We start from the raw sequence: 72,089 nt of genomic DNA on the forward strand, positions 1-72,089 counted from the left end.
ATGTGGTACCACACCGAGGCAGTCAATTAAACCTGGTTTCGATCAATATTTTAGAGGATAACACCGGTTAGGTCTGGGTTAGGTCTGGGATATGCGCGCATCTGGCTTACACTTTTGCTATTTTCGCAAACTTGTTGGCCAGATCCTGGGTTTTTTTCGTGTTTGAATCACGTAGTAATGTTGTACCACACTGAGGCAGTCAATTAAACCTGGTTTCGATCAATATTTCAGAGTATAACACCGGTTAGGTCTGGGTTAGGTCCGGGAAATGCACGCATCTGGCTAATGATTTCGCCTTTTTCGCAAACTTGTTGGCCAGATCCTGGGTTTTTTCCGTGTTTGAGTCACGTAGTAATGTGGTAATTCACTGAAGCAGTCAATTAAACCTGGTTTCGATCAATATTTTAGAGGATAACACCGGTTAGGTCTGGGTTAGGTCTGGGTTATGCCCGCTTCTGGCTCATGATTTTGCCTTCTTCGCATACTTGTGGGCCAGATCCTGGTTTTTTTTCGTGTCTGAGTCACGTAGTAATGTGGTAACATACTGAAGCAGTCAATTAAACCTGGTTTCGATCAATATTTTAGAGGATAACACCGGTTAGGTCTGGGTTAGGTCTGGGATATGCGCGCATGTGGCTTATACTTTCGCCTTTTTCGCAAACTTGTTGACCAGATCCTGGGTTTTTTCCGTGTTTGAATCACGTAGTAATGTGGTAACATACTGAAGCAGTCAATTGAACCTGGTTTCGATCAATATTTCAGAGGATAACACCGGTTAGGTCTGGGATATGCGCGCATGTGGCTTATACTTTCGCCTTTTTCGCAAACTTGTTGACCAGATCCTGGGTTTTTTCCGTGTTTGAATCACGTAGTAATGTGGTACCACACCGAGGCAGTCAATTAAACCTGGTTTCGATCAATATTTTAGAGGATAACACCGGTTAGGTCTGGGTTACGTCTGGATTATGCCCGCATCTGGCTCATGATTTTGCCTTCTTCGCATACTTGTTGGCCAGATCCTGGGTTTTTTTCGTGTTTGAATCACGTAGTAATGTTGTACCACACTGAGGCAGTCAATTAAACCTGGATTCGGACAGTATTTTAGAGGATAACACCGGTTAGGTCTGGGTTAGGTCTGGGTTATGCCCGCATCTGGCACATGATTTTGCCTTCTTCGCATACTTGTTGGCCAGATCCTGGGTTTTTTTCGTCTTTGAATAACGTAGTAATGTGGTAACACACTGAAGCAGTCAATTAAACCTGGTTTCGATCAATATTTTAGAGGATAACACCGGTTAGGTCTGGGTTAGGTCTGGGTTATGCCCGCATCTGGCTCATGATTTTGCCTTCTTCGCATACTTGTTGGCCAGATCCTGGGTTTTTTTCGTGTTTGAATCACGTAGTAATGTTGTACCACACAGAGGCAGTCAATTAAACCTCGTTTCGCTCAGTATTTTGGAGGATAACACCGGTTAGGTCTTGCTTAGGTCTGGGTTATACCCGCATCTGGCTCATGATTTTGTCTTCTTCGCATACTTGTTGGCCAGATCCTGGGTTCTTTTCGTGTTTGAATCACGTAAGAATGTGGTAACACACTGAAGCAGTCACTTAAACCAGGTTTCGATCAATATTTTAGAGGATAACACCGGTTAGTTCTGGGTTAGGTCTGGGTTATGCCCGCATCTGGCTTACACTTTCGCCATTTTCGCAAACATGTTGGCCAGATCCTAGGTTTTTTCCGTGTTTGAATCACGTAGTAATGTGGTAGTTCACTGAAGCACTCTTTTAAACCTGGTTTCGATCAATATTTTAGAGGATAACACCGGTTAGGTCTGGGTTAGGTCTGTGATATGCGCGCATCTGGCTTATACTTTCGCCTTTTTCGCAAACTTGTTGGCCAGATCCTGGGTTTTTTCCGTGTTTGAATCACGTAGTAATGTGGTAATACACTGAGGCAGTCAATTAAACCTGGTTTCGATCAATATTTTAGAGGATAACACCGGTTAGGTCTGGGTTAGGTCCGGGAAATGCACGCATCTGGCTTATGATTTTGCCTTCTTCGCATACTTGTTGGCCAGATCCTGGGTTTTTTTCGTGTTTGAATCACGTAGTAATGTGGTAACACACTGAAGCAGTCAATTAAACCTGGTTCCGATCAATATTTTAGAGGATAACACCGGTTAGGTCTGGGTTACGTCTGGGTTATGCCCGCATCTGGCTCATGATTTTGCCTTCTTCACATACTTGTGGGCCAGATCCTGGTTTTTTTTCGTGTCTGAATCACGTAGTAATGTGGTGACATACTGAAGCAGTCAATTAAACCTGGTTTCGATCAATATTTTAGAGGATAACACCGGTTAGGTCTGGGTTAGGTCTGGGATATGCGCGCATCTGGCTTACACTTTCGCCATTTTCGCAAACTTGTTGGCCAGATCCTAGGTTTTTTCCGTGTTTGAATCACGTAGTAATGTGGTAGTTCACTGAAGCACTCTTTTAAACCTGGTTTCGATCAATATTTTAGAGGATAACACCGGTTAGGTCTGGGTTAGGTCTGTGATATGCGCGCATCTGGCTTATACTTTCGCCTTTTTCGCAAACTTGTTGGCCAGATCCTGGGTTTTTTCCGTGTTTGAATCACGTAGTAATGTGGTAATACACTGAAGCAGTCAATTAAACCTGGTTTCGATCAATATTTTAGAGGATAACACCGGTTAGGTCTGGGTAAGGTCTGGGTTATGCCCGCATCTGGCTCATGATTTTGCCTTCTTCGCATACTTGTGGGCCAGATCCTGGTTTTTTTTCGTGTTTGAATCACGTAGTAATGTGGTAACACACTGAAGCAGTCAATTAAACCTGGTTTCGATCAATATTTTAGAGGATAACACCGGTTAGGTCTGGGTTAGGTCTGGGATATGCGCGCATCTGGCTTATACTTTCGCCTTTTTCGCAAACTTGTTGGCCAGATCCTGGGTTTTTTCCGTGTTTGAATCACGTTGTAATGTGGTAATACACTGAAGCAGTCAATTAAACCTGGTTTCGATCAATATTTTAGAGAATAACACCGGTTAGGTCTGGGTTAGGTCCGGGAAATGCACGCATCTGGCTTATGATTTCGCCTTTTTCGCAAACTTGTTGACCAGATCCTGGGTTTTTTCCGTGTTTGAATCTCGTAGTAATGTGGTACCACACCGAGGCAGTCAATTAAACCTGGTTCCGATCAATATTTTATAGGATAACACCGGTTAGGTCTGGGTTAGGTCCGGGAAATGCACGCATCTGGCTCATGATTTTGCCTTCTTCGCATACTTGTTGGCCAGATCCTGGGTTTTTTTCGTGTTTGAATCACGTAGTAATGTTGTACCACACTGAGGCAGTCAATTAAACCTGGATTCGGACAGTATTTTAGAGGATAACACCGGTTAGGTCTGGGTTAGGTCTGGGTTATGCCCGCATCTGGCACATGATTTTGCCTTCTTCGCATACTTGTTGGCCAGATCCTGGGTTTTTTTCGTCTTTGAATAACGTAGTAATGTGGTAACACACTGAAGCAGTCAATTAAACCTGGTTTCGATCAATATTTTAGAGGATAACACCGGTTAGGTCTGGGTTAGGTCTGGGTTATGCCCGCATCTGGCTCATGATTTTGCCTTCTTCGCATACTTGTTGGCCAGATCCTGGGTTTTTTTCGTGTTTGAATCACGTAGTAATGTTGTACCACACAGAGGCAGTCAATTAAACCTCGTTTCGCTCAGTATTTTGGAGGATAACACCGGTTAGGTCTTGCTTAGGTCTGGGTTATACCCGCATCTGGCTCATGATTTTGTCTTCTTCGCATACTTGTTGGCCAGATCCTGGGTTCTTTTCGTGTTTGAATCACGTAAGAATGTGGTAACACACTGAAGCAGTCACTTAAACCAGGTTTCGATCAATATTTTAGAGGATAACACCGGTTAGTTCTGGGTTAGGTCTGGGTTATGCCCGCATCTGGCTCATAATTTTGCCTTTTTCGCAAACTTGTTGGCCAGATCTTGGGTTTTTTTCGTGTTTGAATCACGTAGTAATGTGGTAACACACTGAAGCAGTCAATTAAACCTCGTTTCGCTCAGTATTTTAGACGATAACACCGGTTAGGTCTGGCTCAGTTCTGGGTTATACCCGCATCTGGCTCATGATTTTGCCTTTTTCGCAAACTTGTTGGCCAGATCCTGGGTTTTTTCCGTGTTTGAATCACGTAGTAATGTTTTAACACACTGAAGCAGTCAATTAAACGTGGTTTCGATAAATATTTTAGAGGATAACACCGGTTAGGTCTGGGTTAGGTCTGGGTTATGCCCGCATCTGGCTCATGATTTTGCCTTCTTCGCATACTTGTTGGCCAGATCCTGGGTTTTTTTCGTGTTTGGATCACGTAGTAATGTGGTAACTCACTGAAGCAGTCAATTAAACCTGGTTTCGATCAATATTTTAGAGGATAACACCGGTTAGGTCTGGGTTAGGACTGGGATATGCGCGCATCTGACTTATACTTTCGCCTTTTTCGCAAACTTGTTGGCCAGATCCTGGGTTTTTTCCGTGTTTGAATCTCGTAGTAATGTGGTACCACACTGATGCAGTCAATTAAACCTGGTTTCGATCAATATTTTGGAGGATAACACCGGTTAGGTCTGGGTTAGGTCCGGGATATGCCCGCATCTGGCTCATGATTTTGCCTTCTTCGCATACTTGTTGGCCAGATCCTGGGTTTTTTTCGTGTTTGAATCACGTAGTAATGTGGTAACACACTGAAGCAGTCAATTAAACCAGGTTTCGATCAATATTTTAGAGGATCACACCGGTTAGGTCTGGGTTAGGTCTGGGATATGCGCGCATCTGACTTATACTTTCGCCTTTTTCGCAAACTTGTTGGCTAGATCCTGGGTTTTTTCGGGTTCGAATCACGTAGTAATGTGGTAACACACTGAAGGAGTCAATTAAACCTGGTTTCGATCAATATTTTAGAGGATAACACCGGTTAGGTCTGGGTTAGGACTGGGATATGCGCGCATCTGGCTTATACTTTCGCCTTTTTCGCAAACTTGTTGGCCAGATCCTGGGTTTTTTCCGTGTTTGAATCACGTAGTAATGTGGTACCACACTGAGGCAGTCAATTAAACCTGGATTCTATCAATATTTCAGAGGATAACACCGGTTAGGTCTGGGTTAGGTCCGGGATATGCCCGCATCTGGCTCATGATTTTGCCTTCTTCGCATACTTGTTGGCCAGATCCTGGGCTTTTTTCGTGTTTGAATCGCGTAGTAATGTGGTAACACACTGAAGGGGTCAATTAAACCTGGTTTCGATCAATATTTTGGAGGATAACACCGGTTAGGTATGGGTTAGGTCTGGGTTATGCCCGCATCTGGCTCATGATTTTGCCTTCTTCGCATACTTGTTGGCCAGATCCTGGGTTTTTTTCGTGTTTGAATCACGTAGTGATGAGGTAACACAATGAAGCAGTCAATTAACCCTGGATTCGGACAGTATTTTAGAGGATAACATCGGTTAGGTCTGGGTTAGGTCTGGGTTATGACCGCATCTGGCTCATGATTTTGCCTTCTTCGCATACTTGTTGGCCAGATGCTGGGTTTTTTCCGTGTTTGAATCACGTAGTAATGTGGTAACTCACTGAAGCAGTCAATTAAACCTGGTTTCGATCAATATTTTAGAGGATAACACCGGTTAGGTCTGGGTTTCGTCTGGGTTATGCCCGCATCTGGCTCATGATTTTGCCTTCTTCGCATACTTGTTGGCCAGATCCTGGGTTTTTTTCGTGTTTGAATCACGTAGTAATGTGGTAACACACTGAAGCAGTCAATTAAACCTGGTTTCGATCAATATTTTAGAGGATAACACCGGTTAGGTCTGGGTTAGGTCTGGGTTATGCCCGCATCTGGCTCATGATTTTGCCTTCTTCGCATACGTGTTGGCCACGTGTTGACGATAAAACTGTAAGATAAAGGATGAATTGAGTTCCATGTCCCTAAAATTTTCCAAATCATAGATTTAAAAATGATTTAGATATTTAGATGATTTTAGTGTGGGTATTTATACAAGTATGTAAATCTCTATTTATGCATAACATGTTACCCCTAAATGGGCAAGTTAATGAATTATATACATGTTAATTGTATAATAATAACCCTTTGTTCCTCATAAAAATTCATAACTGAATTGCTATCATTCTAAAAAAATCCATCCCAAAATATATTGTCAAAACTAGTAATAAATTATTTGAACAAGGTGATAACAGATTTGAAATATTTAATAAAATTTAAATACCAGTAGTATTAATAAAAGATAATATTAATACTATTTTGACACTGTTATTTGATTTTAATATTAATTATAGATACTTTGATTATTGATTTATTAAAACATAAAGTTAATGAAGTCCCAGTAGATTATAAATATTTTAAAGAGCATGAATTAGCATAGAATTTCATAAAAAATTTGATGAGTGATAGAAGTAACTTGAATAATCTGAATTTTGTAGCTTTTACTATATCTTTGGATATGGAATCACAGATTCATTTTATTAATAAAAATAGAGATAGTACTGATGATTTACTCAGACTCGTTAAAGTAAGTGGGCCAAGTGGGAAGAATATTAAGATAGGTAGATAGATATTGGTAAAAGTATTCCTCTTGTCCTTATATAGGAAATCTTTAATATTACAAATAAACTCTTTCTGTAAAATCTTGAACTTATCATTACAATTTATAGAATTAAAGTCAACGCATCTAATAATGAAAGTAGAAACTGACTTTAAAATCTTGTCTATTGGATAACATAGAGTTAGATTCTTTTATCGATGAATTATGAACAAACTGAACTGAAGTATTTTATAGACTTGTCAAGAACGTTTTTTGGTATATTCCTAGCAAACGACCCGTTCAACGATCGGGATGAGTTATACGTAATTCGATTCGTCTAATTCAGTATATTATTTCATTAGTATATGCATTTCATTATCTGCGGAAATTCGGTATTTTTACAAAGTAACTAAGTATTTTAAATATATTCTGACAGGTTCACAGGTGGAAACAAGTGACTGTCGTTACCTGTGTTCAAAATGCCAGCTAGTCAAATGCTAATTTGTTAACAATAACATTTATTGAATGAAATTTCTGCTATTTCTGCAAATATCTCATTGAATAAATCACCATCTTTCTATTATATATACATTTACTAAATACATAATGGCTCAGGTATCCAATGAAGTTACTCTTATTGAAAATATAAAATATTGATAGTATTATATGTTAGAAAAAAGTGGTTTCTTCAATTTAATTCATGTAAGCATCAGTAATGAGATCTTGAAAATTGACGCTGTGATTAATTTTCAAATGGCCTCTGTGCCATTATTTCTACAACAAAATGTTGATTCATCAGTCTCTATCTACTCTACCCTTCCACAATTGCTGCGCAGTATTTTTATTTAATGTTAGTTATATAATATCACGACATTGCTCATAATTATATGTTAGCATATATGGTAATTTTAAAACAATATCTGTAACTGAGTTTGTTTTTAGAAAACCACGTTCTTTGCTTTTCAAATATCTTTATATAATGCAATGGCTTTTAAAAAATAAGGGTATAAACATCTCACCGTAAACCGTAAATAGTTTACATTTTAAAGATCCAGAAACAGGCGCTCATACGAATAAAACAGAAACTACGTGGAAGCATAGTAAACACTTTTTGCCTGAATATTGTCGGTTAGTATTTGCAGTTCCACACGTTTTTTAATATGTTTTTCTAACATATAATACAAAATAATAAATATTATATTTTCTATTTTCAGCAAAAAAGATAATTTCATTGGGTACTTAAGCCATTACGTGTTTTATAAACCTTCCAAGCAAGGAAAGGATGATTTATTTAATCAGTTCTTAAAAGAAATTTCAGAAATTTCATTTGATGATGATCGATTCTGTAAAAAATCAAAATATACCAGACTTAGATGATAATGAAATTTAATAATAAAAACAAGTTAAACCAACGTACTGCGTACAATAGTAATTTACTATATATTGTAAACACTGTCAGCGACGGGGAGACATTTTTTACTGTTGCTGCATGTACTGTCTACATACCTGGTTTTAATACTGTCCACCTGACCGACTCGTGGAAGTTCTATGCCTAAAAAAATGATTTTTATGCATCATACAAATTCTTCTACAAATTCCCATTTGACAATGTAGAATAGATCCAATTAGATAAATTATTTATAATTTTTAAAATGAACATAGCAACGATGGTCACTAGTTTCTATCTGTGAACCTGTCAAAAAATCTACTTGACCTTACTTTTTTACTGTAACTTTTTGTAATAACTGTTAAAATACTGTTTATATTATTTATTATAATGAATCTTGTTACAAAACAAACACACTTATTTTCCATTGTGAAAAGAAAACTTAAAAACTAAAAGAACATTCCTCTACGTGTGCTTCTTTCACACACACACACACACACACACACACACACACACACACACACACACACACACACACACACACACACACACACACACACACACACACACACACACACACACACACCCCCCACACACACCACACTACCCCTCTTATCTGAAACGGTAAACTCCTAAACACTAAAGAAACTAACGAATTTTAAGTCATATTTCTAACACGCCTTCTTGACTTAAAATTTATCAAAACAACAACAAAAATTTTGCCTTTCCTAACGATTTGGTCAATACATCTGCAATTTGATCGTCCGTAGTCACACTTATTAGTCCCTTTTTTCATAATCATAAACAAAATGATAACTTATATCTATATGCTTGGAATTTTTTGAAAATTTTCCATTTTTTGATAAGGCTATCGCTCCAATATTGTCTTCATATATTTTTACTGGATTGTCATTCTTCGCGTCAAAAACAGATAAAATGCCCTTAATTGGAATGATTTCTTCTACACAATCAGCAAGAGCGTAGTATTCAGCATGCGTTGAGGCTCTGGAGACAATTTTTTGTTTTTGCGATTTCCATAGTACTACATTTCCAAAAACTCGTATGATTATCCCTGTAGTCGATTTTCTGTCCGTAGTGTCTGCAGCCCAATCAGCGTCAACAAATGCATCCATTATTTCCTGAGTAGTTGAGTTATAAACAAGATTTATGGAACGAGTGTGATACAAGTATTTTAGAACACGTGTGCTGTCATAGCTATTTTGGAATCGACTTAGGTAATTGACCGCAAATGAAATGTCTGGGCGAGTACCATTTGCAATATACAATAATGCTCCAATTAAATTCCTATATTTCAGTTCTTCATCCACTATATCAGCAGGTTCAATTTTTCGATTCATTTCCATAGGTGTATCGAACCTTTTACTATTTATTATTCCGTACTTATGACTAAGATTTTCAATATATTTTTCTTGATTCAAGTATATTTCCTCCTTACTTTGGTTACGTTGTACTTCAATTCCCAAGTATTGCTTTATTTGTCCCAAGTCTTTCATGCGAAATCGTTTATTAAGCATGATCTTAACTTCATCTATAGCCATTTCATTTATACCACTGATTAATATATCATCCACATATAAAATAATATATATTTTTGTGTCGTTTATCTCTCCAGTATACAGACAGTAATCATAATCAGATCTTTTAAAATGCAAGCTTATCATGTAATTATGAAAACAATCATACCAGTCACGTGGACTTTCTCTCAATCCATAAAGCGCCTTCTTAAGTAAACAAACCTTATCTGACTGTATATTACTACCATCAGGAGGGTAGATGTAAACTTCAGACTTGATATTTCCGTTTAAAAAAGCTGTTTGAACATCCATTTGTTCTATTTTTAAATTTTTAACACATGCAATTGACAGCAACACCTTTAGCGTGCTCATTCTTGCAACCGGTGAATAAACTTCTTCATCGCTTTGGTACAACTGTTGGAAATGCGACTTTGGCGACAATGCGCGCTTTGCATACTCCATCTGTCTTAATTCTATATATCCACTTTACTTCAATTATTTTCTTATTTATTGGAACGTTGACCAAATCCCATGTGTCGTTTTCTTTTAAACCATCAAGTTCTTGTTTCATAGCCGCTTTCCATTTTCTTGACTCTTCGCAGTTCAATGGTTCTTGGTAGTTTTCAGGTATCAAAGCATTGCAATAGTTTGTATATACGACATGATCATCAAATTTCACAACATTTCATACATTATGTTACGCTTGGGGCGTGTATCTTATTTAACTTCCTCAGTTTTGCTGCATTGATCATCGTCAGTTTTATTTTCTTTTATTTTCAAAACTCTTTCTTCTTCTTCTTCTTCTTCTTCTTCTTCTTCTTTTGGCGTTTCCCCTTCGTATTTTTCTTCGTTATCAGTATTTCTATAAATGGTATATCTTGCACGTGACGACTTACAACTATTTTGTCATTAACCAATATCTGTATACCCTATTAATATTAATTCCTTTTTCGGCCTTTGGATTTAGCTTTGAATATCTGCATGCCTCGGGAATTCGTACAAAAGCAGTGCTTCCATATAAGTGTAAGTTTGAAACATCAGCCCTTTTATTAAAAAATATTTCATATGGTGTTTTTCTTATTCTTGTGTTTGCTAATAGGCGATTTCCAATGTAGGCAGCCGTGTAAATACATTCTGGCCAATAAAACTTGTCGACATTTGCCTCTGACAGCAAGCAGCGTGCACGATCCATTATCGTTCTGTTGTGCCTTTCGGCGACTCCGTTCAATTCGTGTGTGTATGCTGGTCCTGGTTTCAAATAAATACCTTCTCGTTTCGCTAATTCATCAAAGTTTTTGTTAAGATATGATTCTCTTCCATTGTCACATCGAATTTCTTTAATACTTTTTCCAGTTTGATTTTTTACTAATTTCCTAATATACCTAATGAAGCAATAAAAAACATCACTTTTTTGTTTTATGCAATACACAACAGCAATTTTACTGAAATCATCTATAAAAGACACAAAGTATTTCTCACCATTATGACCTGTCTGAGTTATTGGACCATGGACATCTGTATGGACTATTTGTAACAAATCATTTGCTCTTGTACGTTTGTTTTTAAATTTCAAATTTGTCATTTTATTCTCCGGACAAACTTCGCATTTTATAAATTCGTTTTCGAGTTTCACCGGTGTTCCATTTAGCAGCTGAGCTTCACACAAATATTTTAAATCTCTAAAATTTGTGTGACAAAGTATATATCTATGCCATTTTTCTATATTTGAAATTCCCATTGAACTAGTGTACGTACTTGTTTTCTTATTCTCAAGTCTGGCAACTTCTCCATTTAATTCAAAGAGTTTATTTCTTTTAACAGCAATAGCAATGAGTTTTTCTTTCGAATTACAAATTTTATTGTAATTCATTGTCTTTCTCAAACATTATTTTTAATTGTTTTGATTTACAAATACAAGAGACACTTAGTAAGTTTTGTTTCATTTCTGGTACATAGTATATACATTTTTAATCTTTATTTCCTCCGACTTATCATTAATGTTAATCATTACATTACCAATTTTTTTTTCCAGATATTAGTTTAAAACCATCACCAACTTTAATATCAACCGGGTTTTGTAGATTTTTGGATTCATAAAAGTACTCATCTGTGTTTATTATGTGATCTGAGCAACCACTATCTAGTAGCCATTTAATATTTCTACTTCTTCTATTTTGCTACTTTTCATTACTTCAACCTTGAATGAATTGTAATTTCTACTGTCATCTAGACTCGAATTTCCAGCCACTTTTCTATCGTGTCTATTTTGTATATGTTTGAAAAGGTTGCATTTTGTAATAATTATTAAAGTTTTCTGGGCAGTAACGTTGGATGTGCCCTGACTTATTACACTGACTTAACATACCGCTTCAGTAGTCGTTGCACTGCTATGCTGATTATCCTTTGAATTGAGATACTTGTTCTGATTGCGTTGTACGTGTCGAAACCTATGACTTTTAGTTAAATTTTTAGTTAAATTTGAACTAAACGTGCGAGTGTAATTTCTGCTGTACTCAAAGTAGTAACTTTTACCGTTTCTCTTTTGATACTCTAACAGTAATTTAGATTTTACATACTCAACTGTTTTCTCCTTCGTTGGCAGTGCATCAATAATATCAACAATACGTGAGAAGTTAACGTTAATAACAGATAATTCAATTTATCCTCTTCATTCACAGTCTCACCAGTATTTTTGAGCCTATTTATATGCGTTTCAAATTCGTTAAAGAAGTCACTTGGATTTTCACCTTCTTTCATTTTTAATTCTAACAATCTTCTTTTACACAATAGCTTTACTGCACTGTTTTTAACTAGATAAATTTCGTCAAGCTTTGCAATCATATTTTTCGCAGTCGTTTCTGATATTATTAATTCTAACTGAGTGTTTGAAATACTGTTTACGATGTAACTTTTTGCTTTAATTTCCTTTTTTATTCCAATCTTCGACTCTTATTTCAGCCGGTCTTTCATCATGTAGAATAACCTCGTTACAGTCTTTCATTTCTAAAAATAAATTTAGCCTGAATTTCCAGTTCCATAAAATATTTGTAACATGAAATCGTCCTTTTTTTCACTTGCCATGCTTCAAACTTAGGTTATCTTCCTTTCACAACTAAATTTCTTTTCTTTACTGTTAACGAACAAACCACGGACCTCTGCTACCATGTTAAAATACTGTTTATATTATTTATTATAATGAATCTTGTTACAAAACAAACACACTTATTTTCCATTGTGAAAAGAAAACTTAAAAACTAAAAGAACATTTCTCGACGTGTGCTTCTTTCACACACACACACACCACACACACGCGCGCGCGCGCGCGCGCACACACACTCCTAAACACTAAAGAAACTAACGAATTTTAAGTCACATTTCTAACAATAACAGTAACAGTTTATAAAAAAATAACGAATTTCCACAGATGCATAGAAATGCATATCAATAATGTACTGAATTAGGCGAATCGAATAATGTATAACTCACCCCGATCCGTGAACGGGCCTAGCGTTTGCTAGGAATATAATGTTCCATAACTTTTCAACAAAGTCTAAAATTTTTCCCAAGGGTTTTTGAATACCTATACACTGTATAGATATCCTGTTTCCTTCAACCGAACGACATGTGTCCCTAAAAAATATATTTATAAAGTAAGTCGGTCAAGTAGGAAGAATATTCAGATATTTAAGAATATGAATATATTGGTAAAAATATCCATTCCTCTTACCTTTATGTCCTGTGTATTGGATAATATAGATTTACATACTTTTACCGCTGAATTCGAAATTCTGAACTAAACATAGGTACAGGACTCGTAAAAACCGTTTTTTATTCTTTTTATAGTTTTATCTGTTTTCCAAAAAACAACCAATTAAATTAAGTTGCAAGAATGCAAAAGCGATAAAACTTACAGAGGCTTTAATAGAAAATTATAAAACAAAATGTTTACTTAAGACTTTACCTTTTGTAAAAACCGGCGATATTGACTGTGTGTGTGTAAATCGTCGTACGTTCGTGCCCGGTGCAGTAAAACACGTGCATCGATCTAGGTTACGTACGTTCCTCACGTGCCACTTTCTCAATCTATACTTTTACATAAAAATTACTTAGAAAATCACTCCTACTCCTCATTTGGACAGAATTTTTACTTTCATGATTTTAGCGAAAAGTCGTTTTCCTGCTCGGGGAACACATATGTACAGGGTGTTCGGCCACCCCTGGGAAAAATTTTAATGGGGGATTCTAGATGCCAAAATACGAAAATACAGACGAAAATCAAGAATACCAATTTGTTGATAGAGGCTACGTTGAAAAGTTATTAACAATTAAACTCAAAAATTTCAAATCGTTCTGGAAAAATTGTTATCGGTTGCGGGGGTTACTTACAACCATTTTGGGTGAATCGTCATACCCCCCTAATCATGCGCATTTTCGAGAAAGAAATTCAGTACGGGCGGAACTTTAAACGTTAATAACTTTTTAATAAAGCCTCCATTAACAAATTGGTATTCTTGATTTTCGTCTTACTTTGGTCTCTAGAATCCCCTGGGAGAAATTGTAATGGGAGATTCTAGAGGTTAAAGTAGGATGAAAATCAAGAATACCAATTTGTTGATGGAGTAATACGATACTAAACAAGTTATTGACGTTTAAAGTTCCGCTCTTACTTTCGAATTTTTTTCTCGAAAATGCGCAGGATTTCGTATGTGGTATGTCTATTCACCGAAAATAATTGTAATTGACCCCCGAAACCGAAAGTAATTTTTTCAGAACGATTTGAAATTTTCTTTTTCTTTCGTCGACAAATTTAGGCACTGTCTGTCGATTTTTCTTAAAAATTCCTTTCTGATTTTTATTCAGTTTGTAAAATAGTTGTTTAATAATACTCTTTGTGTAGGTACCCATGAGCTCTACTCGCGAAAAAAAACGTTTCATTGGAATATATTCACTATTCACTATATCAGTAGGAGTTGCGGGGGCTGTTTGAAAATTTGACCAGTTATATGGGATTTTTCTCACTTTACGGGGTCAAGGAACAACTTTTCCAACATCTCTACATATTCTCCATTAAAATATGCGTTGTGTTGCTGTTTGAAACATTAAAATCGTTCGATCCGGCTGTCGACCAAAAAAAAAAAATGCTTGTAACTGACCCCTGCAACGAAAACTAATTCTTCCAAGACGATTCGAAATTCTTTTTTACTTGAATTTTTTTTGTCGAAACTGAGTAGGATTTCGGGGGTACGATTCTAACTGACCTCCGCGACCAAAAATAATTTTTTCAGAACGATTTGAAATTTTTTTATTTAATGTTATTAATAACTACTTTTTAACGAAACCTCAGTCGAAAAATTGATATTCTTAATTTTCGTCTTATTTTGGCTTCTAGAATCTCCCATTAAAATTTTTCCCAGGGGTGGCCAAACACCCTGTATATATTAAATCAATATTAATGAAATTACACCTTGATCGAATTCATTTCAATCCCCCCACACTAATACATATATTGTGTGTAGCCCATAAATGGTTGAGAATGGAGTCACCTTTCCTATACTGGTATTATTAGATGGTCGCAGGTCCTGCATAAATTTCAATTTACATAATTTTTGTTTTGAGTAAACTCATTTTACTTTTTTGTATATTACCTAATGCAACCCATATTTTCCAGCCATGCGATGTAGGAATATTTAGACGATTAAAAGTTGCATGGCGAAAGGTAGTACAGGAACATAGACAAAGTACGTAGGTAGACTAAACCCATTACGAAGGTGAATTTCGCACCAATATATATATCATACCATATATAAATTCCATGAAGAAGGAAATGCTTTTAAAGCTTGTGGTGGCCTATGACCGTTTAACTCAAATACAATTTACTAGACAAAACGTATTTCAGAAAGAAGAAAATAAATTAGAATTCATGTCGCCAGATGAAACTGACATCAATGACAGCAATATAGGTAGTTTTACATAGCATTCAAGAGCATATTCCAGATGATCTGAGAGGGGAACAATTTTCTTTTCTATATAGAAAATATTAAAATACAATCGGGACACAACTAAGACACAACACAAGACACAACTCGCAGAGAGAAAGCACTGCTGATGTTCAACGCAGTGCAGTTCATAGTAACAGTAAAACCAATACCAGTGTAGAAGACTAATTTAACAACGTTTCGCTAGAAGAAACTAATATATGATATACTGATCATTAATTAACTTTAATATTTCATGACAATGATGCTTTTACTTTTTTCTAATGGGAATTGTTTTGTTTCCGATGGTACTGAAATCAAACTACATTAATTCTACAACGTTACTTTACTTATTTTCTCGTAAAGACAAAGATTCTTCAGAATCTATTCTGGATAAACATTATCAACATTATCAAAAAATTGAAAAAACAACAAAGAAAAGAAAAGAAAAGAAAAGAAATATAGAAAGGTGTGTGCAATCAAAGTTACATCAAAGACATGGAAATAGACTCAGCTTGAAAAAATAGAAGCAATTGATAACCAGGAAAAAGAAAAACAAAGAATGAAAGAAGAACGATTAGAAAAGAAAAAAACAAGCCGAGAAATTAAAAGAAGAAAAGCTATTGAAAAAAGAAAGAAAAACAGAAAAATGAAAAGGAAAAGGAGAAAGAAAAGCAAGACGAAGAGAAGGAGAAATGTAAAACTCAAACTAAAAATAAACATAAAGTTAAGAACGTGAAAAGAAAATAATAAATAATATTGTGTTGTTTTTACAGGGTGAATGTAGTAACTGAACCAGGTGGTTATGACTATGCAACATTTTTATTAGCATCTTTTTCAAACTCCACTTGGAACAACACTGTACGTATGTATGTATGGGATTATCAGGAACCGTGTTTGTTCGTTAATCGGCACACTCGTATTTATTTCGTTAAACACAGTCACACCTACTACGTACTTTTCTTCAATCTTTCTCTCTTCCGTGCTGTCTTTTCTCGCTTTCTGGGTTATTCACCCATCAGCTGTTCGGCCGTACGCTCGCCGCGTGTTGACGGCTTTTTCGGCGGTAACCGTCTTCGCTCGTGCAAGCTCGTGGACAGCGAACGATTCGCTGTTCGGCCAAAAATTCGTGCGCGATTTAATAATTTTTACCTGCACGGTTCCCTACATACAGGGTGTTCGGCCATCCATGGGAAAAATTTTAATGGGGGATTCTAGAGGTCAAAATAAGACGAAAATCAAGAATACCAATTTGTTGATGGAGGCACTATTAAAAAGTTATTAATGTTTAAAGTTCCGCTCGTACTGAATCTTTTTCTCGAAAATGCGCAAGATTACGGGGGTATGTCTATACATAAAAAATGATTGTCACCGACCCTCGCAACTGAAAATAATTTTTCACAGAACGATTTGAAATCTTTCTTTTTCATCGAAAAATATAGGCACCCGATTAGACTTTCGGTAAGGAATTTTTTTCTCGAAAGTGCGTAGGATTTCGGGGGTATGTGTAATGACCAAAAATGATTGTAATTGACCCCTGTAACCGAAAATAATTTTTTTAGAACGATTTGAAAAATTTGTTTTTCGCCGAAAAATATCAACACATACTCGAATTTTTTTCTCGAAACTGAGTAGGATTCCGAATATATGTCTATTCACTAAAAATGCTTGTAATTGACCTCCGCAGCCGAAAATAATTTTTCTGGAACGATTTGAAATTTTTGAATCAAATTGTTAATAACTTTTTAACGAAGCCTCCATCAACAAATTGGTATTCTTGATTTTCGTCTTAGTTTGGCCTCTAGAATATCCTATTAAAATGTTTCTCAGGGCTGGCCGAACACCCTCTATACTACTATGTTTACTAGATCCTGGGTTTTTTTCGGGTTTGAATCACGTAGTAATGTGGTACCACACAGAAACAGTCCATTAAACCAGGTTTCGATCAATATTTTAGAGGATAACACCGGTTAGGTCTGGGTTAGGTCTGGGTTATGCCCGCATCTGGCTTATTCTTTCGCCTTCTTCGCATACTTGTTGGCCAGATCCTGGGTTTTTTTCGTGTTTGAATCACGTAGTAATGTGGTAACACACTGAAGCTGTCAATTAAACCTGGTTTCGATCAATATTTTAGAGGATAACACCGGTTAGGTCTGGGTTAGGTCTGGGTTATGCCCGCATTTGGCTCATGATTTTGCCTTCTTCGCATACTTGTTGGCCAGATCTTGGGTTTTTTTCGTGTTTGAATCACGTAGTAATGTGGTAACACACTGAAGCAGTCAATTAAACCAGGTTTCGACCAATATTTTAGAGGATAACACCGGTTAGGTCTGGGTTAGGTCTGGGTTATGCCCGCATCTGGGTCATGATTTTGCCTTCATCGCATACTTGTTGGCCAGATCCTGGGTTTTTTCCGTGTTTGAATCACGTAGTAATGTGGTAACACACTGAAGCTGTCAATTAAACCTGGTTTCGATCAATATTTTAGAGGATAACACCGGTTAGGTCTGGGTTATGCCCGCATCTGGCTTATACTTTCGCGTTTTTCGCAAACTTGTTGGCCAGATCCTGGGTATTTTCCGTGTTTGAAACACGTAGTAATGTGGTAACACACTGAAGCAGTCATTTAAACCTGGCTTCGATCAATATTTCAGAGGATAACACCGTTTAGGTCTGGGTTAGGTCTGGGATATGCGCGCATCTGGCTTATACTTTCACCTTTTTCGCAAACTTGTTGGCCAGATCCTGGGTTTTTTCCGTGTTTGAATCACGTAGTAATGTGGTAACACACTGAAGCAGTCAATTAAACCTGGTTTCGATCAATATTTCAGAGGATAACACCGGTTAGGTCTGGGATATGCGCGCATCTGGCTTATTCTTTCGCCTTTTTCGCAAACTTGTTGGCTAGATCCTGGGTTTTTTTCGTGTTTGAATCACGTAGTAATGTGGTAACACACTGAAGCTGTCAATTAAACCTGGTTTCGATCAATATTTTAGAAGATAACACCGGTTAGGTCTGGGTTAGGTCTGGGTTATGCCCGCATCTGGCTCATGATTTTGCCTTCTTCGCATACTTGTTGGGCAGATCCTGGGTTTTTTTCGTGTTTGAATCACGTAGTAATGTGGTAACACACTGAAGCTGTCAATTAAACCTGGTTTCGATCAATATTTTAGAGGATAACACCGGTTAGGTCTGGGTTAGGTCTGGGTTATGCCCGCATCTGGCTCATGATTTTGCCTTCTTCGCATACTTGTTGGCCAGATCTTGGGTTTTTTTCGTGTTTGAATCACGTAGTAATGTGGTAACACACTGAAGCAGTCAATTAAACCAGGTTTCGACCAATATTTTAGAGGATAACACCGGTTAGATCTGGGTTAGGTCTGGGTTATGCCCGCATCTGGCTCATGATTTTGCCTTCATCGCATACTTGTTGGCCAGATCCTGGGTTTTTTCCGTGTTTGAATCACGTAGTAATGTGGTAACACACTGAAGCTGTCAATTAAACCTGGTTTCGATCAATATTTTAGAGGATAACACCGGTTAGGTCTGGGTTAGGTCTGGGTTATGCCCGCATCTGGCTTATTCTTTCGCCTTCTTCGCATACTTGTTGGCCAGATCCTGGGTTTTTTTCGTGTTTGAATCACGTAGTAATGTGGTAACACACTGAAGCTGTCAATTAAACCTGGTTTCGATCAATATTTTAGAGGATGACACCGGTTAGGTCTGGGTTAGGTCTGGGTTATGCCCGCATCTGGCTCATGATTTTGCCTTCTTCGCATACTTGTTGGCCAGATCCTGGGTTTTTTTCGTGTTTGAATCACGTAGTAATGTGGTAACACACTGAAGCTGTCAATTAAACCTGGTTTCGATCAATATTTTAGAGGATAACACCGGCTAGGTCTGGGTTAGGTCTGGGTTATGCCCGCATCTGGGTCATGATTTTGCCTTCTTCGCATACTTGTTGGCCAGATCCTGGGGTTTTTTCGTGTTTGAATCACGTAGTAATGTGGTAACAAACTGAAGCAGTCAATAAAACCTGGTTTCGATCAATATTTTAGAGGATAACACCGGTTAGGTCTGGGTTAGGTCTGGGATTTGCGCGCATATGGCTTATACATTCGCCTTGTTTCGCAAACTTGTTGGCCAGATCCTGGGTATTTTCCGTGTTTGAAACACGTAGTAATGTGGTAACACACTGAAGCAGTCAATTAAACCTGGTTTCGATCAATATTTTAGAGGATAACACCGGCTAGGTCTGGGTTAGGTCTGGGTTATGCCCGCATCTGGGTCATGATTTTGCCTTCTTCGCATACTTGTTGGCCAGATCCTGGGGTTTTTTCGTGTTTGAATCACGTAGTAATGTGGTAACAAACTGAAGCAGTCAATAAAACCTGGTTTCGATCAATATTTTAGAGGATAACACCGGTTAGGTCTGGGTTAGGTCTGGGATTTGCGCGCATATGGCTTATACATTCGCCTTGTTTCGCAAACTTGTTGGCCAGATCCTGGGTATTTTCCGTTTTTGAAACACGTAGTAATGTGGTAACACACTGAAGCAGTCATTTAAACCTGGCTTCGATCAATATTTCAGAGGCTAACACCGTTTAGGTCTGGGTTAGGTCTGGGATATGCGCGCATCTGGCTTATACTTTCACCTTTTTCGCAAACTTGTTGGCTAGATCCTGGGTTTTTTCCGTGTTTGAATCACGTAGTAATGTGGTAACACACTGAAGCAATCAATTAAACCTGGTTTCGATCAATATTTCAGAGGATAACACCGGTTAGGTCTGGGTTAGGTCTGGGATATGCGCGCATCTGGCTTATTCTTTCGCCTTTTTCGCAAACTTGTTGGCTAGATCCTGGGTTTTTTTCCGGTTTGAATAACGCAGTAATGTGGTACCACACTGAAGCAGTCAATTAAACCTGGTTTCGATCAATATTTTAGAGGATAACGCCGGTTAGGTCTGGGTTAGGTCTGGGAAATGCGCGCATCTGGCTTATACTTTCGCCTTCTTCGCATACTTGTTGGCCAGATCCTGGGTTTTTTTCGTGTTTGAATCACGTAGGAATGTGGTAACACACTGAAGCAGTCAATTAAACCTGGTTTCGATCAATATTTTAGAGGATAACGCCGGTTAGGTCTGGGTTAGGTCTGGGAAATGCGCGCATCTGGCTTATACTTTCGCCTTTTTCGCAAACTTGTTGGCCAGATCCTGGGTATTTTCCGTGTTTGAAACACGTAGTAATGTGGTAACACACTGAAGCAGTCAATTAAACCTGGTTTCGATCAATATTTTAGAGGATAACGCCGGTTAGGTCTGGGTTAGGTCTGGGAAATGCGCGCATCTGGCTTATACTTTCACCTTTTCGCAAACTTGTTGGCCAGATCCTGGGTATTTTCCGTGTTTGAAACACGTAGTAATGTGGTAATACACTGAAGCAGTCAATAAAACCTGGTTTCGATCAATGTTTTAGAGGATAACACCGGTTAGGACTGGGTTAGGTCTGGGTTATGCCCGCATCTGGCTCATGACTTTGCCTTCTTCGCATACTTGTTGGCCAGATCCTGGGTTTTTTTCGTGTTTGAATCACGTAGTAATGTGGTAACACACTGAAGCTGTCAATTAAACCTGGTTTCGATCAATATTTTAGAGGATAACACCGGTTAGGTCTGGGTTAGGTCTGGGTTATGCCCGCATCTGGCTCATGATTTTGCCTTCATCGCATACTTGTTGGCCAGATCCTGGGTTTTTTGCGTGTTTGAATCACGTAGTAATGTGGTAACACACTGAAGCTGTCAATTAAACCTGGTTTCGATCAATATTTTAGAGGATAACACCGGTTAGGTCTGGGTTAGGTCTGGGTTATGCCCGCATCTGGCTCATGATTTTGCCTTCTTCGCATACTGGTTGGCCAGATCCTGGGTATTTTCCGTGTTTGAAACACGTAGTAATGTGGTAATACACTGAAGCAGTCAATAAAACCTGGTTTCGATCAATATTTTGGAGGATAACACCGGTTAGGACTGGGTTAGGTCTGGGTTATGCCCGCATCTGGCTCATGACTTTGCCTTCTTCGCATACTTGTTGGCCAGATCCTGGGTTTTTTTCGTGTTTGAATCACGTAGTAATGTGGTAACACACTGAAGCTGTCAATTAAACCTGGTTTCGATCAATATTTCAGAGGATAACACCGGCTAGGTCTGGGTTAGGTCTGGGTTATGCCCGCATCTGGCTCATGATTTTGCTTTCTTCGCATACTTGTTGGCCAGATCCTGGGTTTTTTCCGTGTTTGATCACGTAGTAATGTGGTAACACACTGAAGCAGTCAATAAAACCAGGTTTCGATCAATATTTTAGAGGGTAACACCGGTTAGGTCTGGATTAGGTCTGGGATTTGCGCGCATCTGGCTTATACTTTCGCCATTTTCGCAAACTTGTTGGCCAGATCCTGGGTATTTTCCGTGTTTGAATCACGTAGTAATGTGGTAATACACTGAAGCAGTCAATTGGACCTGGTTTCGATCAATATTTCAGAGGATAACACCGGTTAGGTCTGGGTTAGGTCTGGGTTATGCCCGCATCTGGCTCATGATTTTGCCTTCTTCGCATACTTGTTGGCCAGATCCTGGGTTTTTTCCGTGTTTGAATCACGTAGTAATGTGGTGACACACTGAAGCTGTCAATTAAACCTGGATTCGGACAGTATTTTAGAGGATAACACCGGTTAGGTCTGGGTTAGGTCTGGGTTATGCCCGCTTCTGGCTCATGATTTTGCCTTCGTCGCATACTTGTTGGCCAGATCCTGGGTTTTTTTCGTGTTTGAATCACGTAGTAATGTGGTAACACACTGAAGCTGTCAATTAAACCTGGTTTCGATCAATATTTTAGAGGATAACACCGGTTAGGTCTGGTTTAGGTCTGGGTTATGCCCGCATCTGGCTCATGATTTTGCCTTCTTCGCAAACTTGTTGGCCAGATCCTGGGTTTTTTTCGTGTTTGAATCACGTAGTAATGTGGTAACACACTGAAGCTGTCAATTAAACCTGGTTTCGATCAATATTTTACAGGATAACACCGGTTAGGTCTGGGTTAGGTCTGGGTTATGCCCGCATCTGGCTCATGATTTTGCCTTCTTCGCATACTTGTTGGCCAGATCCTGGGTTTTTTTCGTGTTTGAATCACGTAGTAATGTGGTAACACACTGAAGCTGTCAATTAAACCTGGTTTCGATCAATATTTTAGAGGATAACACCGGTTAGGTCTGGGTTAGGTCTGGGTTATGCCCGCATCTGGCTCATGATTTTGCCTTCTTCGCATACTTGTTGGCCAGATCCTGGGTTTTTTTCGTGTTTGAATCACGTAGTAATGTGGTAACACACTGAAGCTGTCAATTAAACCTGGTTTCGATCAATATTTTAGAGGATAACACCGGTTAGGTCTGGGTTAGGTCTCGGTTATGCCCGCATCTGGCTCATGATTTTGCCATCTTCGCATACTTGTTGGCCAGATCCTGGGTTTTTTTCGTGTTTGAATCACGTAGGAATGTGGTAACACACTGAAGCAGTCAATTAAACCTGGTTTCGATCAATATTTTAGAGGATAACACCGGTTAGGTCTGGGTTAGGTCTGGGATATGCGCGCATCTGGCTCATGATTTTGCCTTCTTCGCATACTTGTTGGCCAGATCCTGGGTTTTTTTCGTGTTTGAATCACGTAGTAATGTGGTAACACACTGAAGCTGTCAATTAAACCTGGTTTCGATCAATATTTTAGAGGATAACACCGGTTAGGTCTGGGTTAGGTCTGGGTTATGCCCGCATCTGGCTCATGATTTTGCCTTCTTCGCATACTTGTTGGCCAGATCCTGGGTTTTTTTCGTGTTTGAATCACGTAGGAATGTGGTAACACACTGAAGCAGTCAATAAAACCTGGTTGCGATCAATATTTTAGAGGATAACACCGGTTAGGTCTGGGTTAGGTCTGGGTTATGCCCGCATCTGGCTCATGATTTTGCCTTCATCGCATACTTGTTGGCCAGATCCTGGGTTTTTTCCGTGTTTGAATCAGGTAGTAATGTGGTAACACACTGAAGCAGTCAATAAAACCTGGTTTCGATCAATATTTTAGAGGATAACACCGGTTAGGTCTGGGTTAGGTCTGGGTTATGCCCGCATCTGGCTCATGATTTTGCCTTGTTCGCATACTTGTTGGCCAGATCCTGGGTTTTTTTCGTGTTTGAATCACGTAGTAATGTGGTAACACACTGTAGCAGTCAATTAAACCTGGTTTCGACCAATATTTCAGAGGATAACACCGGTTAGGTCTGGGTTAGGTCTGGGAAATGCGCGCATCTGGCTTATACTTTCGCCTTCTTCGCATACTTGTTGGCCAGATCCTGGGTTTTTTTCGTGTTTGAATCACGTAGTAATGTGGTAACACACTGAAGCTGTCAATTAAACCTGGTTTCGATCAATATTTTAGAGGATAACACCGGTTAGGTCTGGGTTAGGTCTGGGTTAGGTCTGGGTTATGCCCGCATCTGGCTTATGATTTTGCCTTCTTCGCATACTTGTTGGCCAGATCCTGGGTTTTTTCCGTGTTTGATCACGTAGTAATGTGGTAACACACTGAAGCAGTCAATAAAACCTGGTTTCGATCAATATTTTAGAGGGTAACACCGGTTAGGTCTGGGTTAGGTCTGGGATTTGCGCGCATCTGGCTTATACTTTCGCCTTTTTCGCAAACTTGTTGGCCAGATCCTGGGTATTTTCCGTGTTTGAATCACGTAGTAATGTGGTAATACACTGAAGCAGTCAATTAGACCTGGTTTCGATCAATATTTCAGAGGATAACACCGGTTAGGTCTGGGTTAGGTCTGGGTTATGTCCGCATCTGGCTCATGATTTTGCCTTCTTCGCATACTTGTTGGCCAGATCCTGGGTTTTTTTCGTGTTTGAATCACGTAGGAATGTGGTAACACACTGAAGCTGTCAATTAAACCTGGTTTCGATCAATATTTTAGAGGATAACACAGGTTAGGTCTGGGTTAGGTCTGGGTTATGCCCGCTTCTGGCTCATGATTTTGCCTTCGTCGCATACTTGTTGGCCAGATCCTGGGTTTTTTTCGTGTTTGAATCACGTAGTAATGTGGTAACACACTGAAGCTGTCAATTAAACCTGGTTTCGATCAATATTTTAGAGGATAACACCGGTTAGGTCTGGGTTAGGTCTGGGTTATGCCCGCATCTGGCTCATGATTTTGCCTTCTTCGCATACTTGTTGGCCAGATCCTGGGGATTTTTCGTGTTTGAATCACGTAGTAATGTGGTAACACACTGAAGCAGTCAATTAAACCTGGTTTCGATCAATATTTTAGAGGATAACACCGGTTAGGTCTGGGATAGGTCCGGGATATGCCCGCATCTGGCTCATGATTTTGCATTCTTCGCATACTTGTTGGCCAGATCCTGGGTTTTTTTCGTGTTTGAATCACGTAGTAATGTGGTAACACACTGAAGCTGTCAATTAAACCTGGTTTCGATCAATATTTTAGAGGATAACACCGGTTAGGTCTGGGCTAGGTCTGGGTTATGCCCGCACCTGGCTCATGATTTTGCATTCTTCGCATACTTGTTGGCCAGATCCTGGGTTTTTTTCGTGTTTGAATCACGTAGTAATGTGGTAACACACTGAAGCTGTCAATTAAACCTGGTTTCGATCAATATTTTAGAGGATAACACCGGTTAGGTCTGGGTTAGGTCTGGGTTATGCCCGCATCTGGCTCATGATTTTGCCTTCTTCGCATACTTGTTGGCCAGATCCTGGGTTTTTTTCGTGTTTGAATCACGTAGGAATGTGGTAACACACTGAAGCAGTCAATTAAACCTGGTTTCGATCAATATTTTAGAGGATAACACCGGTTAGGTCTGGGTTAGGTCTGGGATATGCGCGCATCTGGCTTATACTCTCACCTTTTTCGCAAACTTGTTGGCCAGATCCTGGGTTTTTTCCGTGTTTGATCACGTAGTAATGCGGTAACACTCTGAAGCAGTCAATAAAACCTGGTTTCGATCAATGTTTTAGAGGATAACACCGGTTAGGTCTGGGTTAGATCTGGGATTTGCGCGCATCTGGCTTATACTTTCGCCTTTTTCGCAAACTTGTTGGCCAGATCCTGGGTATTTTCCGTGTTTGAATCACGTAGTAATGTGGTAACACACTGAAGCAGTCAATTAAACCTGGTTTCGATCAATATTTCAGAGGATAACACCGGTTAGGTCTGGGTTAGGTCTGGGTTATGCCCGCATCTGGCTCATGATTTTGCCTTCTTCGCATACTTGTTGGCCAGATCCTGGGTTTTTTTCGTGTTTCAATCACGTAGTAATGTGGTAACACATTGAGGCAGTCTATTAAACCTGGATTCGGACAGTATTTTAGAGGATAACACCGGTTAGGACTGGGTTAGGTCTGGGTTATGCCCGCATCTGGCTCATGATTTTGCCTTCTTCGCATACTTGTTGGCCAGATCCTGGGGTTTTTTCGTGATTGAATCACGTAGTAATGTGGTAACACACTGAAGCAGTCAATTAATCCTGGTTTCGATCAATATTTTAGAGGATAACACCGGTTAGGTCTGGGTTAGGTCTGGGTTATGCCCGCATCTGGCTCATGATTTTGCCTTCATAGCATACTTGTTGGCCAGATCCTGGGTTTTTTCCGTGTTTGAATCACGTAGTAATGTGGTAACACACTGAAGCAGTCAATTAAACCTGGTTTCGATCAATATTTTAGAGGATAACACCGGTTAGGTCTGGGTTAGGTCTGGGTAATGCCCGCATCTGGCTCATGATTTTGCCTTCTTCGCATACTTGTTGGCCAGATCCTGGGTTTTTTCCGTGTTTGATCACGTAGTAATGTGGTAACACACTGAAGCAGTCAATAAAACCTGGTTTCGATCAATATTTTAGAGGATAACACAGGTTAGGTCTGGGTTAGGTCTGGGTTATGCCCGCTTCTGGCTCATGATTTTGCGTTCGTCGCATACCTGTTGGCCAGATCCTGGGTTTTTTTCGTGTTTGAATCACGTAGTAATGTGGTAACACACTGAAGCTGTCAATTAAACCTGGTTTCGATCAATATTTTAGAGGATAACACAGGTTAGGTCTGGGTTAGGTCTGGGTTATGCCCGCTTCTGGCTCATGATTTTGCCTTCGTCGCATACCTGTTGGCCAGATCCTGGGTTTTTTTCGTGTTTGAATCACGTAGTAATGTGGTAACACACTGAAGCTGTCAATTAAACCTGGTTTCGATCAATATTTTAGAGGATAACACCGGTTAGGTCTGGGTTAGGTCTGGGTTATGCCCGCATCTGGCTCATGATTTTGCATTCTTCGCATACTTGTTGGCCAGATCCTGGGTTTTTTTCGTGTTTGAATCACGTAGTAATGTGGTAACACACTGAAGCTGTCAATTAAACCTGGTTTCGATCAATATTTTAGAGGATAACACCGGTTAGGTCTGGGTTAGGTCTGGGTTAGGTCTGGGTTATGCCCGCATCTGGCTCATGATTTTGCCTTCTTCGCATACTTGTTGGCCAGATCCTGGGTTTTTTCCGTGTTTGATCACGTAGTAATGTGGTAACACACTGAAGCAGTCAATAAAACCTGGTTTCGATCAATATTTTAGAGGGTAACACCGGTTAGGTCTGGGTTAGGTCTGGGATTTGCGCGCATCTGGCTTATACTTTCGCCTTTTTCGCAAACTTGTTGGCCAGATCCTGGATATTTTCCGTGTTTGAATCCCGTAGTAATGTGGTAATACACTGAAGCAGTCAATTAGACCTGGTTTCGATCAATATTTCAAAGGATAACACCGGTTAGGTCTGGGTTAGGTCTGGGTTATGCCCGCATCTGGCTCATGATTTTGCCTTCTTCGCATACTTGTTGGCCAGATCCTGGGGTTTTTTCGTGTTTGAATCACGTAGTAATGTGGTAGCACACTGAAGCAGTCAATTAATCCTGGTTTCGATCAATATTTTAGAGGATAACACCGGTTAGGTCTGGGTTAGGTCAGGGTTATGCCCGCATCTGGCTCATGATTTTGCCTTCATAGCATACTTGTTGGCCAGATCCTGGGTTTTTTCCGTGTTTGAAACACGTAGTAATGTGGTAACACACTGAAGCAGTCAATTAAACCTGGTTTCGATCAATATTTTAGAGGATAACGCCGGTTAGGTCTGGGTTAGGTCTGGGAAATGCGCGCATCTGGCTTATACTTTCACCTTTTCGCAAACTTGTTGGCCAGATCCTGGGTATTTTCCGTGTTTGAAACACGTAGTAATGTGGTAATACACTGAAGCAGTCAATAAAACCTGGTTTCGATCAATATTTTAGAGGATAACACCGGTTAGGTCTGGGTTAGGTCTGGGTTATGCCCGCATCTGGCTCATGGTTTTGCCTTCATCGCATACTTGTTGGCCAGATCCTGGGTTTTTTCCGTGTTTGAATCACGTAGTAATGTGGTAACACACTGTAGCAGTCAATTAAACCTGGTTTCGACCAATATTTCAGAGGATAACACCGGTTAGGTCTGGGTTAGGTCTGGAAAATGCGCGCATCTGGCTTATACTTTCGCCTTCTTCGCATACTTGTTGGCCAGATCCTGGGTTTTTTTCGTGTTTGAATCACGTAGTAATGTGGTAACACACTGAAGCTGTCAATTAAACCTGGTTTCGATCAATATTTTAGAGGATAACACCGGTTAGGTCTGGGTTAGGTCTGGGTTAGGTCTGGGTTATGCCCGCATCTGGCTCATGATTTTGCCTTCTTCGCATACTTGTTGGCCAGATCCTGGGTTTTTTCCGTGTTTGATCACGTAGTAATGTGGTAACACACTGAAGCAGTCAATAAAACCTGGTTTCGATCAATATTTTAGAGGGTAACACCGGTTAGGTCTGGGTTAGGTCTGGGATTTGCGCGCATCTGGCTTATACTTTCGCCTTTTTCGCAAACTTGTTGGCCAGATCCTGGGTATTTTCCGTGTTTGAATCACGTAGTAATGTGGTAATACACTGAAGCAGTCAATTAGACCTGGTTTCGATCAATATTTCAGAGGATAACACCGGTTAGGTCTGGGTTAGGTCTGGGTTATGCCCGCATCTGGCTCATGATTTTGCCTTCTTCGCATACTTGTTGGCCAGATCCTGGGTTTTTTTCGTGTTTGAATCACGTAGTAATGTGGTGACACACTGAAGCTGTCAATTAAACCTGGTTTCGATCAATATTTTAGAGGATAACACAGGTTAGGTCTGGTTTAGGTCTGGGTTATGCCCGCATCTGGCTCATGATTTTGCCTTCTTCGCAAACTTGTTGGCCAGATCCTGGGTTTTTTTCGTGTTTGAATCACGTAGTAATGTGGTAACACACTGAAGCTGTCAATTAAACCTGGTTTCGATCAATATTTTACAGGATAACACCGGTTAGGTCTGGGTTAGGTCTGGGTTATGCCCGCATCTGGCTCATGATTTTGCCTTCTTCGCATACTTGTTGGCCAGATCCTGGGTTTTTTTCGTGTTTGAATCACGTAGTAATGTGGTAACACACTGAAGCTGTCAATTAAACCTGGTTTCGATCAATATTTTAGAGGATAACACCGGTTAGGTCTGGGTTAGGTCTGGGTTATGCCCGCATCTGGCTCATGATTTTGCCTTCTTCGCATACTTGTTGGCCAGATCCTGGGTTTTTTTCGTGTTTGAATCACGTAGTAATGTGGTAACACACTGAAGCTGTCAATTAAACCTGGTTTCGATCAATATTTTAGAGGATAACACCGGTTAGGTCTGGGTTAGGTCTCGGTTATGCCCGCATCTGGCTCATGATTTTGCCATCTTCGCATACTTGTTGGCCAGATCCTGGGTTTTTTTCGTGTTTGAATCACGTAGGAATGTGGTAACACACTGAAGCAGTCAATTAAACCTGGTTTCGATCAATATTTTAGAGGATAACACCGGTTAGGTCTGGGTTAGGTCTGGGATATGCGCGCATCTGGCTCATGATTTTGCCTTCTTCGCATACTTGTTGGCCAGATCCTGGGTTTTTTTCGTGTTTGAATCACGTAGTAATGTGGTAACACACTGAAGCTGTCAATTAAACCTGGTTTCGATCAATATTTTAGAGGATAACACCGGTTAGGTCTGGGTTAGGTCTGGGTTATGCCCGCATCTGGCTCATGATTTTGCCTTCTTCGCATACTTGTTGGCCAGATCCTGGGTTTTTTTCGTGTTTGAATCACGTAGGAATGTGGTAACACACTGAAGCAGTCAATAAAACCTGGTTGCGATCAATATTTTAGAGGATAACACCGGTTAGGTCTGGGTTAGGTCTGGGTTATGCCCGCATCTGGCTCATGATTTTGCCTTCATCGCATACTTGTTGGCCAGATCCTGGGTTTTTTCCGTGTTTGAATCAGGTAGTAATGTGGTAACACACTGAAGCAGTCAATAAAACCTGGTTTCGATCAATATTTTAGAGGATAACACCGGTTAGGTCTGGGTTAGGTCTGGGTTATGCCCGCATCTGGCTCATGATTTTGCCTTGTTCGCATACTTGTTGGCCAGATCCTGGGTTTTTTTCGTGTTTGAATCACGTAGTAATGTGGTAACACACTGTAGCAGTCAATTAAACCTGGTTTCGACCAATATTTCAGAGGATAACACCGGTTAGGTCTGGGTTAGGTCTGGGAAATGCGCGCATCTGGCTTATACTTTCGCCTTCTTCGCATACTTGTTGGCCAGATCCTGGGTTTTTTTCGTGTTTGAATCACGTAGTAATGTGGTAACACACTGAAGCTGTCAATTAAACCTGGTTTCGATCAATATTTTAGAGGATAACACCGGTTAGGTCTGGGTTAGGTCTGGGTTAGGTCTGGGTTATGCCCGCATCTGGCTTATGATTTTGCCTTCTTCGCATACTTGTTGGCCAGATCCTGGGTTTTTTCCGTGTTTGATCACGTAGTAATGTGGTAACACACTGAAGCAGTCAATAAAACCTGGTTTCGATCAATATTTTAGAGGGTAACACCGGTTAGGTCTGGGTTAGGTCTGGGATTTGCGCGCATCTGGCTTATACTTTCGCCTTTTTCGCAAACTTGTTGGCCAGATCCTGGGTATTTTCCGTGTTTGAATCACGTAGTAATGTGGTAATACACTGAAGCAGTCAATTAGACCTGGTTTCGATCAATATTTCAGAGGATAACACCGGTTAGGTCTGGGTTAGGTCTGGGTTATGTCCGCATCTGGCTCATGATTTTGCCTTCTTCGCATACTTGTTGGCCAGATCCTGGGTTTTTTTCGTGTTTGAATCACGTAGGAATGTGGTAACACACTGAAGCTGTCAATTAAACCTGGTTTCGATCAATATTTTAGAGGATAACACAGGTTAGGTCTGGGTTAGGTCTGGGTTATGCCCGCTTCTGGCTCATGATTTTGCCTTCGTCGCATACTTGTTGGCCAGATCCTGGGTTTTTTTCGTGTTTGAATCACGTAGTAATGTGGTAACACACTGAAGCTGTCAATTAAACCTGGTTTCGATCAATATTTTAGAGGATAACACCGGTTAGGTCTGGGTTAGGTCTGGGTTATGCCCGCATCTGGCTCATGATTTTGCCTTCTTCGCATACTTGTTGGCCAGATCCTGGGGATTTTTCGTGTTTGAATCACGTAGTAATGTGGTAACACACTGAAGCAGTCAATTAAACCTGGTTTCGATCAATATTTTAGAGGATAACACCGGTTAGGTCTGGGATAGGTCCGGGATATGCCCGCATCTGGCTCATGATTTTGCATTCTTCGCATACTTGTTGGCCAGATCCTGGGTTTTTTTCGTGTTTGAATCACGTAGTAATGTGGTAACACACTGAAGCTGTCAATTAAACCTGGTTTCGATCAATATTTTAGAGGATAACACCGGTTATGTCTGGGCTAGGTCTGGGTTATGCCCGCACCTGGCTCATGATTTTGCATTCTTCGCATACTTGTTGGCCAGATCCTGGGTTTTTTTCGTGTTTGAATCACGTAGTAATGTGGTAACACACTGAAGCTGTCAATTAAACCTGGTTTCGATCAATATTTTAGAGGATAACACCGGTTAGGTCTGGGTTAGGTCTGGGTTATGCCCGCATCTGGCTCATGATTTTGCCTTCTTCGCATACTTGTTGGCCAGATCCTGGGTTTTTTTCGTGTTTGAATCACGTAGGAATGTGGTAACACACTGAAGCAGTCAATTAAACCTGGTTTCGATCAATATTTTAGAGGATAACACCGGTTAGGTCTGGGTTAGGTCTGGGATATGCGCGCATCTGGCTTATACTCTCACCTTTTTCGCAAACTTGTTGGCCAGATCCTGGGTTTTTTCCGTGTTTGATCACGTAGTAATGCGGTAACACTCTGAAGCAGTCAATAAAACCTGGTTTCGATCAATGTTTTAGAGGATAACACCGGTTAGGTCTGGGTTAGATCTGGGATTTGCGCGCATCTGGCTTATACTTTCGCCTTTTTCGCAAACTTGTTGGCCAGATCCTGGGTATTTTCCGTGTTTGAATCACGTAGTAATGTGGTAACACACTGAAGCAGTCAATTAAACCTGGTTTCGATCAATATTTCAGAGGATAACACCGGTTAGGTCTGGGTTAGGTCTGGGTTATGCCCGCATCTGGCTCATGATTTTGCCTTCTTCGCATACTTGTTGGCCAGATCCTGGGTTTTTTTCGTGTTTCAATCACGTAGTAATGTGGTAACACATTGAGGCAGTCTATTAAACCTGGATTCGGACAGTATTTTAGAGGATAACACCGGTTAGGACTGGGTTAGGTCTGGGTTATGCCCGCATCTGGCTCATGATTTTGCCTTCTTCGCATACTTGTTGGCCAGATCCTGGGGTTTTTTCGTGATTGAATCACGTAGTAATGTGGTAACACACTGAAGCAGTCAATTAATCCTGGTTTCGATCAATATTTTAGAGGATAACACCGGTTAGGTCTGGGTTAGGTCTGGGTTATGCCCGCATCTGGCTCATGATTTTGCCTTCATAGCATACTTGTTGGCCAGATCCTGGGTTTTTTCCGTGTTTGAATCACGTAGTAATGTGGTAACACACTGAAGCAGTCAATTAAACCTGGTTTCGATCAATATTTTAGAGGATAACACCGGTTAGGTCTGGGTTAGGTCTGGGTAATGCCCGCATCTGGCTCATGATTTTGCCTTCTTCGCATACTTGTTGGCCAGATCCTGGGTTTTTTCCGTGTTTGATCACGTAGTAATGTGGTAACACACTGAAGCAGTCAATAAAACCTGGTTTCGATCAATATTTTAGAGGATAACACAGGTTAGGTCTGGGTTAGGTCTGGGTTATGCCCGCTTCTGGCTCATGATTTTGCGTTCGTCGCATACCTGTTGGCCAGATCCTGGGTTTTTTTCGTGTTTGAATCACGTAGTAATGTGGTAACACACTGAAGCTGTCAATTAAACCTGGTTTCGATCAATATTTTAGAGGATAACACAGGTTAGGTCTGGGTTAGGTCTGGGTTATGCCCGCTTCTGGCTCATGATTTTGCCTTCGTCGCATACCTGTTGGCCAGATCCTGGGTTTTTTTCGTGTTTGAATCACGTAGTAATGTGGTAACACACTGAAGCTGTCAATTAAACCTGGTTTCGATCAATATTTTAGAGGATAACACCGGTTAGGTCTGGGTTAGGTCTGGGTTATGCCCGCATCTGGCTCATGATTTTGCATTCTTCGCATACTTGTTGGCCAGATCCTGGGTTTTTTTCGTGTTTGAATCACGTAGTAATGTGGTAACACACTGAAGCTGTCAATTAAACCTGGTTTCGATCAATATTTTAGAGGATAACACCGGTTAGGTCTGGGTTAGGTCTGGGTTAGGTCTGGGTTATGCCCGCATCTGGCTCATGATTTTGCCTTCTTCGCATACTTGTTGGCCAGATCCTGGGTTTTTTCCGTGTTTGATCACGTAGTAATGTGGTAACACACTGAAGCAGTCAATAAAACCTGGTTTCGATCAATATTTTAGAGGGTAACACCGGTTAGGTCTGGGTTAGGTCTGGGATTTGCGCGCATCTGGCTTATACTTTCGCCTTTTTCGCAAACTTGTTGGCCAGATCCTGGATATTTTCCGTGTTTGAATCCCGTAGTAATGTGGTAATACACTGAAGCAGTCAATTAGACCTGGTTTCGATCAATATTTCAAAGGATAACACCGGTTAGGTCTGGGTTAGGTCTGGGTTATGCCCGCATCTGGCTCATGATTTTGCCTTCTTCGCATACTTGTTGGCCAGATCCTGGGGTTTTTTCGTGTTTGAATCACGTAGTAATGTGGTAGCACACTGAAGCAGTCAATTAATCCTGGTTTCGATCAATATTTTAGAGGATAACACCGGTTAGGTCTGGGTTAGGTCAGGGTTATGCCCGCATCTGGCTCATGATTTTGCCTTCATAGCATACTTGTTGGCCAGATCCTGGGTTTTTTCCGTGTTTGAAACACGTAGTAATGTGGTAACACACTGAAGCAGTCAATTAAACCTGGTTTCGATCAATATTTTAGAGGATAACGCCGGTTAGGTCTGGGTTAGGTCTGGGAAATGCGCGCATCTGGCTTATACTTTCACCTTTTCGCAAACTTGTTGGCCAGATCCTGGGTATTTTCCGTGTTTGAAACACGTAGTAATGTGGTAATACACTGAAGCAGTCAATAAAACCTGGTTTCGATCAATATTTTAGAGGATAACACCGGTTAGGTCTGGGTTAGGTCTGGGTTATGCCCGCATCTGGCTCATGGTTTTGCCTTCATCGCATACTTGTTGGCCAGATCCTGGGTTTTTTCCGTGTTTGAATCACGTAGTAATGTGGTAACACACTGTAGCAGTCAATTAAACCTGGTTTCGACCAATATTTCAGAGGATAACACCGGTTAGGTCTGGGTTAGGTCTGGAAAATGCGCGCATCTGGCTTATACTTTCGCCTTCTTCGCATACTTGTTGGCCAGATCCTGGGTTTTTTTCGTGTTTGAATCACGTAGTAATGTGGTAACACACTGAAGCTGTCAATTAAACCTGGTTTCGATCAATATTTTAGAGGATAACACAGGTTAGGTCTGGGTTAGGTCTGGGTTATGCCCGCTTCTGGCTCATGATTTTGCCTTCGTCGCATACTTGTTGGCCAGATCCTGGGTTTTTTTCGTGTTTGAATCACGTAGTAATGTGGTAACACACTGAAGCTGCCAATTAAACCTGGTTTCGATCAATATTTTAGAGGATAACACCGGTTAGGTCTGGGTTAGGTCTGGGTTATGCCCGCATCTGGCTCATGATTTTGCCTTCTTCGCATACTTGTTGGCCAGATCCTGGGGATTTTTCGTGTTTGAATCACGTAGTAATGTGGTAACACACTGAAGCAGTCAATTAAACCTGGTTTCGATCAATATTTTAGAGGATAACACCGGTTAGGTCTGGGATAGGTCCGGGATATGCCCGCATCTGGCTCATGATTTTGCATTCTTCGCATACTTGTTGGCCAGATCCTGGGTTTTTTTCGTGTTTGAATCACGTAGTAATGTGGTAACACACTGAAGCTGTCAATTAAACCTGGTTTCGATCAATATTTTAGAGGATAACACCGGTTAGGTCTGGGTTAGGTCAGGGTTATGCCCGCATCTGGGTCATGATTTTGCCTTCTTCGCATACTTGTTGGCCAGATCCTGGGTTTTTTTCGTGTTTGAATCACGTAGTAATGTGGTAACACACTGAAGCTGTCAATTAAACCTGGTTTCGATCAATATTTTAGAGGATAACACCGGATGGGTCTGGGTTAGGTCTGGGTTATGCCCGCATCTGGCTCATGATTTTGCCTTCTTCGCATACTTGTTGGCCAGATCCTGGGTTTTTTTCGTGTTTGAATCACGTAGTAATGTGGTAACACACTGAAGCTGTCAGTTAAACCTGGTTTCGATCAATATTTTAGAGGATAACACCGGTTAGGTCTGGGTTAGGTCTGGGTTATGCCCGCATCTGGCTCATGATTTTGCCTTCTTCGCATACTTGTTGGCCAGATCCTGGGTTTTTTTCGTGTTTGAATCACGTAGTAATGTGGTAACACACTGAAGCTGTCAATTAAACCTGGTTTCGATCAATATTTTAGAGGATAACACCGGTTAGGTCTGGGTTAGGTCTGGGTTATGCCCGCATCTGGCTCATGATTTTGCCTTCTTCGCATACTTGTTGGCCAGATCCTGGGTTTTTTTCGTGTTTGAATCACGTAGGAATGTGGTAACACACTGAAGCAGTCAATTAAACCTGGTTTCGATCAATATTTTAGAGGATAACACCGGTTAGGTCTGGGTTAGGTCTGGGATATGCGCGCATCTGGCTTATACTCTCACCTTTTTCGCAAACTTGTTGGCCAGATCCTGGGTTTTTTCCGTGTTTGATCACGTAGTAATGCGGTAACACTCTGAAGCAGTCAATAAAACCTGGTTTCGATCAATGTTTTAGAGGATAACACCGGTTAGGTCTGGGTTAGATCTGGGATTTGCGCGCATCTGGCTTATACTTTCGCCTTTTTCGCAAACTTGTTGGCCAGATCCTGGGTATTTTCCGTGTTTGAATCACGTAGTAATGTGATAACACACTGAAGCAGTCAATTAAACCTGGTTTCGATCAATATTTCAGAGGATAACACCGGTTAGGTCTGGGTTAGGTCTGGGTTATGCCCGCATCTGGCTCATGATTTTGCCTTCTTCGCATACTTGTTGGCCAGATCCTGGGTTTTTTTCGTGTTTCAATCACGTAGTAATGTGGTAACACATTGAGGCAGTCTATTAAACCTGGATTCGGACAGTATTTTAGAGGATAACACCGGTTAGGACTGGGTTAGGTCTGGGTTATGCCCGCATCTGGCTCATGATTTTGCCTTCTTCGCATACTTGTTGGCCAGATCCTGGGGTTTTTTCGTGATTGAATCACGTAGTAATGTGGTAACACACTGAAGCAGTCAATTAATCCTGGTTTCGATCAATATTTTAGAGGATAACACCGGTTAGGTCTGGGTTAGGTCTGGGTTATGCCCGCATCTGGCTCATGATTTTGCCTTCATAGCATACTTGTTGGCCAGATCCTGGGTTTTTTCCGTGTTTGAATCACGTAGTAATGTGGTAACACACTGAAGCAGTCAATTAAACCTGGTTTCGATCAATATTTCAGAGGATAACACCGGTTAGGTCTGGGTTAGGTCTGGGTTATGCCCGCATCTGGCTCATGATTTCGCCTTCTTCGCATACTTGTTGGCCAGATCCTGGGTTTTTTTCGTGTTTGAATCACGTAGTAATGTGGTAACACACTGAAGCTGTCAGTTAAACCTGGTTTCGATCAATATTTTAGAGGATAACACCGGTTAGGTCTGGGTTAGGTCTGGGTTATGCCCGCATCTGGCTCATGATTTTGCCTTCTTCGCATACTTGTTGGCCAGATCCTGGGTTTTTTCCGTGTTTGATCACGTAGTAATGTGGTAACACACTGAAGCAGTCAATAAAACCTGGTTTCGATCAATATTTTAGAGGATAACACAGGTTAGGTCTGGGTTAGGTCTGGGTTATGCCCGCTTCTGGCTCATGATTTTGCGTTCGTCGCATACCTGTTGGCCAGATCCTGGGTTTTTTTCGTGTTTGAATCACGTAGTAATGTGGTAACACACTGAAGCTGTCAATTAAACCTGGGTTCGATCAATATTTTAGAGGATAACACAGGTTAGGTCTGGGTTAGGTCTGGGTTATGCCCGCTTCTGGCTCATGATTTTGCCTTCGTCGCATACCTGTTGGCCAGATCCTGGGTTTTTTTCGTGTTTGAATCACGTAGTAATGTGGTAACACACTGAAGCTGTCAATTAAACCTGGTTTCGATCAATATTTTAGAGGATAACACCGGTTAGGTCTGGGTTAGGTCTGGGTTATGCCCGCATCTGGCTCATGATTTTGCATTCTTCGCATACTTGTTGGCCAGATCCTGGGTTTTTTTCGTGTTTGAATCACGTAGTAATGTGGTAACACACTGAAGCTGTCAATTAAACCTGGTTTCGATCAATATTTTAGAGGATAACACCGGTTAGGTCTGGGTTAGGTCTGGGTTAGGTCTGGGTTATGCCCGCATCTGGCTCATGATTTTGCCTTCTTCGCATACTTGTTGGCCAGATCCTGGGTTTTTTCCGTGTTTGATCACGTAGTAATGTGGTAACACACTGAAGCAGTCAATAAAACCTGGTTTCGATCAATATTTTAGAGGGTAACACCGGTTAGGTCTGGGTTAGGTCTGGGATTTGCGCGCATCTGGCTCATGATTTTGCCTTCTTCGCATACTTGTTGGCCAGATCCTGGGGTTTTTTCGTGTTTGAATCACGTAGTAATGTGGTAGCACACTGAAGCAGTCAATTAATCCTGGTTTCGATCAATATTTTAGAGGATAACACCGGTTAGGTCTGGGTTAGGTCTGGGTTATGCCCGCATCTGGCTCATGATTTTGCCTTCATAGCATACTTGTTGGCCAGATCCTGGGTTTTTTCCGTGTTTGAAACACGTAGTAATGTGGTAACACACTGAAGCAGTCAATTAAACCTGGTTTCGATCAATATTTTAGAGGATAACGCCGGTTAGGTCTGGGTTAGGTCTGGGAAATGCGCGCATCTGGCTTATACTTTCACCTTTTCGCAAACTTGTTGGCCAGATCCTGGGTATTTTCCGTGTTTGAAACACGTAGTAATGTGGTAATACACTGAAGCAGTCAATAAAACCTGGTTTCGATCAATATTTTAGAGGATAACACCGGTTCGGACTGGGTTAGGTCTGGGTTATGCCCGCATCTGGCTCATGATTTTGCCTTGTTCGCATACTTGTTGGCCAGATCCTGGGTTTTTTTCGTGTTTGAATCACGTAGTAATGTGGTAACACACTGAAGCTGTCAATTAAACCTGGTTTCGATCAATATTTTAGAGGATAACACCGGTTAGGTCTGGGTTAGGTCTGGGTTAGGTCTGGGTTATGCCCGCATCTGGCTCATGATTTTGCCTTCTTCGCATACTTGTTGGCCAGATCCTGGGTTTTTTCCGTGTTTGATCACGTAGTAATGTGGTAACACACTGAAGCAGTCAATAAAACCTGGTTTCGATCAATATTTTAGAGGGTAACACCGGTTAGGTCTGGGTTAGGTCTGGGATTTGCGCGCATCTGGCTCATGATTTTGCCTTCTTCGCATACTTGTTGGCCAGATCCTGGGGTTTTTTCGTGTTTGAATCACGTAGTAATGTGGTAGCACACTGAAGCAGTCAATTAATCCTGGTTTCGATCAATATTTTAGAGGATAACACCGGTTAGGTCTGGGTTAGGTCTGGGTTATGCCCGCATCTGGCTCATGATTTTGCCTTCATAGCATACTTGTTGGCCAGATCCTGGGTTTTTTCCGTGTTTGAAACACGTAGTAATGTGGTAACACACTGAAGCAGTCAATTAAACCTGGTTTCGATCAATATTTTAGAGGATAACGCCGGTTAGGTCTGGGTTAGGTCTGGGAAATGCGCGCATCTGGCTTATACTTTCACCTTTTCGCAAACTTGTTGGCCAGATCCTGGGTATTTTCCGTGTTTGAAACACGTAGTAATGTGGTAATACACTGAAGCAGTCAATAAAACCTGGTTTCGATCAATATTTTAGAGGATAACACCGGTTCGGACTGGGTTAGGTCTGGGTTATGCCCGCATCTGGCTCATGATTTTGCCTTGTTCGCATACTTGTTGGCCAGATCCTGGGTTTTTTTCGTGTTTGAATCACGTAGTAATGTGGTAACACACTGAAGCTGTCAATTAAACCTGGTATCGATCAATATTTTAGAGGATAACACCGGTTAGGTCTGGGTTAGGTCTGGGTTATGCCCGCATCTGGCTCATGGTTTTGCCTTCATCGCATACTTGTTGGCCAGATCCTGGGTTTTTTCCGTGTTTGAATCACGTAGTAATGTGGTAACACACTGTAGCAGTCAATTAAACCTGGTTTCGACCAATATTTTAGAGGATAACACCGGTTAGGTCTGGGTTAGGTCTGGGTTATGCCCGCATCTGGCTCATGATTTTGCCTTCTTCGCATACTTGTTGGCCAGATCCTGGGTTTTTTTCGTGTTTGAATCACGTAGGAATGTGGTAACACACTGAAGCAGTCAATTAAACCTGGTTTCGATCAATATTTTAGAGGATAACACCGGTTAGGTCTGGGTTAGGTCTGGGATATGCGCGCATCTGGCTTATACTCTCACCTTTTTCGCAAACTTGTTGGCCAGATCCTGGGTTTTTTCCGTGTTTGATCACGTAGTAATGCGGTAACACTCTGAAGCAGTCAATAAAACCTGGTTTCGATCAATGTTTTAGAGGATAACACCGGTTAGGTCTGGGTTAGATCTGGGATTTGCGCGCATCTGGCTTATACTTTCGCCTTTTTCGCAAACTTGTTGGCCAGATCCTGGGTATTTTCCGTGTTTGAATCACGTAGTAATGTGATAACACACTGAAGCAGTCAATTAAACCTGGTTTCGATCAATATTTCAGAGGATAACACCGGTTAGGTCTGGGTTAGGTCTGGGTTATGCCCGCATCTGGCTCATGATTTTGCCTTCTTCGCATACTTGTTGGCCAGATCCTGGGTTTTTTTCGTGTTTCAATCACGTAGTAATGTGGTAACACATTGAGGCAGTCTATTAAACCTGGATTCGGACAGTATTTTAGAGGATAACACCGGTTAGGACTGGGTTAGGTCTGGGTTATGCCCGCATCTGGCTCATGATTTTGCCTTCTTCGCATACTTGTTGGCCAGATCCTGGGGTTTTTTCGTGATTGAATCACGTAGTAATGTGGTAACACACTGAAGCAGTCAATTAATCCTGGTTTCGATCAATATTTTAGAGGATAACACCGGTTAGGTCTGGGTTAGGTCTGGGTTATGCCCGCATCTGGCTCATGATTTTGCCTTCATAGCATACTTGTTGGCCAGATCCTGGGTTTTTTCCGTGTTTGAATCACGTAGTAATGTGGTAACACACTGAAGCAGTCAATTAAACCTGGTTTCGATCAATATTTCAGAGGATAACACCGGTTAGGTCTGGGTTAGGTCTGGGTTACGCCCGCATCTGGCTCATGATTTCGCCTTCTTCGCATACTTGTTGGCCAGATCCTGGGTTTTTTTCGTGTTTGAATCACGTAGTAATGTGGTAACACACTGAAGCTGTCAGTTAAACCTGGTTTCGATCAATATTTTAGAGGATAACACCGGTTAGGTCTGGGTTAGGTCTGGGTTATGCCCGCATCTGGCTCATGATTTTGCCTTCTTCGCATACTTGTTGGCCAGATCCTGGGTTTTTTCCGTGTTTGATCACGTAGTAATGTGGTAACACACTGAAGCAGTCAATAAAACCTGGTTTCGATCAATATTTTAGAGGATAACACAGGTTAGGTCTGGGTTAGGTCTGGGTTATGCCCGCTTCTGGCTCATGATTTTGCGTTCGTCGCATACCTGTTGGCCAGATCCTGGGTTTTTTTCGTGTTTGAATCACGTAGTAATGTGGTAACACACTGAAGCTGTCAATTAAACCTGGGTTCGATCAATATTTTAGAGGATAACACAGGTTAGGTCTGGGTTAGGTCTGGGTTATGCCCGCTTCTGGCTCATGATTTTGCCTTCGTCGCATACCTGTTGGCCAGATCCTGGGTTTTTTTCGTGTTTGAATCACGTAGTAATGTGGTAACACACTGAAGCTGTCAATTAAACCTGGTTTCGATCAATATTTTAGAGGATAACACCGGTTAGGTCTGGGTTAGGTCTGGGTTATGCCCGCATCTGGCTCATGATTTTGCATTCTTCGCATACTTGTTGGCCAGATCCTGGGTTTTTTTCGTGTTTGAATCACGTAGTAATGTGGTAACACACTGAAGCTGTCAATTAAACCTGGTTTCGATCAATATTTTAGAGGATAACACCGGTTAGGTCTGGGTTAGGTCTGGGTTAGGTCTGGGTTATGCCCGCATCTGGCTCATGATTTTGCCTTCTTCGCATACTTGTTGGCCAGATCCTGGGTTTTTTCCGTGTTTGATCACGTAGTAATGTGGTAACACACTGAAGCAGTCAATAAAACCTGGTTTCGATCAATATTTTAGAGGGTAACACCGGTTAGGTCTGGGTTAGGTCTGGGATTTGCGCGCATCTGGCTCATGATTTTGCCTTCTTCGCATACTTGTTGGCCAGATCCTGGGGTTTTTTCGTGTTTGAATCACGTAGTAATGTGGTAGCACACTGAAGCAGTCAATTAATCCTGGTTTCGATCAATATTTTAGAGGATAACACCGGTTAGGTCTGGGTTAGGTCTGGGTTATGCCCGCATCTGGCTCATGATTTTGCCTTCATAGCATACTTGTTGGCCAGATCCTGGGTTTTTTCCGTGTTTGAAACACGTAGTAATGTGGTAACACACTGAAGCAGTCAATTAAACCTGGTTTCGATCAATATTTTAGAGGATAACGCCGGTTAGGTCTGGGTTAGGTCTGGGAAATGCGCGCATCTGGCTTATACTTTCACCTTTTCGCAAACTTGTTGGCCAGATCCTGGGTATTTTCCGTGTTTGAAACACGTAGTAATGTGGTAATACACTGAAGCAGTCAATAAAACCTGGTTTCGATCAATATTTTAGAGGATAACACCGGTTCGGACTGGGTTAGGTCTGGGTTATGCCCGCATCTGGCTCATGATTTTGCCTTGTTCGCATACTTGTTGGCCAGATCCTGGGTTTTTTTCGTGTTTGAATCACGTAGTAATGTGGTAACACACTGAAGCTGTCAATTAAACCTGGTTTCGATCAATATTTTAGAGGATAACACCGGTTAGGTCTGGGTTAGGTCTGGGTTAGGTCTGGGTTATGCCCGCATCTGGCTCATGATTTTGCCTTCTTCGCATACTTGTTGGCCAGATCCTGGGTTTTTTCCGTGTTTGATCACGTAGTAATGTGGTAACACACTGAAGCAGTCAATAAAACCTGGTTTCGATCAATATTTTAGAGGGTAACACCGGTTAGGTCTGGGTTAGGTCTGGGATTTGCGCGCATCTGGCTCATGATTTTGCCTTCTTCGCATACTTGTTGGCCAGATCCTGGGGTTTTTTCGTGTTTGAATCACGTAGTAATGTGGTAGCACACTGAAGCAGTCAATTAATCCTGGTTTCGATCAATATTTTAGAGGATAACACCGGTTAGGTCTGGGTTAGGTCTGGGTTATGCCCGCATCTGGCTCATGATTTTGCCTTCATAGCATACTTGTTGGCCAGATCCTGGGTTTTTTCCGTGTTTGAAACACGTAGTAATGTGGTAACACACTGAAGCAGTCAATTAAACCTGGTTTCGATCAATATTTTAGAGGATAACGCCGGTTAGGTCTGGGTTAGGTCTGGGAAATGCGCGCATCTGGCTTATACTTTCACCTTTTCGCAAACTTGTTGGCCAGATCCTGGGTATTTTCCGTGTTTGAAACACGTAGTAATGTGGTAATACACTGAAGCAGTCAATAAAACCTGGTTTCGATCAATATTTTAGAGGATAACACCGGTTCGGACTGGGTTAGGTCTGGGTTATGCCCGCATCTGGCTCATGATTTTGCCTTGTTCGCATACTTGTTGGCCAGATCCTGGGTTTTTTTCGTGTTTGAATCACGTAGTAATGTGGTAACACACTGAAGCTGTCAATTAAACCTGGTATCGATCAATATTTTAGAGGATAACACCGGTTAGGTCTGGGTTAGGTCTGGGTTATGCCCGCATCTGGCTCATGGTTTTGCCTTCATCGCATACTTGTTGGCCAGATCCTGGGTTTTTTCCGTGTTTGAATCACGTAGTAATGTGGTAACACACTGTAGCAGTCAATTAAACCTGGTTTCGACCAATATTTCAGAGGATAACACCGGTTAGGTCTGGGTTAGGTCTGGGAAATGCGCGCATCTGGCTTATACTTTCGCCTTCTTCGCATACTTGTTGGCCAGATCCTGGGTTTTTTTCGTGTTTGAATCACGTAGTAATGTGGTAACACACTGAAGCTGTCAATTAAACCTGGTTTCGATCAATATTTTAGAGGATAACACCGGTTAGGTCTGGGTTAGGTCTGGGTTAGGTCTGGGTTATGCCCGCATCTGGCTCATGATTTTGCCTTCTTCGCATACTTGTTGGCCAGATCCTGGGTTTTTTCCGTGTTTGATCACGTAGTAATGTGGTAACACACTGAAGGTTGTCAATAAAACCTGGTTTCGATCAATATTTTAGAGGGTAACACCGGTTAGGTCTGGGTTAGGTCTGGGATTTGCGCGCATCTGGCTTATACTTTCGCCTTTTTCGCAAACTTGTTGGCCAGATCCTGGGTATTTTCCGTGTTTGAATCACGTAGTAATGTGGTAATACACTGAAGCAGTCAATTAGACCTGGTTTCGATCAATATTTCAGAGGATAACACCGGTTAGGTCTGGGTTAGGTCTGGGTTATGCCCGCATCTGGCTCATGATTTTGCCTTCTTCGCATACTTGTTGGCCAGATCCTGGGTTTTTTTCGTGTTTGAATCACGTAGTAATGTGGTGACACACTGAAGCTGTCAATTAAACCTGGTTTCGATCAATATTTTAGAGGATAACACAGGTTAGGTCTGGGTTAGGTCTGGGTTATGCCCGCTTCTGGCTCATGATTTTGCCTTCGTCGCATACTTGTTGGCCAGATCCTGGGTTTTTTTCGTGTTTGAATCACGTAGTAATGTGGTAACACACTGAAGCTGTCAATTAAACCTGGTTTCGATCAATATTTTAGAGGATAACACCGGTTAGGTCTGGGTTAGGTCTGGGTTATGCCCGCATCTGGCTCATGATTTTGCCTTCTTCGCATACTGGTTGGCCAGATCCTGTGGATTTTTCGTGTTTGAATCACGTAGTAATGTGGTAACACACTGAAGCAGTCAATTAAACCTGGTTTCGATCAATATTTTAGAGGATAACACCGGTTAGGTCTGGGATAGGTCCGGGATATGCCCGCATCTGGCTCATGATTTTGCCTTCTTCGCATACTTGTTGGCCAGATCCTGGGTTTTTTTCGTGTTTGAATCACGTAGTAATGTGGTAACACACTGAAGCTGTCAATTAAACCTGGTTTCGATCAATATTTTAGAGGATAACACCGGTTAGGTCTGGGTTAGGTCTGGGTTATGCCCGCATCTGGCTCATGATTTTGCCTTCTTCGCATACTTGTTGGCCAGATCCTGGGTTTTTTTCGTGTTTGAATCACGTAGTAATGTGGTAACACACTGAAGCTGTCAATTAAACCTGGTTTCGATCAATATTTTAGAGGATAACACCGGTTAGGTCTGGGTTAGGTCTGGGTTATGCCCGCATCTGGCTCATGATTTTGCCTTCTTCGCATACTTGTTGGCCAGATCCTGGGTTTTTTTCGTGTTTGAATCACGTAGGAATGTGGTAACACACTGAAGCAGTCAATTAAACCTGGTTTCGATCAATATTTTAGAGGATAACACCGGTTAGGTCTGGGTTAGGTCTGAGATATGCGCGCATCTGGCTTATACTCTCACCTTTTTCGCAAACTTGTTGGCCAGATCCTGGGTATTTTCCGTGTTTGATCACGTAGTAATGCGGTAACACTCTGAAGCAGTCAATAAAACCTGGTTTCGATCAATGTTTTAGAGGATAACACCGGTTAGGTCTGGGTTAGATCTGGGATTTGCGCGCATCTGGCTTATACTTTCGCCTTTTTCGCAAACTTGTTGGCCAGATCCTGGGTATTTTCCGTGTTTGAATCACGTAGTAATGTGGTAACACACTGAAGCAGTCAATTAAACCTGGTTTCGATCAATATTTCAGAGGATAACACCGGTTAGGTCTGGGTTAGGTCTGGGTTATGCCCGCATCTGGCTCATGATTTTGCCTTCTTCGCATACTTGTTGGCCAGATCCTGGGTTTTTTTCGTGTTTCAATCACGTAGTAATGTGGTAACACATTGAGGCAGTCTATTAAACCTGGATTCGGACAGTATTTTAGAGGATAACACCGGTTAGGACTGGGTTAGGTCTGGGTTATGCCCGCATCTGGCTCATGATTTTGCCTTCTTCGCATACTTGTTGGCCAGATCCTGGGGTTTTTTCGTGTTTGAATCACGTAGTAATGTGGTAACACACTGAAGCAGTCAATTAATCCTGGTTTCGATCAATATTTTAGAGGGTAACACCGGTTAGGTCTGGGTTAGGTCTGGGTTATGCCCGCATCTGGCTCATGATGTTGCCTTCATAGCATACTTGTTGGCCAGATCCTGGGTTTTTTCCGTGTTTGAATCACGTAGTAATGTGGTAACACACTGTAGCAGTCAATTAAACCTGGTTTCGATCAATATTTCAGAGGATAACACCGGTTAGGTCTGGGTTAGGTCTGGGTTATGCCCGCATCTGGCTCATGATTTCGCCTTCTTCGCATACTTGTTGGCCAGATCCTGGGTTTTTTTCGTGTTTGAATCACGTAGTAATGTGGTAACACACTGAAGCTGTCAATTAAACCTGGTTTCGATCAATATTTTAGAGGATAACACCGGTTAGGTCTGGGTTAGGTCTGGGTTATGCCCGCATCTGGCTCATGATTTTGCCTTCTTCGCATACTTGTTGGCCAGATCCTGGGTGTTTTCCGTGTTTGATCACGTAGTAATGTGGTAACACACTGAAGCAGTCAATAAAACCTGGTTTCGATCAATATTTTAGAGGATAACACAGGTTAGGTCTGGGTTAGGTCTGGGTTATGTCCGCTTCTGGCTCATGATTTTGCCTTCGTCGCATACTTGTTGGCCAGATCCTGGGTTTTTTTCGTGTTTGAATCACGTAGTAATGTGGTAACACACTGAAGCTGTCAATTAAACCTGGATTCGATCAATATTTTAGAGGATGACACCGGTTAGGTCTGGGTTAGGTCTGGGTTATGCCCGCATCTGGCTCATGATTTTGCCTTCTTCGCATACTTGTTGGCCAGATCCTGGGGATTTTTCGTGTTTGAATCACGTAGTAATGTGGTAACACACTGAAGCTGTCAATTAAACCTTGTTTCGATCAATATTTTAGAGGATAACACCGGTTAGGTCTGGGATAGGTCCGGGATATGCCCGCACCTGGCTCATGATTTTGCATTCTTCGCATACTTGTTGGCCAGATCCTGGGTTTTTTTCGTGTTTGAATCACGTAGTAATGTGGTAACACACTGAAGCAGTCAATTATACCTGGTTTCGATCAATATTTTAGAGGATAACACCGGTTAGGTCTGGGATAGGTCCGGGATATGCCCGCACCTGGCTCATGATTTTGCATTCTTCGCATACTTGTTGGCCAGATCCTGGGTTTTTTTCGTGTTTGAATCACGTAGTAATGTGGTGACACACTGAAGCTGTCAATTAAACCTGGTTTCGATCAATATTTTAGAGGATAACACCGGTTAGGTCTGGGTTAGGTCTGGGTTATGCCCGCATCTGGCTCATGATTTTGCCTTCTTCGCATACTTGTTGGCCAGATCCTGGGGATTTTTCGTGTTTGAATCACGTAGTAATGTGGTAACACACTGAAGCAGTCAATTAAACCTGGTTTCGATCAATATTTTAGAGGATAACACCGGTTAGGTCTGGGATAGGTCCGGGATATGCCCGCATCTGGCTCATGATTTTGCCTTCTTCGCATACTTGTTGGCCAGATCCTGGGTTTTTTTCGTGTTTGAATCACGTAGTAATGTGGTAACACACTGAAGCTGTCAATTAAACCTGGTTTCGATCAATATTTTAGAGGATAACACCGGTTAGGTCTGGGTTAGGTCTGGGTTATGCCCGCATCTGGCTCATGATTTTGCCTTCTTCGCATACTTGTTGGCCAGATCCTGGGTTTTTTTCGTGTTTGAATCACGTAGTAATGTGGTAACACACTGAAGCTGTCAATTAAACCTGGTTTCGATCAATATTTTAGAGGATAACACCGGTTAGGTCTGGGTTAGGTCTGGGTTATGCCCGCATCTGGCTCATGATTTTGCCTTCTTCGCATACTTGTTGGCCAGATCCTGGGTTTTTTCCGTGTTTGAATCACGTAGTAATGTGGTAACACACTGAAGCAGTCAATTAAACCTGGTTTCGATCAATATTTCAGAGGATAACACCGGTTAGGTCTGGGTTAGGTCTGGGTTATGTCCGCATCTGGCTCATGATTTTGCCTTCTTCGCATACTTGTTGGCCAGATCCTGGGTTTTTTTCGTGTTTCAATCACGTAGTAATGTGGTAACACATTGAGGCAGTCTATTAAACCTGGATTCGGACAGTATTTTAGAGGATAACACCGGTTAGGACTGGGTTAGGTCTGGGTTATGCCCGCATCTGGCTCATGATTTTGCCTTCTTCGCATACTTGTTGGCCAGATCCTGGGGTTTTTTCGTGTTTGAATCACGTAGTAATGTGGTGACACACTGAAGCAGTTAATTAATCCTGGTTTCGATCAATATTTTAGAGGATAACACCGGTTAGGTCTGGGTTAGGTCTGGGTTATGCCCGCATCTGGCTCATGATTTTGCCTTCATAGCATACTTGTTGGCCAGATCCTGGGTTTTTTCCGTGTTTGAATCACGTAGTAATGTGGTAACACACTGTAGCAGTCAATTAAACCTGGTTTCGATCAATATTTCAGAGGATAACACCGGTTAGGTCTGGGTTAGGTCTGGGTTATGCCCGCATCTGGCTCATGATTTCGCCTTCTTCGCATACTTGTTGGCCAGATCCTGGGTTTTTTTCGTGTTTGAATCACGTAGTAATGTGGTAACACACTGAAGCTGTCAATTAAACCTGGTTTCGATCAATATTTTAGAGGATAACACCGGTTAGGTCTGGGTTAGGTCTGGGTTATGGCCGCATCTGGCTCATGATTTTGCCTTCATAGCATACTTGTTGGCCAGATCCTGGGTTTTTTCCGTGTTTGATCACGTAGTAATGTGGTAACACACTGAAGCAGTCAATAAAACCTGGTTTCGATCAATATTTTAGAGGATAACACAGGTTAGGTCTGGGTTAGGTCTGGGTTATGCCCGCTTCTGGCTCATGATTTTGCCTTCGTCGCATACTTGTTGGCCAGATCCTGGGTTTTTTTCGTGTTTGAATCACGTAGTAATGTGGTAACACACTGAAGCTGTCAATTAAACCTGGTTTCGATCAATATTTTAGAGGATAACACCGGTTAGGTCTGGGTTAGGTCTGGGTTATGCCCGCATCTGGCTCATGATTTTGCCTTCTTCGCATACTTGTTGGCCAGATCCTGGGGATTTTTCGTGTTTGAATCACGTAGTAATGTGGTAACACACTGAAGCAGTCAATTAAACCTGGTTTCGATCAATATTTTAGAGGATAACACCGGTTAGGTCTGGGATAGGTCCGGGATATGCCCGCACCTGGCTCATGATTTTGCATTCTTCGCATACTTGTTGGCCAGATCCTGGGTTTTTTTCGTGTTTGAATCACGTAGTAATGTGGTAACACACTGAAGCTGTCAATTAAACCTGGTTTCGATCAATATTTTAGAGGATAACACCGGTTAGGTCTGGGTTAGGTCTGGGATTTGCGCGCATCAGGCTTATACTTTCGCCTTTTTCGCAAACTTGTTGGCCAGATCCTGGGTATTTTCCGTGTTTGAATCACGTAGTAATGTGGTAATACACTGAAGCAGTCAATTAGACCTGGTTTCGATCAATATTTCAGAGGATAACACCGGTTAGGTCTGGGTTAGGTCTGGGTTATGCCCGCATCTGGCTCATGATTTTGCCTTCTTCGCATACTTGTTGGCCAGATCCTGGGTTTTTTTCGTGTTTGAATCACGTAGTACTGTGGTAACACACTGAAGCTGTCCATTAAACCTGGTTTCGATCAATATTTTAGAGGATAACACCGGTTAGGTCTGGGTTAGGTCTGGGTTATGCCCGCATCTGGCTCATGATTTTGCCTTCTTCGCATACTTGTTGGCCAGATCCTGGGTTTTTTTCGTGTTTGAATCACGTAGGAATGTGGTAACACACTGAAGCAGTCAATTAAACCTGGTTTCGATCAATATTTTAGAGGATAACACCGGTTAGGTCTGGGTTAGGTCTGGGATATGCGCGCATCTGGCTTATACTCTCACCTTTTTCGCAAACTTGTTGGCCAGAACCTGGGTTTTTTCCGTGTTTGATCACGTAGTAATGCGGTAACACTCTGAAGCAGTCAATAAAACCTGGTTTCGATCAATGTTTTAGAGGATAACACCGGTTAGGTCTGGGTTAGATCTGGGATTTGCGCGCATCTGGCTTATACTTTCGCCTTTTTCGCAAACTTGTTGGCCAGATCCTGGGTATTTTCCGTGTTTGAATCACGTAGTAATGTGGTAACACACTGAAGCAGTCAATTAAACCTGGTTTCGATCAATATTTTAGAGGATAACACCGGTTAGGTCTGGGATAGGTCCGGGATATGCCCGCATCTGGCTCATGATTTTGCCTTCTTCGCAAACTTGTTGGCCAGATCCTGGGTTTTTTTCGTGTTTGAATCACGTAGTAAAGTGGTAACACACTGAAGCTGTCAATTAAACCTGGTTTCGATCAATATTTTAGAGGATAACACCGGTTAGGTCTGGGTTAGGTCTGGGTTATGCCCGCATCTGGCTCATGATTTTGCCTTCTTCGCATACTTGTTGGCCAGATCCTGGGTTTTTTTCGTGTTTGAATCACGTAGTAATGTGGTAACACACTGAAGCTGTCAATTAGACCTGGTTTCGATCAATATTTCAGAGGATAACACAGGTTAGGTCTGGGTTAGGTCTGGGTTATGCCCGCTTCTGGCTCATGATTTTGCCTTCGTCGCATACTTGTTGGCCAGATCCTGGGTTTTTTTCGTGTTTGAATCACGTAGTAATGTGGTAACACACTGAAGCTGTCAATTAAACCTGGTTTCGATCAATATTTTAGTGGATAACACCGGTTAGGTCTGGGTTAGGTCTGGGATATGCGCGCACCTGGCTCATGATTTTGAATTCTTCGCATACTTGTTGGCCAGATCCTGGGTTTTTTTCGTGTTTGAATCACGTAGTAATGTGGTAACACACTGAAGCTGTCAATTAAACCTGGTTTCGATCAATATTTTAGAGGATAACGCCGGTTATGTCTGGGTTAGGTCTGGGTTATGCCCGCATCTGGGTCATGATTTTGCCTTCTTCGCATACTTGTTGGCCAGATCCTGGGTTTTTTTCGTGTTTGAATCACGTAGTAATGTGGTAACACACTGAAGCTGTCAATTAAACCTGGTTTCGATCAATATTTTTGAGGATAACACCGGTTAGGTCTGGGTTAGGTCTGGGTTATGCCCGCATCTGGCTCATGATTTTGCCTTCTTCGCATACTTGTTGGCCAGATCCTGGGTTTTTTTCGTGTTTGAATCACGTAGGAATGTGGTAACACACTGAAGCAGTCAATTAAACCTGGTTTCGATCAATATTTTAGAGGATAACACCGGTTAGGTCTGGGTTAGGTCTGGGTTATGCCCGCACCTGGCTCATGATTTTGCCTTCTTCGCATACTTGTTGGCCAGATCCTGGGTTTTTTTCGTGTTTCAATCACGTAGTAATGTGGTAACACAGTGAGGCAGTTTATTAAACCTGGATTCGGACAGTATTTTAGAGGATAACACCGGTTAGGTCTGGGTTAGATCTGGGATTTGCGAGCATCTGGCTTATACTTTCGCCTTTTTCGCAAACTTGTTGGCCAGATCCTGGGTATTTTCCGTGTTTGAATCACGTAGTAATGTGGTAACACACTGAAGCAGTCAATTATACCTGGTTTCGATCAATATTTCAGAGGATAACACCGGTTAGGCCTGGGTTAGGTCTGGGTTATGCCCGCATCTGGCTCATGATTTTGCCTTCTTCGCATACTTGTTGGCCAGATCCTGGGTTTTTTTCGTGTTTCAATCACGTAGTAATGTGGTAACACATTGAGGCAGTCTATTAAACCTGGATTCGGACAGTATTTTAGAGGATAACACCGGTTAGGACTGGGTTAGGTCTGGGTTATGCCCGCATCTGGCTCATGATTTTGTCTTCTTCGCATACTTGTTGGCCAGATCCTGGGGTTTTTTCGTGTTTGAATCACGTAGTAATGTGGTAACACACTGAAGCAGTCAATTAATCCTGGTTTCGATCAATATTTTAGAGGATAACACCGGTTAGGTCTGGGTTAGGTCTGGGTTATGCCCGCATCTGGCTCATGATTTTGCCTTCATAGCATACTTGTTGGTCAGATCCTGGGTTTTTTCCGTGTTTGATCACGTAGTAATGTGGTAACACACTGAAGCAGTCAATAAAACCTGGTTTCGATCAATATTTTAGAGGGTAACACCGGTTAGGTCTGGGTTAGGTCTGGGATTTGCGCGCATCTGGCTTATACTTTCGCCTTTTTCGCAAACTTGTTGGCCAGATCCTGGGTATTTTCCGTGTTTGAATCACGTAGTAATGTGGTAATACACTGAAGCAGTCAATTAGACCTGGTTTCGATCAATATTTCAGAGGATAACACCGGTTAGGTCTGGGTTAGGTCTGGGTTATGCCCGCATCTGGCTCATGATTTTGCCTTCTTCGCATACTTGTAGGCCAGATCCTGGGTTTTTTTCGTGTTTGAATCACGTAGTAATGTGGTGACACACTGAAGCTGTCAATTAAACCTGGTTTCGATCAATATTTTAGAGGATAACACAGGTTAGGTCTGGGTTAGGTCTGGGTTATGCCCGCTTCTGGCTCATGATTTTGCCTTCGTCGCATACTTGTTGGCCAGATCCTGGGTTTTTTTCGTGTTTGAATCACGTAGTAATGTGGTAACACACTGAAGCTGTCAATTAAACCTGGTTTCGATCAATATTTTAGAGGATAACACCGGTTAGGTCTGGGTTAGGTCTGGGTTATGCCCGCATCTGGCTCATGATTTTGCCTTCTTCGCATACTTGTTGGCCAGATCCTGGGGATTTTTCGTGTTTGAATCACGTAGTAATGTGGTAACACACTGAAGCAGTCAATTAAACCTGGTTTCGATCAATATTTTAGAGGATAACACCGGTTAGGTCTGGGATAGGTCCGGGATATGCCCGCATCTGGCTCATGATTTTGCATTCTTCGCATACTTGTTGGCCAGATCCTGGGTTTTTTTCGTGTTTGAATCACGTAGTAATGTGGTAACACACTGAAGCTGTCAATTAAACCTGGTTTCGATCAATATTTTAGAGGATAACACCGGTTAGGTCTGGGTTAGGTCTGGGTTATGCCCGCATCTGGGTCATGATTTTGCCTTCTTCGCATACTTGTTGGCCAGATCCTGGGTTTTTTTCGTGTTTGAATCACGTAGTAATGTGGTAACACACTGAAGCTGTCAATTAAACCTGGTTTCGATCAATATTTTAGAGGATAACACCGGTTAGGTCTGGGTTAAGTCTGGGTTATGCCCGCATCTGGCTCATGATTTTGCCTTCTTCGCATACTTGTTGGCCAGTTCCTGGGTTTTTTTCGTGTTTGAATCACGTAGTAATGTGGTAACACACTGAAGCTGTCAATTAAACCTGGTTTCGATCAATATTTTAGAGCATAACACCGGTTAGGTCTGGGTTAGGTCTGGGTTATGCCCGCATCTGGCTCATGATTTTGCCTTCTTCGCATACTTGTTGGCCAGATCCTGGGTTTTTTTCGTGTTTGAATCACGTAGGAATGTGGTAACACACTGAAGCAGTCAATTAAACCTGGTTTCGATCAATATTTTAGAGGATAACACCGGTTAGGTCTGGGTTAGGTCTGGGATATGCGCGCATCTGGCTTATACTCTCACCTTTTTCGCAAACTTGTTGGCCAGATCCTGGGTTTTTTCCGTGTTTGATCACGTAGTAATGCGGTAACACTCTGAAGCAGTCAATAAAACCTGGTTTCGATCAATGTTTTAGAGGATAACACCGGTTAGGTCTGGGTTAGATCTGGGATTTGCGCGCATCTGGCTTATACTTTCGCCTTTTTCGCAAACTTGTTGGCCAGATCCTGGATATTTTCCGTGTTTGAATCACGTAGTAATGTGGTAACACACTGGAGCAGTCAATTAAACCTGGTTTCGATCAATATTTCAGAGGATAACACCGGTTAGGTCTGGGTTAGGTCTGGGTTATGCCCGCATCTGGCTCATGATTTTGCCTTCTTCGCATACTTGTTGGCCAGATCCTGGGTTTTTTTCGTGTTTCAATCACGTAGTAATGTGGTAACACATTGGGGCAGTCTATTAAACCTGGATTCGGACAGTATTTTAGAGGATAACACCGGTTAGGACTGGGTTAGGTCTGGGTTATGCCCGCATCTGGCTCATGATTTTGCCTTCTTCGCATACTTGTTGGCCAGATCCTGGGGTTTTTTCGTGTTTGAATCACGTAGTAATGTGGTAACACACTGAAGCAGTCAATTAATCCTGGTTTCGATTAATATTTTAGAGGATAACACCGGTTAGGTCTGGGTTAGGTCTGGGTTATGCCCGCATCTGGCTCATGATTTTGCCTTCATAGCATACTTGTTGGCCAGATCCTGGGTTTTTTCCGTGTTTGAATCACGTAGTAATGTGGTAACACACTGAAGCAGTCAATTAAACCTGGTTTCGATCAATATTTCAGAGGATAACACCGGTTAGGTCTGGGTTAGGTCTGGGATATGCCCGCATCTGGCTCATGATTTTGCCTTCTTCGCATACTTGTTGGCCAGATCCTGGGTTTTTTTCGTGTTTGAATCACGTAGTAATGTGGTAACACACTGAAGCTGTCAATTAGACCTGGTTTCGATCAATATTTCAGAGGATAACACAGGTTAGGTCTGGGTTAGGTCTGGGTTATGCCCGCTTCTGGCTCATGATTTTGCCTTCGTCGCATACTTGTTGGCCAGATCCTGGGTTTTTTTCGTGTTTGAATCACGTAGTAATGTGGTAACACACTGAAGCTGTCAATTAAACCTGGTTTCGATCAATATTTTAGTGGATAACACCGGTTAGGTCTGGGTTAGGTCTGGGATATGCGCGCACCTGGCTCATGATTTTGAATTCTTCGCATACTTGTTGGCCAGATCCTGGGTTTTTTTCGTGTTTGAATCACGTAGTAATGTGGTAACACACTGAAGCTGTCAATTAAACCTGGTTTCGATCAATATTTTAGAGGATAACACCGGTTATGTCTGGGTTAGGTCTGGGTTATGCCCGCATCTGGGTCATGATTTTGCCTTCTTCGCATACTTGTTGGCCAGATCCTGGGTTTTTTTCGTGTTTGAATCACGTAGTAATGTGGTAACACACTGAAGCTGTCAATTAAACCTGGTTTCGATCAATATTTTTGAGGATAACACCGGTTAGGTCTGGGTTAGGTCTGGGTTATGCCCGCATCTGGCTCATGATTTTGCCTTCTTCGCATACTTGTTGGCCAGATCCTGGGTTTTTTTCGTGTTTGAATCACGTAGTAATGTGGTAATACACTGAGGCAGTCAATTAAACCTGGTTTCGATCAATATTTTAGAGGATAACACCGGTTAGGTCTGGGTTAGGTCTGGGTTATGCCCGCATCTGGCTCATGATTTTGCCTTCTTCGCAAACTTGTTGGCCAGATCCTGGGTTTTTTCCGTGTTTGAATCACGTAGTAATGTTGTACCACACTGAGGCAGTCAATTAAACCTGGATTCGGACAGTATTTTAGAGGATAACACCGGTTAGGTCTGGGTTAGGTCTGGGTTATGCCCGCATCTGGCTCATGATTTTGCCTTCTTCGCATACTTGTTGGCCAGATCCTGGGTTTTTTTCGTGTTTGAATCATGTAGTAATGTGGTAACACACTGAAGCAGTCAATAAAACCTGGTTTCGATCAATATTTTAGAGGATAACACCGGTTAGGTCTGGGTTAGGTCTGGGATTTGCGCGCATCTGGCTTATACTTTCGCCTTTTTCGCAAACTTGTTGGCCAGATCCTGGGTATTTTCCGTGTTTGTATCACGTAGTAATGTGGTAATACACTGAAGCAGTCAATTAAACCTGGTTTCGATCAATATTTCAGAGGATAACACCGGTTAGGTCTGGGTTAGGTCTGGGTTATGCCCGCATCTGGCTCATGATTTTGCCTTCTTCGCATACTTGGTGGCCAGATTCTGGGTTTTTTTCGTGTTTGAATCACGTAGTAATGTGGTAACACACTGAAGCTGTCAATTAAACGTGGTTTCGATCAATATTTCAGAGGATAACACCGGTTAGGTCTGGGTTATGCCCGCATCTGGCTCATGATTTTGCCTTCTTCGCATACTTGTTGGCCAGATCCTGGGTTTTTTTCGTGTTTGAATCACGTAGTAATGTGGTGACACACTGAAGCTGTCAATTAAACCTGGTTTCGATCAATATTTTAGAGGATAACACCGGTTAGGTCTGGGTTAGGTCTGGGTTATGCCCGCTTCTGGCTCATGATTTTGCCTTCTTCGCATACTTGTTGGCCAGATCCTGGGCTTTTTTCGTGTTTGAATCACGTAGTAATGTGGTAACACACTGAAGCTGTCAATTAAACCTGGTTTCGATCAATATTTTAGAGGATAACACCGGTTAGGTCTGGGTTAGGTCTGGGTTATGCCCGCATCTGGCTCATGATTTTGCCTTCTTCGCATACTTGTTGGCCAGATCCTGGGTTTTTTCCGTGTTTGAATCACGTAGTAATGTGGTAATACACTGAAGCAGTCAATTAAACCTGGTTTCGATCAATATTTTAGAGGATAACTCCGGTTAGGTCTCGGTTAGGTCCGGGAAATGCACGCATCTGGCTTATGATTTCGCCTTTTTCGCAAACTTGTTGACCAGATCCTGGGTTTTTTCCGTGTTTGAATCACGTAGTAATGTTGTACCACACCGAGGCAGTCAATTAAACCTGGTTTCGATCAATATTTTAGAGGATAACACCGGTTAGGTCTGGGTTAGGTCTGGGATATGCGCGCATCTGGCTTACACTTTCGCTATTTTCGCAAACTTGTTGGCCAGATCCTGGGTTTTTTTCGTGTTTGAATCACGTAGTATTGTTGTACCACACTGAGGCAGTCAATTAAACCTGGTTTCGATCAATATTTCAGAGGATAACACCGGTTAGGTCTCGGTTAGGTCCGGGAAATGCACGCATCTGGCTAATGATTTCGCCTTTTTCGCAAACTTGTTGGCCAGATCCTGGGTTTTTTCCGTGTTTGAGTCACGTAGTAATGTTGTACCACACTGAGGCAGTCAATTAAACCTGGTTTCGATCAATATTTCAGAGGATAACACCGGTTAGGTCTGGGTTAGGTCCGGGAAATGCACGCATCTGGCTAATGCTTTCGCCTTTTTCGCAAACTTGTTGGCCAGATCCTGGGTTTTTTCCGTGTTTGAGTCACGTAGTAATGTGGTAATTCACTGAAGCAGTCAATTAAACCTGGTTCCGATCAATATTTTAGAGGATAACACCGGTTAGGTCTGGGTTACGTCTGGATTATGCCCGCATCTGGCTCATGATTTTGCCTTCTTCGCATACTTGTGGGCCAGATCCTGGTTTTTTTTCGTGTCTGAATCACGTAGTAATGTGGTAACATACTGAAGCAGTCAATTAACCCTGCTTTCGATCAATATTTTAGAGGATAACACCGGTTAGGTCTGGGTTAGGTCTGGGATATGCGCGCATCTGGCTTACACTTTCGCCATTTTCGCAAACATGTTGGCCAAATCCTAGGTTTTTTCCGTGTTTGAATCACGTAGTCATGTGGTAGTTCACTGAAGCACTCTTTTAAACCTGGTTTCGATCAACATTTTAGAGGATAACACCGGTTAGGTCTGGGTTAGGTCTGTGATATGCGCGCATCTGGGTTATACTTTCGCCTTTTTCGCAAACTTGTTGGCCAGATCCTGGGTTTTTTCCGTGTTTGAATCACGTAGTAATGTGGTAATACACTGAGGCAGTCAATTAAACCTGGTTTCGATCAATATTTTAGAGGATAACACCGGTTAGGTCTGGGTTAGGTCCGGGAAATGCACGCATCTGGCTTATGATTTTGCCCTCTTCGCATACTTGTTGGCCAGATCCCGGGTTTTTTTCGTGTTTGAATCACGTAGTAATGTGGTAACACACTGAAGCAGTCAATTAAACCTGGTTCCGATCAATATTTTAGAGGATAACACCGGTTAGGTCTGGGTTACGTCTGGGTTATGCCCGCATCTGGCTCATGATTTTGCCTTCTTCACATACTTGTGGGCCAGATCCTGGTTTTTTTTCGTGTCTGAATCACGTAGTAATGTGGTGACATACTGAAGCAGTCAATTAAACCTGGTTTCGATCAATATTTTAGAGGATAACACCGGTTAGGTCTGGGTTAGGTCTGGGATATGCGCGCATCTGGCTTACACTTTCGCCATTTTCGCAAACTTGTTGGCCAGATCCTAGGTTTTTTCCGTGTTTGAATCACGTAGTAATGTGGTAGTTCACTGAAGCACTCTTTTAAACCTGGCTTCGATCAATATTTTAGAGGATAACACCGGTTAGGTCTGGGTTAGGTCTGTGATATGCGCGCATCTGGCTTATACTTTCGCCGTTTTCGCAAACTTGTTGGCCAGATCCTGGGTTTTTTCCGTGTTTGAATCACGTAGTAATGTGGTAATACACTGAAGCAGTCAATTAAACCTGGTTTCGATCAATATTTTAGAGGATAACACCGGTTAGGTCTGGGTAAGGTCTGGGTTATGCCCGCATCTGGCTCATGATTTTGCCTTCTTCGCATACTTGTGGGCCAGATCCTGGTTTTTTTTCGTGTTTGAATCACGTAGTAATGTGGTAACACACTGAAGCAGTCAATTAAACCTGGTTTCGATCAATATTTTAGAGGATAACACCGGTTAGGTCTGGGTTAGGTCTGGGATATGCGCGCATCTGGCTTATACTTTCGCCTTTTTCGCAAACTTGTTGGCCAGATCCTGGGTTTTTTTCGTGTTTGAATCACGTAGTAATGTGGTAACACACTGAAGCAGTCAATTAAACCTGGTTTCGATCAATATTTCAGAGGATAACACCGGTTAGGTCTGGGTTAGGTCTGGGATATGCTCGCATCTGGCTTATACTTTCGCCTTTTTCGCAAACTTGTTGGCTAGATCCTGGGTTTTTTTCGGGTTTGAATAACGCAGTAATGTGGTACCACACTGAAGCAGTCAATTAAACCTGGTTTCAATCAATATTTTAGAGGATAACGCCGGTTAGGTCTGGGTTAGGTCTGGGTTATGCCCGCATCTGGCTCATGATTTTGCCTTCTTCGCATACTTGTTGGCCAGATCCTGCGTTTTTTCCGTGTTTGAATCACGTAGTAATGTGGTAACACACTGAAGCAGTCAATTAAACCTGGTTTCGATCAATATTTTAGAGGATAACGCCGGTTAGGTCTGGGTTAGGTCTGGGAAATGCGCGCATCTGGCTTATACTTTCGCCTTTTTCGCAAACTTGTTGGCCAGATCCTGGGTTTTTTTCGTGTTTGAATCACGTAGTAATGTGGTAACACACTGAAGCAGTCAATAAAACCTGGTTTCGATCAATATTTTAGAGGATAACACCGGTTAGGTCTGGGTTAGGTCTGGGATTTGCGCGCATCTGGCTTATACTTTCGCCTTTTTCGCAAACTTCTTGGCCAGATCCTGGGTATTTTCCGTGTTTGAAACACGTAGTAATGTGGTAACACACTGAAGCAGTCAATTAAACCTGGTTTCGATCAATATTTCAGAGGATAACACCGGTTAGGTCTGGGTTAGGTCTGGGATATGCGCGCATCTGGCTTATACTTTCGCCTTTTTCGCAAACTTGTTGGCTAGATCCTGGGTTTTTTTCGGGTTTGAATAACGCAGTAATGTGATACCACACTGAAGCAGTCAATTAAACCTGGTTTCGATCAATATTTTAGAGGATAACGCCGGTTAGGCCTGGGTTAGGTCTGGGAAATGCGCGCATCTGGCTTATACTTTCGCCTTTTTCGCAAACTTGTTGGCCAGATCCTGGGTTTTTTTCGTGTTTGAATCACGTAGTAATGTGGTAACACACTGAAGCAGTCAATTAAACCTGGTTTCGATCAATATTTCAGAGGATAACACCGGTTAGGTCTAGGTTAGGTCTGGGATATGCTCGCATCTGGCTTATACTTTCGCCTTTTTCGCAAACTTGTTGGCTAGATCCTGGGTTTTTTTCGTGTTTGAATCACGTAGTAATGTGGTGACACACTGAAGCTGTCAATTAAACCTGGTTTCGATCAATATTTTAGAGGATAACACAGGTTAGGTCTGGGTTAGGTCTGGGTTATGCCCGCTTCTGGCTCATGATTTTGCCTTCGTCGCATACTTGTTGGCCAGATCCTGGGTTTTTTTCGTGTTTGAATCACGTAGTAATGTGGTAACACACTGAAGCTGTCAATTAAACCTGGTTTCGATCAATATTTTAGAGGATAACACCGGTTAGGTCTGGGTTAGGTCTGGGTTATGCCCGCATCTGGCTCATGATTTTGCCTTCTTCGCATACTTGTTGGCCAGATCCTGGGGATTTTTCGTGTTTGAATCACGTAGTAATGTGGTAACACACTGAAGCAGTCAATTAAACCTGGTTTCGATCAATATTTTAGAGGATAACACCGGTTAGGTCTGGGATAGGTCCGGGATATGCCCGCATCTGGCTCATGATTTTGCATTCTTCGCATACTTGTTGGCCAGATCCTGGGTTTTTTTCGTGTTTGAATCACGTAGTAATGTGGTAACACACTGAAGCTGTCAATTAAACCTGGTTTCGATCAATATTTTAGAGGATAACACCGGTTAGGTCTGGGTTAGGTCTGGGTTATGCCCGCATCTGGGTCATGATTTTGCCTTCTTCGCATACTTGTTGGCCAGATCCTGGGTTTTTTTCGTGTTTGAATCACGTAGTAATGTGGTAACACACTGAAGCTGTCAATTAAACCTGGTTTCGATCAATATTTTAGAGGATAACACCGGTTAGGTCTGGGTTAAGTCTGGGTTATGCCCGCATCTGGCTCATGATTTTGCCTTCTTCGCATACTTGTTGGCCAGTTCCTGGGTTTTTTTCGTGTTTGAATCACGTAGTAATGTGGTAACACACTGAAGCTGTCAATTAAACCTGGTTTCGATCAATATTTTAGAGGATAACACCGGTTAGGTCTGGGTTAGGTCTGGGTTATGCCCGCATCTGGCTCATGATTTTGCCTTCTTCGCATACTTGTTGGCCAGATCCTGGGTTTTTTTCGTGTTTGAATCACGTAGGAATGTGGTAACACACTGAAGCAGTCAATTAAACCTGGTTTCGATCAATATTTTAGAGGATAACACCGGTTAGGTCTGGGTTAGGTCTGGGATATGCGCGCATCTGGCTTATACTCTCACCTTTTTCGCAAACTTGTTGGCCAGATCCTGGGTTTTTTCCGTGTTTGATCACGTAGTAATGCGGTAACACTCTGAAGCAGTCAATAAAACCTGGTTTCGATCAATGTTTTAGAGGATAACACCGGTTAGGTCTGGGTTAGATCTGGGATTTGCGCGCATCTGGCTTATACTTTCGCCTTTTTCGCAAACTTGTTGGCCAGATCCTGGGTATTTTCCGTGTTTGAATCACGTAGTAATGTGGTAACACACTGGAGCAGTCAATTAAACCTGGTTTCGATCAATATTTCAGAGGATAACACCGGTTAGGTCTGGGTTAGGTCTGGGTTATGCCCGCATCTGGCTCATGATTTTGCCTTCTTCGCATACTTGTTGGCCAGATCCTGGGTTTTTTTCGTGTTTCAATCACGTAGTAATGTGGTAACACATTGGGGCAGTCTATTAAACCTGGATTCGGACAGTATTTTAGAGGATAACACCGGTTAGGACTGGGTTAGGTCTGGGTTATGCCCGCATCTGGCTCATGATTTTGCCTTCTTCGCATACTTGTTGGCCAGATCCTGGGGTTTTTTCGTGTTTGAATCACGTAGTAATGTGGTAACACACTGAAGCAGTCAATTAATCCTGGTTTCGATTAATATTTTAGAGGATAACACCGGTTAGGTCTGGGTTAGGTCTGGGTTATGCCCGCATCTGGCTCATGATTTTGCCTTCATAGCATACTTGTTGGCCAGATCCTGGGTTTTTTCCGTGTTTGAATCACGTAGTAATGTGGTAACACACTGAAGCAGTCAATTAAACCTGGTTTCGATCAATATTTCAGAGGATAACACCGGTTAGGTCTGGGTTAGGTCTGGGATATGCCCGCATCTGGCTCATGATTTTGCCTTCTTCGCATACTTGTTGGCCAGATCCTGGGTTTTTTCCGTGTTTGATCACGTAGTAATGTGGTAACACACTGAAGCTGTCAATTAAACCTGGTTTCGATCAATATTTTAGAGGATAACACCGGTTAGGTCTGGGTTAGGTCTGGGTTATGCCCGCATCTGGCTCATGATATTGCCTTCTTCGCATACTTGTTGGCCAGATCCTGGGTTTTTTTCGTGTTTCAATCACGTAGTAATGTGGTAACACATTGAGGCAGTCTATTAAACCTGGATTCGGACAGTATTTTAGAGGATAACACCGGTTAGGTCTGGGTTAGGTCTGGGTTATGCCCGCATCTGGCTCATGATTTCGCCTTCTTCGCATACTTCTTGGCCAGATCCTGGGTTTTTTTCGTGTTTGAATCACGTAGTAATGTGGTAATACACTGAAGCAGTCAATTAAACCTGGTTTCGATCAATATTTTAGAGGATAACACCGGTTAGGTCTGGGTTAGGTCTGGGATATGCGCGCATCTGGCTTATGCTTTCGCCTTTTTCGCAAACTTGTTGGCCAGATCCTGGGTTTTTTCCATGTTTGAATCACGTAGTAATGTTGTACCACACTGAGGCAGTCAATTAAACCTGGATTCGGATAGTATTTTAGAGGATAACCCCGGTTAGGTCTGGGTTAGGTCTGGGTTATGCCCGCATCTGGCTCATGATTTTGCCTTCTTCGCATACTTGTTGGCCAGATCCTGGGTTTTTTTCGTGTTTGAATCACGTAGTAATGTGGTAATACACTGAGGCAGTCAATTAAACCTGGTTTCGATCAATATTTTAGAGGATAACACCGGTTAGGTCTGGGTTAGGTCTGGGTTATGCCCGCATCTGGCTCATGATTTTGCCTTCTTCGCATACTTGTTGGCCAGATCCTGGGTTTTTTTCGTGTTTGAATCACGTAGTAATGTGGTAATACACTGAGGCAGTCAATTAAACCTGGTTTCGATCAATATTTTAGAGGATAACCCCGGTTAGGTCTGGGTTAGGTCTGGGTTATGCCCGCATCTGGCTCATGATTTTGCCTTCTTCGCATACTTGTTGGCCAGATCCTGGGGTTTTTTCGTGTTTGAATCACGTAGTAATGTGGTAATACACTGAAGCAGTCAATTAAACCTGGTTTCGATCAATATTTTAGAGGATAACACCGGTTAGGTCTGGGTTAGGTCTGGGATATGCGCGCATCTGGCTTATGCTTTCGCCTTTTTCGCAAACTTGTTGGCCAGATCCTGGGTTTTTTCCGTGTTTGAATCACGTAGTAATGTTGTACCACACTGAGGCAGTCAATTAAACCTGGATTCGGACAGTATTTTAGAGGATAACACCGGTTAGGTCTGGGTTAGGTCTGGGTTATGCCCGCATCTGGCTCATGATTTTGCCTTCTTCGCATACTTGTTGGCCAGATCCTGGGTTTTTTTCGTGTTTGAATCATGTAGTAATGTGGTAACACACTGAAGCAGTCAATAAAACCTGGTTTCGATCAATATTTTAGAGGATAACACCGGTTAGGTCTGGGTTAGGTCTGGGATTTGCGCGCATCTGGCTTATACTTTCGCCTTTTTCGCAAACTTGTTGGCCAGATCCTGGGTATTTTCCGTGTTTGTATCACGTAGTAATGTGGTAATACACTGAAGCAGTCAATTAAACCTGGTTTCGATCAATATTTCAGAGGATAACACCGGTTAGGTCTGGGTTAGGTCTGGGTTATGCCCGCATCTGGCTCATGATTTTGCCTTCTTCGCATACTTGGTGGCCAGATTCTGGGTTTTTTTCGTGTTTGAATCACGTAGTAATGTGGTAACACACTGAAGCTGTCAATTAAACGTGGTTTCGATCAATATTTCAGAGGATAACACCGGTTAGGTCTGGGTTATGCCCGCATCTGGCTCATGATTTTGCCTTCTTCGCATACTTGTTGGCCAGATCCTGGGTTTTTTTCGTGTTTGAATCACGTAGTAATGTGGTGACACACTGAAGCTGTCAATTAAACCTGGTTTCGATCAATATTTTAGAGGATAACACCGGTTAGGTCTGGGTTAGGTCTGGGTTATGCCCGCTTCTGGCTCATGATTTTGCCTTCTTCGCATACTTGTTGGCCAGATCCTGGGTTTTTTTCGTGTTTGAATCACGTAGTAATGTGGTGACACACTGAAGCTGTCAATTAAACCTGGTTTCGATCAATATTTTAGAGGATAACACCGGTTAGGTCTGGGTTAGGTCTGGGTTATGCCCGCATCTGGCGCATGATTTTGCCTTCTTCGCAAACTTGTTGACCAGATCCTGGGTTTTTTCCGTGTTTGAATCACGTAGTAATGTTGTACCACACCGAGGCAGTCAATTAAACCTGGTTTCGATCAATATTTTAGAGGATAACACCGGTTAGGTCTGGGTTAGGTCTGGGATATGCGCGCATCTGGCTTACACTTTCGCTATTTTCGCAAACTTGTTGGCCAGATCCTGGGTTTTTTTCGTGTTTGAATCACGTAGTATTGTTGTACCACACTGAGGCAGTCAATTAAACCTGGTTTCGATCAATATTTCAGAGGATAACACCGGTTAGGTCTCGGTTAGGTCCGGGAAATGCACGCATCTGGCTAATGATTTCGCCTTTTTCGCAAACTTGTTGGCCAGATCCTGGGTTTTTTCCGTGTTTGAGTCACGTAGTAATGTTGTACCACACTGAGGCAGTCAATTAAACCTGGTTTCGATCAATATTTCAGAGGATAACACCGGTTAGGTCTGGGTTAGGTCCGGGAAATGCACGCATCTGGCTAATGATTTCGCCTTTTTCGCAAACTTGTTGGCCAGATCCTGGGTTTTTTCCGTGTTTGAGTCACGTAGTAATGTGGTAATTCACTGAAGCAGTCAATTAAACCTGGTTCCGATCAATATTTTAGAGGATAACACCGGTTAGGTCTGGGTTACGTCTGGATTATGCCCGCATCTGGCTCATGATTTTGCCTTCTTCGCATACTTGTGGGCCAGATCCTGGTTTTTTTTCGTGTCTGAATCACGTAGTAATGTGGTAACATACTGAAGCAGTCAATTAACCCTGCTTTCGATCAATATTTTAGAGGATAACACCGGTTAGGTCTGGGTTAGGTCTGGGATATGCGCGCATCTGGCTTACACTTTCGCCATTTTCGCAAACATGTTGGCCAAATCCTAGGTTTTTTCCGTGTTTGAATCACGTAGTAATGTGGTAGTTCACTGAAGCACTCTTTTAGACCTGGTTTCGATCAACATTTTAGAGGATAACACCGGTTAGGTCTGGGTTAGGTCTGTGATATGCGCGCATCTGGGTTATACTTTCGCCTTTTTCGCAAACTTGTTGGCCAGATCCTGGGTTTTTTCCGTGTTTGAATCACGTAGTAATGTGGTAATACACTGAGGCAGTCAATTAAACCTGGTTTCGATCAATATTTTAGAGGATAACACCGGTTAGGTCTGGGTTAGGTCCGGGAAATGCACGCATCTGGCTTATGATTTTGCCTTCTTCGCATACTTGTTGGCCAGATCCCGGGTTTTTTTCGTGTTTGAATCACGTAGTAATGTGGTAACACACTGAAGCAGTCAATTAAACCTGGTTCCGATCAATATTTTAGAGGATAACACCGGTTAGGTCTGGGTTACGTCTGGGTTATGCCCGCATCTGGCTCATGATTTTGCCTTCTTCACATACTTGTGGGCCAGATCCTGGTTTTTTTTCGTGTCTGAATCACGTAGTAATGTGGTGACATACTGAAGCAGTCAATTAAACCTGGTTTCGATCAATATTTTAGAGGATAACACCGGTTAGGTCTGGGTTAGGTCTGGGATATGCGCGCATCTGGCTTACACTTTCGCCATTTTCGCAAACTTGTTGGCCAGATCCTAGGTTTTTTCCGTGTTTGAATCACGTAGTAATGTGGTAGTTCACTGAAGCACTCTTTTAAACCTGGCTTCGATCAATATTTTAGAGGATAACACCGGTTAGGTCTGGGTTAGGTCTGTGATATGCGCGCATCTGGCTTATACTTTCGCCTTTTTCGCAAACTTGTTGGCCAGATCCTGGGTTTTTTCCGTGTTTGAATCACGTAGTAATGTGGTAATACACTGAAGCAGTCAATTAAACCTGGTTTCGATCAATATTTTAGAGGATAACACCGGTTAGGTCTGGGTAAGGTCTGGGTTATGCCCGCATCTGGCTCATGATTTTGCCTTCTTCGCATACTTGTGGGCCAGATCCTGGTTTTTTTTCGTGTTTGAATCACGTAGTAATGTGGTAACACACTGAAGCAGTCAATTAAACCTGGTTTCGATCAATATTTTAGAGGATAACACCGGTTAGGTCTGGGTTAGGTCTGGGATATGCGCGCATCTGGCTTATACTTTCGCCTTTTTCGCAAACTTGTTGGCCAGATCCTGGGTTTTTTTCGTGTTTGAATCACGTAGTAATGTGGTAACACACTGAAGCAGTCAATTAAACCTGGTTTCGATCAATATTTCAGAGGATAACACCGGTTAGGTCTGGGTTAGGTCTGGGATATGCTCGCATCTGGCTTATACTTTCGCCTTTTTCGCAAACTTGTTGGCTAGATCCTGGGTTTTTTTCGGGTTTGAATAACGCAGTAATGTGGTACCACACTGAAGCAGTCAATTAAACCTGGTTTCAATCAATATTTTAGAGGATAACGCCGGTTAGGTCTGGGTTAGGTCTGGGTTATGCCCGCATCTGGCTCATGATTTTGCCTTCTTCGCATACTTGTTGGCCAGTTCCTGCGTTTTTTCCGTGTTTGAATCACGTAGTAATGTGGTAACACACTGAAGCAGTCAATTAAACCTGGTTTCGATCAATATTTTAGAGGATAACGCCGGTTAGGTCTGGGTTAGGTCTGGGAAATGCGCGCATCTGGCTTATACTTTCGCCTTTTTCGCAAACTTGTTGGCCAGATCCTGGGTTTTTTTCGTGTTTGAATCACGTAGTAATGTGGTAACACACTGAAGCAGTCAATAAAACCTGGTTTCGATCAATATTTTAGAGGATAACACCGGTTAGGTCTGGGTTAGGTCTGGGATTTGCGCGCATCTGGCTTATACTTTCGCCTTTTTCGCAAACTTCTTGGCCAGATCCTGGGTATTTTCCGTGTTTGAAACACGTAGTAATGTGGTAACACACTGAAGCAGTCAATTAAACCTGGTTTCGATCAATATTTCAGAGGATAACACCGGTTAGGTCTGGGTTAGGTCTGGGATATGCGCGCATCTGGCTTATACTTTCGCCTTTTTCGCAAACTTGTTGGCTAGATCCTGGGTTTTTTTCGGGTTTGAATAACGCAGTAATGTGATACCACACTGAAGCAGTCAATTAAACCTGGTTTCGATCAATATTTTAGAGGATAACGCCGGTTAGGCCTGGGTTAGGTCTGGGAAATGCGCGCATCTGGCTTATACTTTCGCCTTTTTCGCAAACTTGTTGGCCAGATCCTGGGTTTTTTTCGTGTTTGAATCACGTAGTAATGTGGTAACACACTGAAGCAGTCAATTAAACCTGGTTTCGATCAATATTTCAGAGGATAACACCGGTTAGGTCTAGGTTAGGTCTGGGATATGCTCGCATCTGGCTTATACTTTCGCCTTTTTCGCAAACTTGTTGGCTAGATCCTGGGTTTTTTTCGGGTTTGAATAACGCAGTAATGTGGTACCACACTGAAGCAGTCAATTAAACCTGGTTTCAATCAATATTTTAGAGGATACCGCCGGTTAGGTCTGGGTTAGGTCTGGGAAATGCGCGCATCTGGCTCATGATTTTGCCTTCTTCGCATACTTGTTGGCCAGATCCTGGGTTTTTTCCGTGTTTGAATCACGTAGTAATGTGGTAACACACTGCAGCAGTCAATTAAACCTGGCTCCGATCAATATTTTAGAGGATAACACCGGTTAGGTCTGGGATAGGTCCGGGATATGCCCGCATCTGGCTCATGATTTTGCCTTCTTCGCATACTTCTTGGCCAGATCCTGGGTATTTTCCGTGTTTGAAACACGTAGTAATGTGGTAACACACTGAAGCAGTCAATTAAACCTGGTTTCGATCAATATTTCAGAGTATAACACCGGTTAGGTCTGGGTTAGGTATGGAATATGCGCACATCTGGCTTATACTTTCGCCTTTTTCGCAAACTTGTTGGCCAGTTCCTGGGTATTTTCCGTGTTTGAAACACGTAGTAATGTGGTAACACACTGAAGCAGTCAATACAAACTGGTTTCGATCAATATTTCAGAGGATAACACCGGTTAGGTCTGGGATAGGTCCGGGATATGCCCGCATCTGGCTCATGATTTTGCCTTCTTCGCATACTTGTTGGCCAGATCCTGGGTCTTTTTCGTGTTTGAATCACGTAGTAATGTGGTAATACACTGAAGCAGTCAATAAAACCTGGTTTCGATCAATATTTTAGAGGATATCACCGGTTAGGTCTGGGTTAGGTCTGGGTTATGCCCGCATCTGGCCCATGATTTTGCCTTCTTCGCAAACTTGTTGGCCAGATCCTGGGTATTTTCCGTGTTTGAAACACGTAATAATGTGGTAACACACTGAAGCAGTCAATTAACCCTGGTTTCGATCAATATTTTAGAGGATAACACCGGTTAGGTCTGGGTTAGGTCTGGGTTATGCCCGCATCTGGCTCATGATTTTGCCTTCTTCGCATACTTGTTGGCCAGATCCTGGGTTTTTTCCGTGTTTGAATCACGTAGTAATGTGGTACCACACTGAGGCAGTCAATTAAACCTGGTTTCGATCAATATTTTAGAGGATAACACCGGTTAGGTCTGGGTTAGGTCTGGGTTATGCCCGCATCTGGCTCATGATTTTGCCTCCTTCGCATACTTGTTGGCCAGATCCTGGGGTTTTTTTCCGTGTTTGAATCACGTAGTAATGTGGTAATACACTGCAGCAGTCAATTAAACCTGGTTTCGATCAATATTTTAGAGGATAACACCGGTTAGGTCTGGGTTAGGTCTGGGAAATGCGCGCATCTGGCTCATGATTTTGCCTTCTTCGCATACTTGTTGGCCAGATCCTGGGGTTTTTTCCGTGTTTGAATCACGTAGTAATGTGGTAATACACTGAAGCAGTCAATTAAACCTGGTTTCTATCAATATCTTAGAGGATAACACCGGTCAGGTCTGGGTTAGGTCTGGGTTATGCCCGCATCTGGCTGATGATTTTGCCTTCTTCGCATACTTGTTGGCCAGATCCTGGGGTTTTTTCCGTGTTTGAATCACGTAGTAATGTGGTAATACACTGAAGCAGTCAATAAAACCTGGTTTCGATCAATATTTTACAGGATAACGCCGGTTAGGTCTGGGTTAGGTCTGGGTTATGCCCGCATCTGGCTCATGATTATGCCTTCTTCGCATACTTGTTGGCTAGATCCTGGGTGTTTTTGGGGTTTTAATCACGTAGTAATGTGGTAACACACTGAAGCAGTCAATTAAATCTGGTTTCGATCAATATTTTAGAGGATAACACCGGTTAGGTCTGGATTAGGTCTGGGTTATGCCCTCATCTGGCTCATGATTTTGCCTTCTTCGCATACTTGTTGGCCAGATCCTGGGTTTTTTCCGTGTTTGAATCACGTAGTAATGTGGTAACACACTGAAGCAGTCAATTAAACCTGGTTTCGATCAATATTTCAGAGTATAACACCGGTTAGGTCTGGTTTAGGTCAGGGAAATGCGCACATCTGGCTTATACATTCGCCTTTTTCGCAAACTTGTTGGCCAGTTCCTGGGTATTTTCCGTGTTTGAAACACGTAGTAATGTGGTAACACACTGAAGCAGTCAATTAAACCTGGTTTCGATCAATATTTTAGAGGATAACACCGGTTAGGTCTGGGATAGGTCTGGGATATGCCCGCATCTGGCTCATGATTTTGCCTTCTTCGCATACTTGTTGGCCAGATCCTGGGTTTTTTTCGTGTTTGAATCACGTAGTAATGTGGTAACACCCTGAAGCAGTCAATTAAACCTGGTTTCGATCAATATTTCAGAGGATAACACCGGTTTGGTCTGGGTTAGGTCTGGGATATGCGCGCAACTGGCTTATACTTTCGCCTTTTCCGCAAACTTGTCGGCTAGATCCTGGGTTTTTTTCGGGTTTGAATAACGCAGTAATGTGGTACCACACTGAAGCAGTCAATTAAACCTGGTTTCAATCAATATTTTAGAGGATACCGCCGGTTAGGTCTGGGTTAGGTCTGGGAAATGCGCGCATCTGGCTCATGATTTTGCCTTCTTCGCATACTTGTTGGCCAGATCCTGGGTTTTTTCCGTGTTTGAATCACGTAGTAATGTGGTAACACACTGCAGCAGTCAATTAAACCTGGCTCCGATCAATATTTTAGAGGATAACACCGGTTAGGTCTGGGATAGGTCCGGGATATGCCCGCATCTGGCTCATGATTTTGCCTTCTTCGCATACTTGTTGGCCAGATCCTGGGTTTTTTCCGTGTTTGAATCACGTAGTAATGTGGTAACACACTGAAGCAGTCAATAAAACCTGGTTTCGATCAATATTTTAGAGGATAACACCGGTTAGGTCTGGGTTAGGTCTGGGATTTGCGCGCATCTGGCTTATACTTTTGCCTTTTTCGCAAACTTCTTGGCCAGATCCTGGGTTTTTTCCGTGTTTGAATCACGTAGTAATGTGGTAACACACTGAAGCAGTCAATAAAACCTGGTTTCGATCAATATTTTAGAGGATAACACCGGTTAGGTCTGGGTTAGGTCTGGGATTTGCGCGCATCTGGCTTATACTTTTGCCTTTTTCGCAAACTTCTTGGCCAGATCCTGGGTATTTTCCGTGTTTGAAACACGTAGTAATGTGGTAACACACTGAAGCAGTCAATTAAACCTGGTTTCGATCAATATTTCAGAGTATAACACCGGTTAGGTCTGGGTTAGGTATGGAATATGCGCGCATCTGGCTTATACTTTCGCCTTTTTCGCAAACTTGTTGGCCAGTTCCTGGGTATTTTCCGTGTTTGAATCACGTAGTAATGTGGTAATACACTGAAGCAGTCAATAAAACCTGGTTTCGATCAATATTTTAGAGGATATCACCGGTTAGGTCTGGGTTAGGTCTGGGTTATGCCCGCATCTGGCCCATGATTTTGCCTTCTTCGCAAACTTGTTGGCCAGATCCTGGGTATTTTCCGTGTTTGAAACACGTAATAATGTGGTAACACACTGAAGCAGTCAATTAACCCTGGTTTCGATCAATATTTTAGAGGATAACACCGGTTAGGTCTGGGTTAGGTCTGGGTTATGCCCGCATCTGGCTCATGATTTTGCCTTCTTCGCATACTTGTTGGCCAGATCCTGGGTTTTTTCCGTGTTTGAATCACGTAGTAATGTGGTACCACACTGAGGCAGTCAATTAAACCTGGTTTCGATCAATATTTTAGAGGATAACACCGGTTAGGTCTGGGTTAGGTCTGGGTTATGCCCGCATCTGGCTCATGATTTTGCCTTCTTCGCATACTTGTTGGCCAGATCCTGGGGTTTTTTTCCGTGTTTGAATCACGTAGTAATGTGGTAATACACTGCAGCAGTCAATTAAACCTGGTTTCGATCAATATTTTAGAGGATAACACCGGTTAGGTCTGGGTTAGGTCTGGGAAATGCGCGCATCTGGCTCATGATTTTGCCTTCTTCGCATACTTGTTGGCCAGATCCTGGGGTTTTTTCCGTGTTTGAATCACGTAGTAATGTGGTAATACACTGAAGCAGTCAATTAAACCTGGTTTCTATCAATATCTTAGAGGATAACACCGGTTAGGTCTGGGTTAGGTCTGGGTTATGCCCGCATCTGGCTCATGATTTTGCCTTCTTCGCATACTTGTTGGCCAGATCCTGGGGTTTTTTCCGTGTTTGAATCACGTAGTAATGTGGTAATACACTGAAGCAGTCAATAAAACCTGGTTTCGATCAATATTTTACAGGATAACGCCGGTTAGGTCTGGGTTAGGTCTGGGTTATGCC

This window comes from Colletes latitarsis, chromosome 5 (assembly GCF_051014445.1).
Source record: "Colletes latitarsis isolate SP2378_abdomen chromosome 5, iyColLati1, whole genome shotgun sequence".
NCBI classification, from domain to species: domain Eukaryota; kingdom Metazoa; phylum Arthropoda; class Insecta; order Hymenoptera; family Colletidae; genus Colletes; species Colletes latitarsis.